Here is a 72,089-nt window from a genome sequence, read left to right on the forward strand (position 1 = left end):
TCAGTAGAGCAACCAATCACTAAAACCACAATGGAAAAACAACAAGTGCAGGATGACCCCATCAAGAGGAGGGCGCAAGAATTTCTCCCGGAAGTCCCTCAATTTGAATATTAGGAACAGCTTGAAGCATCTGTTACCAAGTTGCAAGAATCTATGGACCAAATAAAGGAAGAACAGCAAAATCAAAACAGTATGCTCTGCAAACTGCTCAGGGAACAAGAAGAGCAAGGGTGTGACTTAAAGGAGCTAAAGCGTCATAAGTTATCTCTTGAAGGACCAAGCACCCCACAAACTAGAGGAACATCCACATCCCAAACTCAAGGTTGTTGAGTTCTAATCTTAGCCTTAACTCTGTGATAATTGTTCTTATTTGAGTTTTACCTTAGAAGTTATAGTAGTAATTAGTAGTTATTTTATCTCCAATTAAGCTATAATTTATTTTTCTCATCATCATTAAACATGAATAAAATAAAAGATTTTCTTTAGAATAAGGAGGCAATATTTTTCGAATTTTTTAATAAAAGAAATTCTAATTATTTACATGTGGTGGCAATGCTTTCTGCCTTCTGAATGAATGCCTGAACAGAGCATATGTCTTTGAAATTTGATGTTCTTGAATGTTAAATATGTTGGCTCTTGAAAGAATGATGAACATGAGACATGTTATTGATAATCTGAAAAATCATAAAAATGATTCTTGAAGCAAGAAAAAGCAGTGAATACAAAGCTTGTAAAAAAAAGAGAGAGAAAAAGCAAGCAGAAAAAGCCAATAGCCCTTAAAACCAAAAGGCAAGGGTAATAAAAAGGATCCAAGGCTTTGAGCATCAGTGGATAGGAGGGCCTAAGGGAATCAAATCCTGGTCTAAGCGGCTAAACCAAGCTGTCCCTAACCATGTGCTTATGGCGTGAAGGTGTCAAGTGAAAACTTGAGACTGAGCGGTTAAAGTCAAGGTCCAAAGCAAAAAGAAGAGTGTGCTTAAGAACCCTGGACACCTCTAATTGGGGACTTTAGCAAAGCTGAGTCACAATCCGAAAAGGTTCACCCAATTATGTGTCTGTGGCATTTATGTATCCGGTGGTAATACTGGAAAACAAAGTGCTTAGGGCCACGGCCAAGACTCATAAAGTAGCTGTGTTCAAGAATCAACATACTGAACTAGGAGAATCAATAACATTATCTGAATTCTAAGTTCCTATAGATGCCAATCATTCTGAGCTTCAATGGATAAAGTGAGATGCCAAAACTGTTCGGAAGCAAAAAGCTACTAGTCCCGCTCATCTAATTAGAATCTGAGCTTCACTCAAGAACTCTGAGATATTATTGCTGTGTGACTTATTTGTATTCTATTTTATTTGTCTAGTTTCTTCGGGACAAGCAACAGTTTAAGTTTGGTATTGTGATGAGCGGATATTTTATACGCTTTTTGGGGTTAATTTCATATAGTTTTTAGTATGATTAGGTTAGTTTTTAGTATATTTTCATTAGTTTTTAGGCAAAATTCATATTTCTGGACTTTACTATGAGTTTGTGTGTTTTTCTATAATTTCAGGTATTTTCTGGCTGAAATTGAGGGAGCTGAGTAAAAATCTGATTCAGGCTGAAAAAGGACTGCTGATGCTGTTGAATTCTAACCTCTCAGCACTCGGAATGGATTTTTTGAAGCTACAGGAGTCCAATTGGCGTGATTCCAATTGCGTTGGAAAGTAGACATCTAGGGCTTTCTAGCAATATATAATAGTCTATACTTTGCTCAAGGATAGATGACGTAAACTGGCGTTCAACGCCAGTTCCATGTTGCAGTCTGGCGTCCAGCGCCGGAAACAAGTTACAAGTTGGAGTTCAACGCCAGAAACAGGTTACAACCTGGCGTTAAACGCCCAAAACAGCCCAGGCACGTGAGAAGCTTAAGTCTCAGCCCCATCACACACCAAGTGGGCCCCAGAAGTGGATTTCTGCACTATCTATCATAGTTTACTCATTTTCTGTAAACCTAGGTTACTAGTTTAGTATTTAAACAACTTTTAGAGATTTATTTTGCACCTCATGACATTTTAGATCTAAACTTTGTAATCTCTGACGGCATGAGTCTCTAAACTCCATTGTTGGGGGTGAGGAGCTTTGTTGTGTCTCGATGAATTAATGCAAGTATTTCTGTTTTCTATTCAAATACGCTTGTTCCGATCTAAGATGTTCATTCGCGCTTCATTATGATGAAAGTGATGATCCATGACACTCATCACCATTCTTAATTCATGAACGTATGCCTGACAACCACCTCCGTTCTATATTAGATTGAATGAGTATCTCTTAGATTCCTTAATCAGAATCTTCGTGGTATAAGCTAGAATCCATTGGCAGTATTCAAGAGAATCCGGAAAGTCTAAACCTTGTCTGTGGTATTCCGAGTAGAATTCAGGGATTGGATGACTGTGACGAGCTTCAAACTCGCGAGTGCTGGGCGTAGTGACAGACGCAAAAGGATAGTAAATCTTATTCCGGTATGATCGAGAACCTACAGATGATTAGCCGTGCGGTGACAGCGCACCTGGACCATTTTCACTGAGAGGACGGATGGTAGCCATTGACAACGGTGATCCACCAACATACAGCTTGTCATAGGAGGAACATGCGTGTCTGAACAAGAAGACAGAGGAAAGTAGAGATTCAGAAGACAAAGCATCTCCAAAACTCCAACATATTCTCCATGACTGCATAACAAGTAACCTTTAATTCATGCTCTCTTGTTCATTTGCAAGTCAACTGATAACCACAAATTAATATCCTGACTAAGAGTTGCAAGATAACCATAGCTTGCTTCAGACCAACAATCTCCGTAGGATCGACCCTTACTCATGTAAGGTATTACTTGGACGATCCAGTTCACTTGCTGGTGAGTGGTACGAGTTGTGAAAAGTGTGATTCACAATTCGTGCACCACAACCCAGCCATTAGCAAAACTTTTTCTGTTATTTTAGTTTATTTTATTCTTCATTTTATTTATATTAACAAGGTAAAGAATCAATTGCATAAGTCCACAGGGTTACAGAAGAATTCAGAGCACAAAACAGGAAAAAGGAGCTCACTGGCAAGAAAACGCAAGTAAGAGGCACAATTGGGCATTAAACGCCCAAAAGGAGCATCTACTGGGCGTTTAACGCCAGTAAAGATAGCCATCTGGGCGTTAAACGCCAGAAAGAAGCAGCTTCTGGGCGTTTAACACCAGATTTACAGCATCCTGGGCCTTCAGAAAAACGCCCAGTGACAAAGGGGTTTTTGGCGTTTAACGCCCAGCTGTCAAACGCCCAAAACATGCAGTAGTTGGGCGTTTAATGCCAGGATTGTGGGGAGTAGGCAATTTCATTTTCAATTCAAACTTTTTTCCATTTTTTATGTTTCAATTCATGATTTCTTGCACAAACATGTTACAAATCCTAACTTTTCAAAAGATATCAAATGTATCTTAATTCATAAACCCTTTTTCTTTTTCCTCTTCAAATTATTTTCAAAACAAATCTATCTCTTTTCCTTCTAAAATCTTTTCAACTCATCAATATCTTTTTCAAATCTTCACATTGTCTTTTTCAAAGTCCAGATTTATCTTTTTCAAATATCTTTCATATCTTTTCAATTTTAAATCACATCTTTTCCTATCATACTTATCTTTTCCAAATCACTTTTTCTATCATATCTTTTTCAAATAATTTTCGAAAACCCACCCCCCCTTCCCTTTAAATTTTGGTTCGGCCTCTCCCCCTCTCCTCCCCAAGTTGCGCTTGGCTCTCCCTCTTTCTTTCTCCTTTCCTTTCTTTTGCTTGAGGACAAGCAAAACTCTAAGTTTGGTGTGTTTATCTGTGATCACTAAACCAATACCCACTAAGATCATGGCTCCTAAGGGAAAACAAACTGACTCAAGAGGCAAGAAAGAGAACATTCCAAAACCACTTTGGAATCAAGGGAAGTTCATAACCAAAGAATATTCAGACCATTTTTACAAAATAATGAGTCTAAGGTCAGTGATCCTGGAAGTTAAATTCGATCTAAAAGAAGATGAATATCCGGAGATCCAAGAGCAAATTTGAAACAGGAGCTGGGAAGTCCTAGCTAATCCTGAAACAAAGGTGGGAAGAAACATGGTTCAGGAATTCTATGCTAATCTATGGCAGACGGACAGGCAGAGGATAGCTGGAACCGCATTCTATGACTATAGAACTTTGGTCAGAGGGAAGGTTGTTCACACCCACCCTGATAAAATAAGGGAGATCTTCAAGCTGCCTCAACTGCAAGATGACCCAGACTCCTTTAATAGGAGAATGATGAGATCAAACCTGGGCTTGGATAAAATCCTAGAGGACATATGCCTCCCTGGAGCCAAGTGGACAATCAACACAAAGGGTGCCCTGAACCAACTCAAGAGAGGAGATCTCAAACCAGTCGCCAGAGGCTGGCTGAACTTCATTGGGCGCTCTATACTGCCCACTAGCAATCGCTCTGAAGTCACCATCAGAAGAGCAGTGATGATTCATTGCATTATGCTGGAAAAAGAAGTGGAAGTTCATCAGCTGATTGCTTGTGAGCTTTACAAAATTACAAACAAGAACTCCAAAGATGCCAAACTGGCCTATCCAAGCTTAGTTTCTCTGTTATGTAAAGATGCTGGGATAAAGATGGGAGTAGATAAGTATATCTCAGTTGAGCAACCAATCACCAAAAAGTCTATGGAAGGACAACAAGTGCAGGACGACCCCATCAAGAGAAAAGCAGAGGAGTTCCTCCCGGAAATCCCTCAAATTGAATACTGGGAGCGCCTAGAAGCATCTGTCACCAAGTTGCAAGAAGCTGTGAATCAACTGAAGGAAGAACAGCAAAATCAAAACATCATGCTCTGCAAACTGCTTAGAGAACAAGAAGAGCAAGGGCGTGAGCTGAAGGAATTAAAGCGTCAGAAACTATCTCTTGAAGGGCCAAGCACTCCACAGACTAAAGAGGCATCCACCTCCCAAATTCAAGGTTGTTGAGTTCTAATCTTAGCCTTAACTCTGTGATAATTGTTCTTATTTGAGTTTTACCTTAGAAGTTATATATGAGTAGTAGTAATTAGTATCTATATTTTGATTTTATCTCCAATTAAGCTATAATTTATTTTTCTCATCATCATTAAACATGAATAAAATAGTAGATTTTCTTTAGAATAAGGAGGCAATATTTTTCGAGTTTTTAATAAGAAAAATTCTAATTATTTACATGTGGTGGAAATGCTTTTCGTCTTCTGAATGAATGCTTGAACAGTGCATATGTCTTTTGAATTTGATGTTTATGAATGTTAAATATGTTGGCTCTTGAAAGAATGATGAAAAAGGAGAAATATTATTTGATAATCTGAAAAATCATAAAAAATTGATTCTTGAAGCAAGAAAAAGCAGTGAATACAAAAGCTTGCAAAAAAAATGGCGAAAATAAAAGAAAAAGAAAAAGCAAGCAGAAAAATCCAATAGCTCTTAAAACCAAAAGGCAAGGGTAATAAAAAGGATCCAAGGCTTTGAGAATCAGTGGATAGGAGGGCCTAAAGGAATCAAATCCTGGCCTAAGCGGCTAAACCAAGCTGTCCCTAACCATGTGCTTGTGGCGTGAAGGTGTCAAGTGAAAACTTGAGACTGAGCGGTTAAAGTCAAGGTCCAAAGCAAAAAGAAGAGTGTGCTTAAGAACCCTAGACACCTCTAATTGGGGACTTTAGCAAAGCTGAGTCACAATCTAAAAAGGTTCACCCAATTATATGTCTGTGGCATTTATGTATCCGGTGGTAATACTGGAAAACAAAGTGCTTAGGGCCACGGCCAAGACTCATAAAGTAGCTGTGTTCAAGAATCAACATACTGAACTAGGAGAATCAATAACACTATCTAAATTCTAAGTTCCTATAGATGCCAATCATTCTGAGCTTCAATGGATAAAGTGAGATGCCAAAACTGTTCGGAAGCAAAAAGCTACTAGTCCCGCTTATCTAATTAGAATATGAGCTTCACTCAAAAACACTGAGATATTATTGCTTCTTGATTTATTTGTATTCTACTTTATTTGTCTAGTTGCTTGGGGACAAGCAACAGTTTAAGTTTGGTGTTGTGATGAGCGGATATTTTATACGCTTTTTGGGGTTAATTTCATGTAGTTTTTAGTATGCTTTAGTTAGTTTTTAGTATATTTTCATTAGTTTCTAGGAAAAATTCATATTTCTGGACTTTACTATGAGTTTGTATATTTTTCTGTAATTTCAGGTATTTTCTGACTGAAATTGAGGGAGCTGAGCAAAAATCTGATTCAGGCTGAAAAAGGACTGCTGATGCTGTTGGATTCTAACCTCTCTGCACTCGGAATGGATTTTCTGGAGCTACAAGAGTCCAATTGGTGCTCTCTCAATTGCGTTGGAAAGTAGACATCCAGGGCTTTCTAGCAATATATAATAGTCCATACTTTGCTCAAGGATAGACGATGTAAACTGGCGTTCAACGCCAGTTCCATGTTGCAGTTTGGCGTTAAACGCCAGAAACAGGTTACAAGTTGGAGTTAAACGCCCAAAACAGGTTACAACCTGGCGTTTAACTCCAGAAACAGCCTAAGCACGTGTAAAGCTTAAGTCTCAGCCCCAACACACACCAAGTGGGCCCCATAAGTGGATTTATGCACTTCCTATCATAGTTTACTCATTCTCTGTAAACCTAGATTACTAGCTTACTATTTAATCAACTTTTAGAGGATTATTCGGCACCTCATGACATTTTTAGATTTGAACTTTGTACTCTTTGACGGCATAAGTCTCTAAACTCCATTGTTGGGGGTGAGGAGCTCTGCTGTGTCTCGATGAATCAATGCAATTATTTCTGTTTTCTATTCAAACACGCTTGTTCTTATCTAAGATGTTCATTCGCACTTCAATATTATGAATGTGATGATCCGTGATACTCATCACCATTCTCAACCTATGAACGCATGACTGTCAACCACCTCTATTCTACCTTCGATTGAATGAGTATCTCTTGGATTCTTTAATCAGAATCTTCGTGGTATAAGCTAGAATCCATTGGCAGCATTTTTGAGAATCCGGAAAGTCTAAACCTTGTCTGTGGTATTCCGAGTAGGATTCAGGGATTGAATGACTGTGACGAGCTTCAAACTCACAAAATTTGGGCGTAGTGACAGACGCAAAAGGATCAATGGATCCTATTCCAGCATGAGTGAGAACCGACATATGATTAGCCGTGCGATGACAGCGCACCTGGACCATTTTCACTGAGAGGACGGATGGTAGCCATTGACAATGGTGATCCACCAACACATAGCTTGCCATAGGAGGAACCTTGCGTGCGTGAAGAAGAAGACAGGGAGAAAGCATAGATTCAGAAGACAAAGCATCTCCAAAACTCCAACATATTCTCCATTACTGCATAACAAGTATTTAATTCATGCTCCTTTATTTTCTGTAATCCAAACTGATAATTATAATTGATATCCTGACTAAAAATTACAAGATAACCATAGATTGCTTCAAGCTAACAATCTCCGTGGGATTTGACCTTTACTCACGTAAGGTATTACTTGGATGACCCAGTGCACTTGCTGGTTAGTGGTACGAGTTGTGAAAAGTGTGATTCACAATTCGTGCACCAATAACCATTCAAAAAGTAGTAAAAATCATGACCTGCTAGTCTCTCTAGCATTTGGTCTATGAATGGTAAAGGAAAATGATCCTTTCTGGTGGCTGTATTGAGCCTTCTGTAGTCAATACACGTGCGCCACCCTGTAACTGTTCTTGTAGGAACCAGTTCATTTTTTTCATTATGAACCATTGTCATGCCTCCCTTTTTGGGGACAACTTGACTAGGGCTCACCCAGGGGCTATCAGAAATAGGATAAATAATCCCTGCCTCCAGTAACTTGGTGACCTATTTCTGCACCACTTCCTTCATGGATGGATTTAACCGCCTCTGTGGTTGAACCACTGGCTTAGCATCATCCTCCAATAGGATCTTGTGCATGCATCTAGCTGGGCTTATGCCCTTAAGGTCACTTATGGACCACCCAAGAGCTGTCTTGTGTGTCCTTAGCACTTGAAGTAGTACTTCCTCTTCCTGTGAATTCAAAGCAAAGCTTATGATCATTGGAAAAGTGTTACCTTCTCCCAGAAATGCATATTTCAGGGATGGTGGTAATGGTTTGAGCTCGGGTTTAGGAGGTTTTTCCTCTTCCTGAGGAATTTCCAGAGGCTCTTTCAATTCCTTTGAATCCTCCAGATCAGGCTGAACATCTTTAAAGATGTCTTCCAGCTCTGATTCGAGACTCTCATCCATGTTGATCTCCTCTACCAAAGAGTCAATAAGATCAACTTTCATGCAGTCTTTTGCTATGTCTGGATGCTACATGGCTTTGACAGCATTCAACTTAAACTCATCCTCATTGACTCTCAGGGTTACTTCCCCCTTTTGGACATCAATGAGAGTTCGTCCAGTTGCTAGGAAAGGTCTTCCTAGAATGAGAGTAGCACTCTTGTGCTCCTCCATTTCCAGCACTACAAAGTCAGTGGGGAAGGCGAATGGCCCAACCCTGACAATCATGTCTTCAATCACGCCTGATGGGTATTTAATGGAGCCATCAGCAAGTTGGAGACATATCCGGGTTGGTTTGACTTCTTCAGTTAAACTAAGCTTTCTGATAGTGGATGCAGGTATTAGATTGATACTTGCCCCAAGATCACATAAAGCTGTCTTGGTGTAATTACCTTCTAATGTGCATGGTATCATGAAGCTTCCGGGATCTTTAAGCTTTGCTGGAAAGCTTTTCAGAATGACTGCACTGCATTCTTCAGTGAGGAGAACTCTTTCAGTTTCTCTCCAATCCTTCTTATGACTCATGATATCTTTCATGAACTTGGCATAAGAAGGTATTTGCTCAAGTGCCTCTAGAAACGGAATCTTTATTTCAAGAGTCCTGAGATAGTCTGCAAAGCGAGCAAATTGCTTATCCTGCTCCTCTTGGTGGAGTTTTTGAGGATAAGGCATCTTGGCTTTGTATTTCCTCAACCTTGGTTGCTGCAGGTTTATTTCCTACAGAGGTGGTTGGGGAAGCCTTTTTAGGGGGGTTGTTATCAGCACTTGTGTGTGTTTGATCCCTCACTGGCGTTTGAATGCCAGGGGTGGAAGCTAGATTAGCGTTGGACGCCAACTCCTTACCTGTTCCTGGTGTTTGAACGCCAGAACTGAGCATGGGTTAGGCGTTTAACGCCAGCTCTTCACCCTTTTCTGGCATTTGAGCGCCAAAATTATTCCTCTTTGGGCTCTTACTGTCCTCAGAGGGATTTTGGGTAGCAGTTTGTTCATTTCTTGGCTTCTTGCTGCTTTGAAGTGAGGTATTTAATGCTTTCCCACTTCTTAATTGAACTGCTTGGCACTCTTCTGTTATTTGTTTTGATAACTGCTGTTTTGTTTGATTTAACTGTACTTCCATATTCATATTAGCCATTCTTGTGTCTTGTAGTATCTCCTTGAATTCAGCTAGCTGTTTTGTTAGAAAATCTAATTGCTGATTGAATTCAGTAACTTGTTCTGGAAGACTGAGTTCAGCAGTTACTGTTTTAGCCTCTTCTTTCACTTGTTCTGGAAGACTGAGTTCAGCAGTTACTGTTTTAGCCTCTTCTTTCATGGAAGACTCACTACTTAGGTACAGATGCTGATTTTTGGCAACTGTATCAATGAGCTCTTGAGCTTCTTCAATTGTCTTTCTCATGTGTATAGATCCACCAGCTGAGTGGTCCAATGACATCTGAGCTTTCTCTGTAAGCCCATAATAGAAGATGTCTAACTGCACCCACTCTGAAAACATCTCAGAGGGGTATTTTCTTAGCATCTCTCTGTATCTCTCCCAGGCATCATAAAGAGATTCATTATCTCCTTGTTTAAATCCTTGGATGTTCAGCCTTAGCTATGTCATCCGTTTTGGAGGGAAATATTGATTCAGGAATTTTTCTGACAGCTGTTTCCATGTCCTTATGCTAGCCTTAGGTTGGTTATTTAACCACCTCTTAGCTTGGTCCTTTACAGCAAATGGAAACAGTAATAATCTGTAGACATCCTGATCTACTTCCTTATCATGTACTGTGTCAGCAATTTGTAAAAACTGTACCAGAAACTCTGTAGGTTCTTCCTGTGGAAGACCGGAATACTGGCAACTTTGCTACACCATGATAATGTGCTGAGGATTCAACTCAAAACTACTGACTCCGATGGAGGGTATACAGATACTACTCCCATATGAAGCAGTAGTGGGGTTAGCATATGACCCTAGAGTCTTTCTGGACTGTTCATTTCCACTTAGGTCCATGATGGAGAAAGGGAGATGTTGTGAATTGCAAATAAAATATTTATTATTTTTTTTGAAAACTGAAATTAAAATAAAATAAAATAAAATAAATGAAAAATTGACTATAATTTCGAAAATTAGAAGAAAAAGAAATAAAAAAATTAAAAACTAAATTAATTAATTAAAAAGATTTGAAAAAGATGTGGTTGAGGATTTTTGAAAAAAAAATGAAGAGAGAGAAATTGGTTAGGAAGTTTTGAAAAAGATATGTCTTAAAATTAAAGATACTTGTAAGAAAATAAAATAAAATAAAAAAAAGAAAATATATGAAAAAGATTTGATTTTAAGATTTGAGATTAGAAAAGATAAAATAAGCTAGGTAAGAGAAGATAAGGAATTTAAATTAAAAAGTTTTGAAACTTGAAATTTGAAATAAGATAAGATAAAATTTTGAAAAAGATATGATTTTTTTGAAAGAAAAAAAAATAGAATTTTGAAAATTTTAAAACTAAGATAAGATAAAATAGAAATTTTAAAATAAAAATCTGAATTTTTTTTTGAAAAAATTTCGAAATATTTGCTCAAAAATAGTTAGAGAAGATATATTTTTTTATTTTTGAATTTTATGATGAAAAAGAAAAACACACAAAAGACACACAACTTAAAATTTTTTAGATCTAATGCTCCTTGTTTTTGAAAATTTTGGAGGGAAAACACCAAGGAACACCAAACTTAAAAATTTTAAGATCAAAACACAAGGAAGACTCAAGAACCCTTTGAAGACTCACAAGAACAACAAGAACATGAAGAAAGAACACCAAACTTAAAATTTTTAGAAAACCAGAATAAAATTTTGAAAACTAAAGAAAAGTTAACAGGAGAACATCAAACTTAAAGTTTGGCACAAGATTTATTCAAAGAAAAATTATTTTTGAAGAAGTTTTACAAAGAAGATAGCCAATTACCAAGAACATAAGCACAACGCTCTAGCCAATTGAGCTATAAATTTAACGTATTTTAATAAGGTATTTAATGTATAAAATATTTTATTTTTAATTTTTTTGGATACTAATAATTCGAAAATAAACAAGAAAAACAAGAAAAATCACAAAACAAGAAAAACTAGAGATCAAACAAGGAAAATAAACAAGAACAACTTAAAGATTAAGAAAGAACAATAAACACAAATTCAAAAATTTAAAAGAAAATAAAAACATGCAATTGACACCAAACTTAAAATATGAAACTAAACTCAAGCAGAAAAACTCAATTATCAGTTTATAAAATTTTCGAAAAATTTAAAAAGAGAAAATAAGGATTTAAAAAAATTTCAACCAAAAACAATAATAGAAGACTCTAAACCAAAAAGAAAAAATTTTTCCTAATCTAAACAACAAAGTAAAGTGTCAGTTGTCCAAACTCGAACAATCCTCAGCAACGGCGCCAAAATCTTGGTGCACGAAATTGTGATTCACACTTTTCACAACTCCGCACAACTAACCAGCAAGTGCACTGGGTCGTCCAAGTAATACCTTACGTGAGTAAGGATCGATCCCACGGAGATTGTTGGCTTGAAACAATCTATGGTTATCTTGTAAATCTTAGTCAGGAGATTAATTATGATTATTAGTTTGAATTGCAAAAAATAAAAGAGCATGAAATAAATACTTGTTATGCAGTAATGGAGAACATGTTGGAGTTTTGGAGATGCTTTGTCTTCTGAATCTCTGCTTTCCCCCTGTCTTCTTCTTCACGCACGCAAGGTTCCTCCAATGGCAAGCTGTGTGTTGGTGGATCACCGTTGTCAATGGCTACCATCCGTCCTCTCAGTGAAAATGGTCCAGGTGCGCTGTCACCGCACGGCTAATCATCTGTCGGTTCTCACTCATGCTGGAATAGGATCCATTGATCCTTTTGCATCTGTCACTACGCCCAACCCTTGTGAGTTTGAAGCTTGTCACAGTCATTCAATCCATGAATCCTACTCGGAATACCACAGACAAGGTTTAGACTTTCCGGATTCTCAAGAGTGCTGCCAATGGATTCTAGCTTATACCACGAAGATTCTGATTAAGGAATCTAAGAGATACTCATTCAATCGAAGGTAGAACGGAAGTGGTTGTCAGGCACGCGTTCATAGATTGAGAATGGTGATGAGTGTCACGGATCATCACATTCATCATATTGAAGTGCGAATGAACATCTTAGATAGAAACAAGCGTGTTTGAATAGAAAACAGAAATAATTGCATTAATTCATCGAGACACAGCAGAGCTCCTCACCCCCAACAATGGAGTTTAGAGACTCATGCCGTCAAAGAGTACAAAGTTCAGATCTAAAATGTCATGAGGTACAAAATAAATCTCTAAAAGTTGTTTAAATACTAAACTAGTAACCTAGGTTTACAGAAAATAAGTAAACTATGATAGATAGTGCAGAAATCCACTTCTGGGGCCCACTTGGTGTGTGCTGGGGCTGAGACTTGAGCTTTACACGTGCCTAGGCTGTTTCTAGAGTTAAACGCCAGGTTGTAACCTGTTTCTGGCGTTTAACTCCAACTTGTAACCTGTTTCTGGCGTTTAACGCTAGAATGCAACATGGAACTGGCGTTGAACGCCAGTTTACGTCATCTATCCTTGAGCAAAGTATGGACTATTATATATTGCTGGAAAGCCCTGGATGTCTACTTTCCAACGCAATTGAGAGCACGCCAATTGGACTCCTGTAGCTCCAAAAAATTTATTCCGAATGCAGGGAGGTCAGAATCCAACAGCATCAGTAGTCCTTTTTCAGCCTGAATCAGATTTTTGCTCAGCTCCCTCAATTTCAGCCAGAAATTACCTGAAATCACAGAAAAATACACAAACTCATAGTAAAGTCCAGAGATGTGATTTTTATTTAAAAACTAATAAAATATAATAAAAAGTGACTAAAACATATTAAAAACTACCTAAAAACAATGCCAAAAAGCGTATAAATTATCCGCTCATCAAAAATCCACACCTATGCTCTTGGTCATCGTCAAATTGCCTCCAAATCTTCAATGCAAACACAATCGCTGCTAATTCCAAGTCACAAGTTGGGTAATTTACCTCATGCGGTCTCAGCTGACGCGACGCGTAAGCCACCACGTTCCGGTGTTGCATCAATACGCAATATGCAACCCAAACCCTTCAGTGACGCATCACAATATACTTTAAACAGTTCGTGTGGTTCCAATAAGATTAAAACAGGTGCTAAAGTTAACTTTTGTTTCAGGGTCTGAAAACTCTCCACACACTCCGACGTCCACACAAACGACACCTCCTTCCTTGTTAACTTAGTCATCGGTAGTGCAATCCCGGAAAATCCTTCAATAAATCTCTGGTAATATCCGACTAAGCCCAAGAAACTCCTAACCTCCGTCACCGTCGTTGGTCTTTCCATTCCATCACCGCCTCTACTTTCGAAGGATCCACCACTATTCCTCCTTTGCTGACCACGTGACCTAGGAACTTTACTTCCTCCTTCCAGAACTCACATTTGGACAACTTAGCATACAATTTCCCCTCCTCCAAGATTTGCAACACAATTCTCAAGTGTTCTTCATGTTCTTCTTCCGTCTTTGAGTAAACTAGAATGTCGTCTATAAAAACCACCACGAATTTGTCGAAAATGGGACGAAATACTCTATTCATGTAATCCATGAACACAGCAGTTGCATTCGTTAACCCAAAGGACATCACGGCAATCTTTGAAAACAACACAGCTCCTTGCAATTGATCTATTAAGTCCTCGATTCTAGGCAACGGGTACTTGTTCTTCATAGTCACTTTGTTCAACTGTTGGTAATCCACACAAAGTTGCATTCCTCCATCCTTCTTCTTTACCAATAAAACTGGTGCTCCCTACGGAGATACACTCGGTCGAATGAACCTCTTATTCAGAAGCTCTTCCAACTGAGTCTATCTTTAATTCTGCCAGTTCTATCGGAGCCATCCTATACGGTGCAATCGACACTGGTCCGGCTCCCGACACCAATTCAATCGCAAATTCAATCTCCCTTTGAGGTGGAAACTCAGGAATATCTTTCGGGAACACCTCCGGAAAGTCTCTAACTACCAGGATTTGATCAAACTTCTGATTATCACCTAATGCATTTGCAACCAACAGTATATAACCCTGACACTCTTCCTCACTATAGTGCACCATTACAGAGTTCAAGTAATAGCCCTCAGCTACCACTGCTCTATTTTCTCCTTCCGGCATAAATGGAATTGATCGCTCAAAGAAATCCAACAAAACCCGATTCTTTGACAACCAATCAAACCCTAAAATCATCTCCAACCCAACCATTGGTAAACAAATTAAATCATGCACAAAGTCTCTACCCTCAAGCTTGAAACCTACTTGCCTACAACCTGACCTAGTCACCACTGTCTGATGCGGAGTATGTACATGCAATTCAAATGCTAATTCTGACAGTTTCAATCCTAGTTCCTCAACTTTGTTAAATGCAACAAATGAATGTGAAGCTCCAGTATCATATAATGCAACCAATGTTTTATCACCAATTAAGCATATACCTCTCATCAATGGATCTGCCTTAGCAAGATCATTGGCGTTCACAGCAAACACCCGACCTTGTTGGTTCTGGCCCGCATTCTGAGTCTTTTTCCCCCGAGTGCAATCTCTCGCAATGTGACCCGGAAAACCACAGTTGAAGCAACCACCTATACCAATCTCGCAAGAGTCATTCGGATGAAAATGCCCACAATGAACACAAGTTAAATCCAGAGAAATCTTACTCTGATTTCCTCTCTCTTTGGCATACTGAAACTGATCATAAGTGTTGATGCATTTGCATCTTTGCTATATTAGCTAGTTAGTTTAAGTAGTTTTAGCTTAATTTCATTCACTTTCTTTGAAATAAACAAGCATTTGTGTGAGTTTTCTCTCCATGCATTCATGAACCAAGAACTAGGTGTAATTTGGCCATATTTGCGCAAAGAATTCAAGAAGTTGACAAATGAATTAGTATGAATGAATCTCTTGAAAATTGTTGCATAGAATGGCAAAACTTTGAAGCAAATTCTTTGGTTAATGATAGGTGATGAAACAAGAAGGCATTGAAGTAAGAATGAAGCAAGCAAGTGGCTAACAACTCTTTCAAGAATAGCAATATGCACGTTGCTAACTTGGGATTCAAGTTGGCAACGCCATTGAAGCCTTAATTGAGGAAGAGCACAAACAACCTTGCAAGAAAGTGGTCTCCTGTGAGAACTATGCACGTTGCTAACTTGGAGTTACATTGGAGTGTTTGGCAACAACTCAAGAAGCATGATGGGCAAGAAGAAGAGAAGTTGTTGGCGTTGCCAACTTGGAGAAAGGGTGAGTGTTTGAAGGCAACGCCAAGCAGCCCTGGAGAGCACATTTGGGCGTTGCCAATGCCAGGAACTATAGGCGTGTTCCTAGGCAACGCCAAGCAACCAAGGAAGAGGAGAAGCTGGCGTTGCCAACACCAGGAACCATAGGCGTTATCCTAGGCAACGCCAGGCAGCCCTGGAGAGTGAACAAAGAGGAGTTGCACGTTGCCAACTTGCACTTCAACTAGAGTGTTCATCAACAACGCCCAACAATGTAAAGCAGCCCTGGAGAGCAAATGTGGGCGTTGCCAACGTGGGAAGCATAGGCGTTGTTCAAGACAATGCTGAGCTAGAAGAATTTGGCCAGGGAGGAACGTCGAGGGCATTGCCAACGTGCTACTACATTGACGTGTTCCTTGGCAACGCACACAAGCAAGGTTGGCCCAGGAGGAAGAGAAGCTGGCGTTGCCAACGCCAGGAAACATAGGCGTGTTCAATGACAACGCCAAGCAACAAACATGGAGCCTTGAGGAAGGCTCGAGCACATTGCCAACTTGGGATTCATTGGCGTGTGTAGTGGCAATGCTAGGAAGCAAGCATGGAGCAAGGGGGCAGGGGCTGGCACATTGCCAATGTGCTGAGAAGAAGGAGTGTTCATCAACAACGCAGCAACCTTGGCAGCTTGACCTTGCTCTCTTCCATGGAATATATCTTGAGTTGTAGACCTTCAAATGATGCACTCTCAACGTAATTGGAAAGTAGACATCCAGAGCTTTCCAACCATATATCATAGTATGGGGTTGACATTCGTTTAAAGCTTCAAAAGCGGGCTTCATTTAGAGCTTCAGAATCTGAAGGCGTTGGCAACTTGGAAATACAAAGGCGTTTTTGCCAAAAACGCCTGCGATTTTAGCAGCCTGACCATGTTCCCTTCAATGGAGTATAACTTGAGCTACAGAGATCCAAATTGAGTGCTTTCAATTGCGTTAAAAAGCTGACATTCAGAGCTTTTCAACGATATATAATAGTCTATAGTGAAGCATGAAATGGAAGCTTGAATCAGAGTCATCTTTAGGCCCCAAAAACAAGAAAATGAGGTTGGAATTTAAGGAAGCTAGGTAGCACCCTGGAGAGGAGCACGAGCACGTTGGCAACGTGCTAACAAGGGGGCGTGTTTGAGGACAACGCCAGCCCATTGTTGCAGCCTTGGAAGGCTTGGCACGTTGCCAACTTGGAAGAAAGGGGCGTTTTTAGCAACAACTTGGCAGCTTGACCTTACCTTCTTTGAGGAAGCATAACTTGAGCTAGAAAAATCTAATTGAGATGATTCCAAGTGCATTAGAAAGAAGACACTCTGAGCTTTCCAATGATGTATGATAGTCCATATTGAAGCAGAGGATTGACACTCAAATTCTGGGCAACATTAGGCATGAGAGAAGAGTCAAGAAGAAGAAAAGCAAGTTGTTAGCAATAACTTGGGCCAACAACGCCCAAGTCTCAAAGCTCACTCCCAGGAAAACACCATGCATGTTGCCAATGTGCATTAAGCCTAGAGTTGTTGGCAATAATGCCAAGTCATTGGGCCAGAAGCATTATGAATGAACTCCTCCTTCCTTGATTAGCAACACTTCTTCAATTGAACCAGAAATTCAACAAAGAAAAAGCCCACATTGCTAGGCCAAATTAAAGACCTCTGAAAGAGTTTTAGGAGTAGTATAAATAGAGAAAAGTTTGATACTTAGAGGAATTTTACTTCTACTTTACTTTTTGGCCTTTGACTTGTTTTTAGACTTAGACATTTTCTCACCCGTTCTCTATTTTGTTTTTCTTGCAACTTTGAATTTCAGTTTTAAGAACTTCTTCTTCTTCTTCATTCTTCTCGACACTTATTTTAATTTTTATCTTTGCAATTGTTGTTGAAATTGGAGCTATGATTCACTAAACCCCACTTTCATTAGGGGGAAGAGCTCTGCTCATTTGAATGGGTTGACAACTTTTCTTTTCCTTCTCAATTCATGTGGTTTATCTAAAGAGGAAACTCTTGTTCTTCATAGATTCAATCACCATCGAGAGAGGGATTAATCTATATGAATTATGTGGTAAATTTGAGAAAGGAGTCACATAATTCAGTTTAGAGTTCTGCCTTTCATGATTTCCTTGATCAATATACTTTGGTTGGTATGTGAGATGTAACCTTCCTTAGTTGAGATTCTGGAAGTTGTGTGGCTTGGATTAGAAATTGAACTTCATCTCTTCTCATGAAAAATTAGATCACTAGAGTGGCAATTGGTTGTGTTAAGAGAAATTGAGTTACCAAGAGATTGGAACTTAATTACCCACAAGTTGCCATGGATCTATACCCATGATTGAGAAGGAATTGATCAACATCAATTCATGAGAATTTGCATCTCCGATCCTTAATGATCCTCTCCATCATCAATTCTCATTTCTTTTGCTCTTTAGTTATTTTGAATGCCCATTACCCAATTCCCTTTTACATTCAAGCAATTTAACTTTCCTGCTATTTAGATTCAGTTTCAATTGTTTGCAATTTACTTCCCCGCTCTCTACAATTCAGCACTCTACTTTCTTGCAATTTACTTTTGATGTCATTTAAGTTTCTTGCACTTTAAGTTTCAGTCATTTACTTTTATTTTCTTTCTTCATTGCAATTCTTTAGATTCCTTGTCATTTAATTTTTGCAATTATGTTCAAAAATCACAAATCTCATGAAATCAAAACCATGTTTGCTTGACTAAATATACCATTTAACTAAAGTTGCTTAATCTACCAATCTCCGTGGGATCGACCTCACTCTTAGTGAGTTTTATTACTTGATACGACCCGGTATACTTGCCGGTAATTACGTGAAATTAATTAAAATTTCACGTATCAAGTGTTCTTTTTGAAGCCTATTTGACCTTGAGGCGCATATCCTCCTCTCTTAAAATTTTGATCCCTCGGCTGAAAGTACTTGCCACGTCCCCGATTAGTGTTTCCTCCACGAGTGTCCCTTGACAAGGCTACCATCTTTGCACACTCCTCAATAACTTTCGCCTTGTTCACAAGATCGGAGAAGATCCGAGTCTCCAAAGGAGCCACAACAGTCATGATGTTATCCTTCAAGCCCCTTTGATACTTAATGCACTTCCAACTTTGATAGGTCTCCAAGGCACCCTGACACACCTTAGAGAACCTGCAGAGCTCTTCAAATCGGCTAGTATAGTCCGCCACAGTCAAAGAACCTTGCTTCAACTACATAAGCTCAATCTTCTTTGCTTCCCTAACAGATTCAGGAAAGTACTTCTTATAAAAAGTCGTCTAGAATACATCCCAAGGGATGTCGGCATTCTGAAGCTGTAGCAAGCGGCATTCTACTTGCCACCAATGTTGAGCCTCTCCCAAAAGCTGATACATAGCAAACTCCACATACTGGTTGTTTGGAACATGCTGTGCTTGTAATGCACGCTCCATGGCCTGGAACCAGTTATCCGCTTCTGTAGGATTGGTTGAACCTCTGAAACTTGGCGGATGAACCTTGAGAAAAGTAGCCAAGGTCATTGGAGCACCTCCTATATTATCATCATTTCCTTCCTCATTATCATTCCTGTTTCCATCACCATTTTCGTTTCCAGCTGGTTGACCTAACCTCTGCACAGCTTGCAGAGTCGCAGTAGTATTCATCTCCATGGTATTAGCAAGATTAGTCATTGTCGCCATGAGCTCGGCATGGTTATCGGCCGGTTGCTCATTTATACTCTCTCCCCATGAACGCGTACGACCTCGTCTGCGAGTAGCCATTAGGGTTCCTGTCTACACCAAACAATCGATATCAAGGTGATCAGTCTAAATATCAAAAGCCTAGTGCTACAGTTATCCTAAATAGGCACTCACAAACAAGCATGCTATGCAATATGAAATAGATTACCTAATAGCATCAAAGAAAAAGACATAGAGTATGCATTGAAGCACAATCGGTCCATCCCTCAGGCTCAAGAGGACAAACTGCTCTGATACCACTAAATGTAACACCCTAATTATCCTAAGACTTACCTCGCATCGTAAAGCAAAGGTTAATAAAAGGTTATGATAGTTCTAAAGCTTATACATATTATGTAGAAAGAGGTAATATATTCTAGAAGCCCGATGAAGGATACAGCTCAAAACAGAGTTCAAAAAGCACAAAATGTACACACGAAGCTACAAAACATAACGCGCAAGATATAGATATAATATAACAAAATATAAGACTAGAATAGTGTAAAGATCTAGCCACGACTAACGGAGTTTAAGCTGGATAGCTATATACAGACAATGCAGAAACCTGAAAGTTAAAACAGCTTATACAAGTTTTCTCTTTCAAAATAAGCCTCTAGGCAAAAGTAAATACAAAAGTAAGAGATTAATACAAAATAATAAAAAATACTCCCAAAACATAATCCAGGATCCTTCTCTTTGTCACCATCAAAGCAACTCACCGAGGTGGGTTAAGACTTGCATCTGAAAAACAACAACAGAACATGGTATGAGAACCGGAGGTTCTCAGTATGGTAACAGTGCCCAGTGATGTAAGATATAAGACTCTGGGACGCCAAAGGCAATCTTAGAACTTCATATCCATCACAAGATTCATCTTAAAGCATAACTAAAATATTAAAGCATAACTTAATAACATAACATGATAAAAAGGTAATCTGACTTAGGGGATTTTCTAATCTATCAGTCTCCGCTGTCCCACAGCCTTCACCAACCTATCCTCTATGCGATCCCATCTTCACCGCCTTCCGAACCTCCTCAATCCCAGTAGAATACACAATTAATATAATGCAAGTAAAACACAAGTATAGGAATATATGTCAAGTAATTCAAATAGGCAATTAGGCATGTTATACAATTAGGCAAGCCATTTCAAGTCGGAAAAGCAAACAAATAGATAGAATATGCACATGATGAATGCCTGTCCTACTGGCTGTGATATCACATTGTCGGTTCAACTACCAACACGACACATCTCTATGGAGATTTCGCCCTTCAGAATCATAATGGGAACCCCGAGATATGGTGCTCGGAACACCGTCTAGAATTTTGTCCCTGCACACTCTAGTGATCCGAAGGGATGCGAGTGGGATACTCTTGCCACAGACCTCACATCTCAACATAAGTGGGATTAATGACCGTCCTTACGCTACCGCCGCGACCTCAACAGGCGGGATTAACCACCGTCCCTGTCAGACCCATAGCGTCTCATAATTCTCAGCATAAAACAGTAATTCAGTGGTTTTCAAAAGTTATTTCATTCTGAACTCATTAGTTCACCACTTTCTTAATTCACTCAGAACTCATTAGTTCACAACTTTCATATTTCATTGTTAGTAATCACCAATACCATACGCCGCCTTCTCACTCAACCACAACCATCCTCAGTAGACCAAAAACCTAAGCCTTCGTTCTTTAACCTTTGACAGAAATATCGAAATAATTCCACCCAAGACCTTCTCTATGTTTTAACATCCAAAAACAAGTCAAAAAGTCTTAGATAGGTGTCATAGAAGTTTACAAGCTTGCAGGGAAGGTGAAATAGTTAAAAACATGATTTTTATTAAAAAACAGGGCAGTGTGCGTACGCACAGGAGTGTGCGTGCGCACACCCAGGAAGATTTTAAAATGGTGTGCATACGCATAGAGGTGTGTGTACGCACAAGAGTAAAATTTTCCAATTCTGTTCGCTCACACAATGCCTATGAACGCCCTCAACAGAATGCACATTCGAACGTGTGCGTGCGCACAACTTCCAAAACTTTGTTGGTTGTGTGTTCGCATAGAGCGTGCTAGCGCTCTCACCAGTAGCCATATCCCTGTGTGTGCATGCACACGGGTTCAAAAATCCACGGGGTGTGCGTGTGCACAGGGCTGTGCGTGCGCACACAAACCAGAAATCATAAAATTCTGCAACATTGCAGAATTTAGATTTTGACACCAAACTTTGAATGATCATAACTTCCTCAAGAAAAATCCATTTCCTACAAACTTTATATCCATTTAAAGATTTTTCAATGAATTTTAATTTAAAATCAATTTCAACAAATTTTAAAAACTGAGGCTCAAGTTATGATCCGTCAAAATTCACCAAAAATCTATTTTTACCAAAATTTCACAAGGTTCTCAATTTTCTATTTCACAACCAAAACCAAACCAAATCCACCTCAACTCCATCCCACATCAGATTTTAACATTTGTGTCACAATCCACTACTCATATCATGTAATTCACAAACTCAGATATCAATTATATCCCACTAGCACCCATTCTCAACCATCACATTCATCAATCATTAATCTATCAATACCAAGCATCATAATCAATATCATTTCATCTCAATCTAAATCTTCTGCACCATTTTATCAATTTCAACATCATAATTCATCAACATACTCAAAAATCATCAAATCATCATAATTCATCATAATTCATCATTCAACAAATTCAACAACCAATTCAATCCAAACCTATCCTATGGGTCACTAGCCTAAGTGTCCAGAAATATTATATATTACATAAATTACTTGGCCGATTCTCAATATGCACTAAAACCTAAATTGTGTTCAATTCAAGCTTCCAACCACAACCAAGACACCAATTCAACTCCAAGCTCCAAGTAAAAGCCAATAATCACCATTTCAAGCTATAAATACACATAATTCATAATCAATCAAACTAGGGTTCATTTTACTCAAAATTCACAAGGGTTCAAGACACTTTTACCTTACCCAACAGTTTTGGAAGCAAAGCTCAATAGTAATCAAGTGCTAAAGTATACCTAAACACCCAAAATCACAAAATTTTACTGAATACAAAACCTTAAAATTTCGAATTTTTGGAAGGAAGAACTGAGAAGGATTTCATGATTTCCTTACCAGTTTCTTGGGTAGATTTTCTAGAGCTCTGCGCGGTGATCGCATGGCCGCAAATGGTGCGGTGACCGGAGCTCCGTAGCTCAGGTTATGAGCTTGAGAAGTTGATGATGAATAGTAACAATGGAACCCTCACTCTCTTCTCTTCTCAGCTGGGTTGTGTTGTGTTTGAGTGTGGTGAATGAGCTGATGGCTCATTAATGAAGGTTTTATATGTTGGGCTTGGGCCCGGTCCATCCTGTTAGCGTTTTTGGTCCGTTTGGCCCAACTTTGGGCCAAACCTTTAAAATTAATGCCCGGATTTCAATTTCTAATATTTTACTGAGATTTTCTACTATCTTTAATTATTCTCACACAGTACCGGAGAGACTTAAACCGGTTCGACCGGTTCAGCTGCTGATTTGCAGTTTTACTCGGTTTTTTGCAGAAAATACATTTTCTGACTCAGAAAAATCTACTGAATCCAAAAATTATATTTAATTTCCCTAATTCATGTTCTAAATTTTTAGAACCTAATTTGGGCAATTTAATTATTTAATTAGACGCTTAATTAGTCTCGGTTCTTACAGGATCGATCTTAGAGCTATTGATTGAGGCTTCGTTTGTATTGGACAAGTTTGGTTTGGCTGGAAAGGAAAGAAAAGCAAAGGTTTATAAACCACCGTTATTAAGGTATGGGTTTGGGTAGGCATTATATAAAGTTATGTGAATGCCTAGGTTAATTGTCCCTAGGATAGGATTAGATTGAAATTGGATTATGTTATGATTAGTTGAATGAATGTATGTTTGATTCACTTGATTGTGATATGGTGAATTGAGTGGTGATTGAGTAATTTTAATGTTTATATGAATGAATGGGACATGAATTGTGATATTATTGATTATGATGATCATTGATGTGAAAAATTAGGCCGAAGGTCGTGATAGGGTGAGAAATTCCCTACTTGGTAAGTTGAGGTAAGTGATGGTATGGTTAGGTTAAAATTGTTGAAATATGATGATTGATGTGATTTGGTTGTGAATGTTAGAATTATGAATGTGTGTTGTTGTTGTTGTTGTTGTTGTTGTTGTTGTTGTAAAAGACGATGTACTAAATGAATTAGAATGGAATTGGTTAGGCTTTAAATAAGTGAAAAATTGATGAATGAGTGTTTGGAAGGTTTAGAAATAGTAAGAAAGTGGTTTGGACCAAATGGAATTGAGAAATGGGTAAAAATGCATTATAGGGATAACTAATTATGAAATTGATGTGAATTGGAAAATGATTAATTATTGGGAATTGGGTGATATAGCTCGAATGATTATGATGTGATTTAAGAATGATGTTTGAATATTTGGAAGGTTTACAAAGTGGTTTGGGTTAGTTTTAAAAGGAATAAAATTAAGAAAGTGTTAAAAATTTAGTTATGCAGAATTTTGGTAAAAAGTGATTTTTAGCCAACTTCGACGGGCCGTAACTCGGCGATCGGAGTTCGAAATTAGATGAAATATGTGTTGAATTAAAGCTTGATAAAAGACTTTTAAAACCATATAAAGATGAGAGAAATTGGAATTTTATAGAGGAAGATATGAATGAATGAAAACTCGCATAAAGAACTGAATTATGAGATTATGCAGCAAACTAGGAATTCTGGTATGCATGTTCGCGCATACTATGGTGCGTGCACAGAACAGAGGAGGTAATGATGCTCATGCATACGTATGAAGGGCATGCGTACGTGATGATTGGTTTCTTGACGGTTTAGAATTCTCAAATGAATCCTCGTTGCAAGTATAGTTTCTAAACCAACAAAGAATCCCTTCATACAAAAATTTGGTTGTCACAAGTAACAAACCCCTAAAATTAATAACCGAAGTATTCAAACCTTGGGTCGTTTCTCAAGGAATTGCAGGGAAGTGTACTTATAATTGGTTATGGGATTTTATCTTTTTGGGTTTTGAAATAAGGAACAAGTAATGTAAATAACAAGGAAATAAAATAATAATTAAGAAAAGTCTTAGCAAGGATTGATAATTGGAATTCCTATCCCTATTATCATAGTCACTTGTGATGGTAATTGTCTCTTTCTTTCACTTAGTTAACCTCTAACAATGAAGGAAAGTCAAGTGAGTAAATCAATTTGAATCCTCAAGTCCTAGTCAACTCCTAAGGAAAGACTAGAGTTAGTGGAATTCAAATCAACTTAGCAATTTTTAAATCACCAACCAACAAGAGACCTTGACAATTCAAGTCTCTAATTACTCAATCTAAGCTAAGAACATAAAAAGCTAATTTAAAATCCAACCAATCATTTTATCAAACACTTGGAAGGCATAAAATAAAAGCATAGAAAAATAATAGAGAATGTAAAATCTAAAACCAACAATTGCAAGCATCAATGATAACAAATAAAGCAAGAAGTAATAAACATGAAATACCTCAAATTGCATTAAATAGGAAATTGAATCTAACATAAAGAGTTCATAAATTAAATTTGGAAAATAAATAAACCAACAAGAGAAATAGATAAACTAAAGTGCTAGAACTAATAAGAGTAGAAGAAAACTAAATTAAAGTAGAGTAGAAATCTGAAATTGAGAATAATTAAAACTAAGAAACCTAAAACCTAGAGAGAGGAGAGAGCCTCTCTCTCTAGAACTACATCTAAAACCTAAAATTATGTGAATGAAATTTCTCCCCCTGATTCCCCCACTTTGCAGCCTCTATTATGTGTTTTTGGGCTTAGAACTGGGCCAAAAATAGCCCAGAAATTGCTCCCAGTGATTTCTGATATGTCCAGCACGTGGCTCTGTCACGCGTACGCGTCGTCCACGCGTACGTGTCGCTGAACTTTTGCAAGGTCACGCATACGAGTGATCCACGCGTGCGTGTCGCTTAACTACATGGCAACCATGGAAAATTGGATATCATTTTGAAGCCCTGGATGTTAGCTTTCCAACGCAACTAGAACCACCTCATTCGGACCTCTGTAGCTTAAGTTATGGTCGATTTAGTACGAAGAGGTCAGGGTTGACAGCTTAGTAATTCCTTCAATTTCTTGTATTCCTTCCACTTTTGCATGCTTCCTTTCCATCCTCTAAGCCATTCCTGCCCTATAAACCCTGAAATCACTTAACACACATATCAAGGCATCGAATGGTAATAAGAGAGGATTAAAGTTAGCAAATTTAGGGCCAAAGAAGCATGTTTTAAATCATAGCACAAAATTAGGAAGGAAAATGTAAAACATGCAAATTCAATAAATAAGTGTGAGAATAGTGGATAAAATCCACTCGATTTAGCACAAGATAAACTATAAAATAGTGGTTTATCAATCTCCCCACACTTAAACATGAGCATGTCCTCATGCTAAGCTCAAGAGAAGCTATAAAGGAGTGAAGAAGAATGGTAAAACTTATGAAATGCAACCTATCTATATGAATGCAACTAAATGCAAAAATACTTCTACCTACTTGGTTAAAAGTAAACAAATTCTCTAAGACAAACATAAATCAGATTCCACTAATTCAAATCACACAATAAGAGACAAGTAAATTTGTAAGAAGATAGCTCATGAAAGCCGGGAACACAGAATTAAGCATTGAACCCTCACTGGAAGTGTATATGCACTCTAATCGCTCAAGTGTCCAGGGTTAATTCACTCTAATATCCTCTAGTCATGCTTTCTAAAACTTTGTTCTTCATCTAACCAATCAACAAATATTTAGTGTACAGATGCAAACATCATGAGGGCTTTTTAAGGTTGTAATGGGGCTAAGGTAAGAGTGAGGATACATGTATGGCCAAGTGAGTTATACTTTGAATCTTTGACTAACCTAAATTCTCACCTAACACACACACATACTCTATATAATTCTAAATTCATGCCTAGCTACCCAAAATCTCACTTTTGTATATTTCACATACTCATGCATCAATTTTTAATTCCATCACATATGCATTAATCTTTTTATTGAACTTAGCATTGGGGTGATTTTATCCCGTATTCATTTATTTCTTTTCTTTTCTCTTTTTTATCTTTTTTGTTTTTTTTTATCATAAATGAAAACATAATATATCAGTGCATATGGTTTTTCTGATTTCACATGAGTAGGCACCCAAATTTTTAATATTTGTCAGTAAAAACACAACACATTCTCATCAACTCAAGTTTCCACATTTCCCCACACTTAGTTGACACACACTATCTTAAGCTAACTGATGAGCGGATAATTTATACGCTTTTTGGCATTATTTTTAGGAAGTTTTTAGTATGTTTTAGTTAGTTTTTATTATATTTTTATTAGTTTTTAAATAAAAATCACATTTCTGGACTTTACTATGAGTTTATGTGTTTTTCTGTGATTTTAGGCATTTTCTGGCTGAAATTGAGGGACCTGAGCAAAAATCTGATTCAGAGGCTGAAAAAGGACTGCAGATGCTGTTGGATTCTGACCTCCCTGCACTCGAAGTGGACTTTCAGGAGCTACAGAAGCCCAATTAGCTTTCTCTCAATTGAGTTGGAAAATAGACATCCTGGGCTTTCCAGCAATATATAATAGTTTATACTTTTCTTGAGATTTGATAGCCCAAACTGGCGTTCCAATTCAGCATAAAAATTCTGGCGTTAAAATGCCAGAACTGACATAAAAGCTGGAGTTAAACGCCCAAACTGGCACAAAAGCTGGCGTTTAACTCCAAGAAAAGTCTCTACATGTGAAGGCTTCAATGCTCAGCCCAAGCACACACCAAGTGGGCCCAGAAGAAGATTTCTGCATTAATTACTTATTTCTGTAACCCTAGGCTACTAGTTTTCTATAAATAGGACCTTTTGCTATTGTATTTTCATCTTGGAATCTGGAAATACTTTTCATCTTTGGAACTTATATGTTCACGTTTAAGGTTGGCCTAACGGCCATGCCTAGACCTTTTGTTCTTATGTATTTTCAACGGTGGAGTTTCTACACCCCATAGATTAAGGTGTAGAGCTCTGCTGTTCTTCATGAATTAATGAAAAGTACTAATGTTTTCTATTCAATTCACGCCTACTTCTTCTCTAAGATATACACTCATTCTTCAACTTGATGAATGTGATGATCCGTGACACTCATCACTACTCTCACCTATGAACGCGTGCCTGACAACCACTTCCGTTCTACATGCAAACAAGCTTTAATGTGTATCTCTTGGGTTTCTAATCTAAGATTAAAACCTTCGTGGTATAGGCTAGAATTATTGGCAGCCATTCCTGAGATCCGGAAAGTCTAAACCTTGTCTGTGGTATTCCGAGTAGGATCTGGGAAGGGATGACCGTGACGAGCTTCAAACTCGCGAGTGTTGGGCGTAGTGACAGACGCAAAAGCATCAATGGATCCTATTTCAACATGATCGAGAACCGACAGATGATTAGCCGTGCGGTGACAGCGCATTTGGACCATTTTCACTGAGAGGACGGGAGGTAGCCATTGACAACGGTGAAACCCAACATACAGCTTGCCATGGAAAGGAGTATGAATGATTGGATGAAGACAATAGGAAAGCAGAAGTTCAGAAGGAACAAAGCATCTTCATACGCTTATCTGAAATTCTCACCAATGAATTACATAAGTATCTCTATCTTATTTTATATTTTATTCACCTTTTAATTATCAATTCTCCATAACCATTTGAATCCACCTGACTGAAATTTACAAGATGACCAAAGCTTGCTTCAAGCCGACAATCTCTGTGGGATCAACCCTTACTCACGTAAGGTTTATTACTTGGACGACCCAGTACACTTGCTGGTTAGTTATGCGGAGTTGTGACAAAGAGTTGAGATTACAATTGTGCGTACCAAGTTGTTGGTGCCATTGATGATCACAATTTCGTGCACCAAGTTTTTGGCACCGTTGCCAGGGATTGTTCGAGTTTGGACAACTGACGGTTCATCTTGTTGCTCAGATTAGCTAATTTTATTTTATTTTTAAATCTTGTTATTCTTTTAATTTTCGAAAAAAAAAATTTTCTATTATGTTCTTCAGAGTTTTTAAGAATGAATTCTAGAGTTTCATGATGATCTGTTGAAGTCTGGCTGGCTGTAAAGTCATGTCTAATCTTTTGGACTGAGGTTTCAACTTATCATCACAAGAGCTTGTTGATTTCTATCAATCTTGCTGTTGAATGTAATGATCTGCTAAAGCTTGGCTGGCCATTGGCCATGTCTAGTGTTTTGGACCGAAGCATTCACTGAAAGCTTGGCTGGCTAGTGAGCCATGTCTAATTCCTAGACCGGAGTTTTAGACTAACATTGCATGATTCCTGGAATTCTCATTAAGAATTTTGAATTCCTTATTTTCTTTTTTAAACTAATTTTCGAAAAAATACAAAAAATTTATAAAATCATAAAAAACAAAAAAATTTTGTTTTCTTGTTTGAGTCTAGTGTTTATTTTTAAGTTTGGTGTCCTGCATGTTTTATTTAATTCCCTGCATTTTTCGAATGTATGAATTATGTTCTTCATTAATCTTCAAGTTGTTCTTGATGATTTCCTTGCTCTGATCTTTAAATTATCTTGTTTTGTGTGTTTTGTTGTTTCTCATATGCATTCTCAATTTGTTAGCGTCTCTAATATGAAAATTTCTAAGTTTGGTGTCTTGCATGCATTGTTTGTTTGATCTTAGTTTTCATGATTAGTTGCATTTTGATTATTTCTCATCATTAAAAATTCAAAAAAAAATTCAAAATTATGTCTTTTCAAGTTAATAATATAGAGAATTGAAGATTCAGAACATACAGCAGAAGAATTACAGAGAAAAAGCTGGGTGGTGTACGAAATTGTGATCATCAACAATGGCTCCAAAGACTTGGTCCTCTCAAACGTGAATCACACTTTGTCACAACTTCGCACAACTAACCAGCAAGTGCACTGGGTGGTCCAAGTAATAAACCTTACGTGAGTAAGGGTCGATCCCACGGAGATTGTTGGCTTGAAGCAAGCTATGGTCATCTTGCAAATCTCAGTCAGGCAGATTCATATGGTTATGGAGATTTAATAATTAAAAGATAAATAAAACGTAAATTTAAAGATAGAGATACTTACGTAATTCATTGGTGAGAATTTCAGATAAGCGTATGAAGATGCTTTCGTTTCTCCTGAATCTCTGCTTTCCTGTTGTCTTCATCCAATCATTCATACTCCTTTCTATGGCAAGCTGTATGTTAGGCATTACCGTTGTCAATGGCTACATCCTGTCCTCTCAGTGAAAATGGTCCAATGCGCTGCCACTGCATGGCTAATCATCTGTCGGTTCTTGATCATACTGGAATAGGATCCATTGATCCTTTTGCATCTGTCACTACGCCCAGCACTCGCGAGTTTGAAGCTCGTCGCAGCCATCCCTTCCCAGATCCTACTCGGAATACCACAGACAAGGTTTAGACTTTCTGGATCTCAAGAATGGCCGTCCATGGATTCTAACTTATACCACGAAGATTCTGATTAAGGAATCCCAGATATACTCATTCAATCTAAGGTAGAACGGAAGTGGTTGTCAGACACGCGTTCATAGGTTGGGAATGATGATGACTGTCACGATCATCACATTCATATTGAGGTGCGAATGAATATCTTAGAATCGGAATAAGCTTGAATTGAATAGAAAAATAATAGTACTTTGTATTAATTCATGAGGAACAGCAGAGCTCCACATCTTAATCTATGGTGTGTAGAAACTCTACCGTTGAAAATACATAAGTGATGAAGGTCCAGGCATGGCCGAGAGGCCAGCACCCTAAACATGATCAAAGGATCAAAAGATAATCCAAAGATGTAAATACAATAGTAAAAAGTCCTATTTATGCTAAACTAGTTACTAGGGTTTACAAAAATAAGTAAATGATGCAGAAATCCACTTCCGGGGCCCACTTGGTGTGTGCTTGGGCTGAGCATTGAGCTTTACACGTGTAGAGGCTTCTCTTGGAGTTGAACGCCAGTTTGTAACCTGTTTCTGGCGTTTAACTCCACTTTGCAACCTGTTTCTGGCGTTTAACTCTAGAATGCAGCATAAACTGGCGTTGAACGCCAGTTTGCGTCATCTAAACTCGAACAAAGTATAGACTATTATATATTGCTGGAAATCCCTGGATGTCTACTTTCCAACACAATTCAGAGCGTGCCATTTGAAGTTCTGTAGCTCCATAAAATCCACTTTGAGTGCAGGGAGGTCAGAATCCAACAGCATCTGCAGTCCTTCTTCAACCTCTGAATCTGATTTTTGCTCAAGTCCCTCAATTTCAGCCAGAAAATACCTGAAATCACAGAAAAACACATAAACTCATAGTAAAGTCCAAAAATGTGATTTTTATTTAAAAACTAATAAAAATATACTGAAAACTAACTAAATTATCCGCTCATCACAACACCAAACTTAAATTGTTGCTTGTCCCCAAGCAACTGAAAATCAAATAGGATAAAAAGAAGAGAATATACTATAAATTCCAAAATATCAATGAAACTTAGCTCCAATCAGATGAGCGGGACTTGTAGCTTTTTGCTTCTTGAATAGTTTTGGCATCTCACTTTATCCATTGAAGTTCAGAATGATTGGCATCTATAGGAACTCAGAGTTCAAATAGTGTTATTGATTCTCCTAGTTCAGTATGTTGATCAGCTACTTTATGAGTCTTGGCTGTGGCCCTAAGCACTTTGTTTTCCAGTATTACCACCGGATACATAAATACCACAGACACATAACTGGGTGAACCTTTTCAGATTGTGACTCAGCTTTGCTAAAGTCCCCAATTAGAGGTGTCCAGGGTTCTTAAGCACACTTTTTTTTTTAGCTTTGGACCTCGACTTTAACCGCTCAGTCTCAAGCTTTTGGCTTGACACCTTCACGCCACAAGCACATGGTTAGGGACAGCTTAGTTTAGCTGCTTAGGCCAGGATTTTATTCCTTTAGGCCCTCCTATCCACTGATGCTCAAAGCCTTGGATCCTTTTTATTTACCCTTGCCTTTTGGTTTTAAGGGCTATTGGCTTTTTGCTCTTGCCTTTTGGTTTAAAGAGCTTTTGGCTTTTTCTGCTTGCTTTTTCTTTTTCTTTTTTTTTCCTTTTTTTTTCGCCATTTTTCTTTTCTCTTTTTTTTCACAAGCTTTTGTATTCACTGCTTTTTCTTGCTTCAAGAATCATTTTTATGATTTTTCAGATCATCAAATAACATGTCTCCTTTTTCATCATTCTTTCAAGAGCCAACATATTTAACATTCATAAACATCAACTTCAAAAGACATATGCACTGTTCAAGCATTCATTCAGAAAACAAAAAGTATTGTCACCATATCAAAATAATTAAACTAGTTTCAAGGATGAATTCGAAACCATGTACTTCTTGTTCTTTTGTAATTAAAACATTTTTCATTTAAGAGAGGTGATGGAGTAATAGGACATTCATAGCTTTAAGACATAGACACTTAAACACTAATAATCATATAGTAAAGACACAAACATCAATAAAACATAAGGCTCAAAAATCGAAAAACAGTAAAATAAATGGATAAGGAGATTAAGGAATGAGTCCACCTTAGTGAGGGTGGCGTCTTCCTTTTATTGAAGAACCAATGGTGCTTTTGAGCTCCTCTATATCTCTTCCTTGCCTTTGTTGCTTCTCCCTCATGGCTCTTTGATCTTCTCTAATCTCATGGAGGATGATGGAGTGCTCTTGGTGCTCCACCCTTAGTTGTCCTATATTGGAACTTAATTCTCCTAGGGAGGTGTTGATTTTTTCCCAATAGTTTTATGGAGGAAAGTGCATCCCTTGAGGTTTCTCTGGCCTTAGGTGCCATTAATGGTTATGGAAAAACAAAAAGCAATGCTTTTACCACACCAAACTTAAAAGGTTTGCTCGTCCCCGAGCAAAAGAAGAAAGGAAAGATGAGAAGAAGAAGAGATGGAGGAGATGGAAGTATGAGAATGGTTCGGCCAGGGGGTTTTTAGGTGGTTATGATGTGTGAAAAGGAAGGAGTGATGGTTTGAATTTGAGTGGGTGGGTGTAGGTGGGTTGTATCATGGTTTTGGAGGAGTAATGGAGGTGATTGGTGAAGGGTATTTATGGAAGAGTGTTATGAAAAGGTGGAAAGAGGAGAGAAGAAGTGGTGGGGATCCTGTGGGGTCCACAGATCCAGTGGGGCAAAGGACTTAACATCCCTGCTCAAATTAGGCGTGTAAAACGCCCTTGCTATGCGATCCTGGCGTTTAACGCCAGATTGCTGCTTGTTTCTGGCGTTAAACGCCTAAATGTAGCCTGTTTCTGGTGTTAAACGCCAAACAGATGCTTGTTTCTGGCGTTTAAACGCCAGACTGCTCTCCTCCAGGGTGTGCTGTTTTCAATGCTATTTTTCATTCTGTTTTTGATTTTTCAGTAGTTTTTGTGACTTCACATGATCATCAACCTAATAAAACACGAAATAACAAAAAGAAAATAAAATAGATATGATTAAATAACATTGGGTTGCCTCCCAACAAGCGCTTCTTTAATGTCAATAGCTTGACAGTGAGCTCTCATGGAGCCTCACAGATAATCAGAGCAAGGTTGGAACCTCCCAACATCAAACTTAGAGTTTGAATGTGGGGGTTTAACACCAAACTTAGTGTTTGGTTGTGGCCTCCCAACACCAAACTTAGAGTTTGACTGTGGGGGCTTTGGTTGACTCTGCAGTGAGAGAAGCTTTTCATGCTTCCTCTCCATGGTTACAGAAGGAGATCCTTGAGTTTCAAAGACAAGGTTGTCCTCATTCAGTTGGAGGACCAACTCTCCTCTGTCCACATCAATCACAGCTCTTGCTGTGGCTAGGAAGGGTCTTCCAAGGATGATGGATTCATCCTCATCCTTCCCAGTGTCTAGGATTATGAAATCAGCAGGGATGTAAAGGCCTTCAACCTTTACTAACACGTCCTCTACTTGTCCATAAGCCTATTTTCTTGAGTTATCTGCCATCTCTAATGAGATTCTGGCAGCTTGCACCTCAAAGATCCCAAGTTTCTCCATTACAGAGAGTGGCATTAAGTTTATTCCTGACCCCATGTCACACAGAGCCTTCTCAAAGGTCATGGTGCCTATGGTACAAGGTATTAAGAATTTTCCTGGATCCTGTTTCTTTTGAGGTAATTTCTGCCTATCCAATGCATTTAGTTCATTGGTGAGCAAGGGAGGTTCATCTTCCCAAGTCTCATTACCAAATAATTTGGCATTTAGCTTCATGATTGCACCAAGGTATTTAGCAACTTGTTCTTCAGTAATGTCTTCATCCTCTTCAGAGGAAGAATACTCATCAGAGCTCATGAAGGGCAGAAGGAGGTTCAATGGAATCTCTACGGTCTCTAGATGAGCCTCAGATTCCTTTGGTTCCTCAAAGGGATACTCCTTATTGGTCACTGAATGTCCCAGGAGGTCTTCCTCACTAGGATTCACGTTCTCCTCCTCCTCTTTGGGTTCGGCCACATCATGTAAGGCTATGGCCTTGCACTCTCTTTTTGGATTTTCTTCTGTATTGCTTGGGAGAGTACTTGGAGGGATTTCAGTGACTCTGTTACTCAGCTGGCCCACTTGTGCCTCCAAATTCCTAATGGAGGACCTTGTTTCATTCATGAAACTCACAGTGGCCTTAGATAGATTAGAGACTATATTTGCTAAGCTAGATGGATTCTGCTCAGAATTCTCTGTCTGTTGCTGAGTGGATGATGGAAAAGGTTTGCTATTGCTAAACATGTTTCTTCCACCATTATTAAAGCCTTGTTAAGGCTTTTGTCAATCCTTCCATGAGAAATTTAGATGATTTCTCCATGAGGGATTATAGGTGTTTCCATAGGGTTCACCCATGTAATTCACCTCTGCTATTGCAGGGTTCTCAGGATCATAAGCTTCTTCTTCAGAAGATGCCTCTTTAGTACTGTTGGATGATTCCTTCAATCCATTCAGACTCTCAGAGATCATATTGACTTGCTGAGTCAATATTTTATTCTGAGCCAATATGGTATTCAGAATATCAATTTCAAGAACTCATTTCCTCTGAGGCGTCCCATTATTCACAGGATTCCTTTCAGAAGTGTACATGAACTGGTTATTTGCAACCATGTCAATGAGTTCTTGAGCTTCTGCAGGCATTTTCTTTAGGTGAATGGATCCACCTGCAGAATGGTCCAATGACATCTTTGATAATTTAGACAGACCATCATAGAATATATCCAGGATGGTCCATTCTGAAAGCATGTCAGAAGGACACTTTTTGGTCAGTTCCTTGTATCTCTCTCAAGATTCATAGAGGGATTCACCTTCCTTCTGTTTGAAGGTTTAAACATCCACTCTAAGCTTGCTAAGCTTTTGAGGAGGAAAGAACTTGGCTAAGAAAGCCGTGACCAGCTTATCCCAAGAGTTCAGGCTATCCTTAGGATGAGAGTCCAACCATATTCTAGCTCTGTCTCTTATAGCAAAAGGGAAAAGCATAAGCCTGTAGACCTCGGGATCAACTCCATTGGTCTTAACAGTATTACAGATCTGCAAGAATTTAGTTAATGATGAGTGGATAATTTATACGCTTCTTGGCATTATTTTTACATAGTTTTCAGTATGATTTAGTTAGTTTTCAGTATATTTTTATTAGTTTTTAAATAAAAATCACATTTCTGGACTTTACTATGAGTTTGTGTATTTTTCTGTGATTTCAGATATTTTCTGGCTGAAATTGAGGGACTTGAGCAAGAATCAGATTCAGAGGTTGAAGAAGGACTGCAGATGCTGCTGGATTCTGACCTCCCTGCACGCAAAGTGGATTTTCTGGAGCTACAGAACTCCAAATGGCGCGCTCTCAACTGCGTTGGAAAGTAGACATCCAGGGCTTTCCAGAAAATTATAATAGTCCATACTTTGCCCCGGTTTAGACGACACAAACTGGCGTTCAACGCCAGTTCCATGCTACATTCTGGAGTTAAACGCCAGAAACAGGTTGCAAAGTGGAGTTAAATGCCAAAAACAGGTTACAAACTGGCGTTCAACTCCAAGAGAAGCCTATACATGTGTAAAGCTCAATGCTCAGCCCAAGCACACACCAAGTGGGCCCCGGAAGTAGATTTCTGCATCATTTACTCATTTCTGTAAAGCCTAGTAACTAGTTTAGCATAAATAGGACTTTTTACTATTGTATTAACATTTCTGGATGTTTAGTTCTTAGATCATGGAGGCTGGCCATTCGGCCATGCCTGGACCTTGTTCTTATGTATTTTCAACGGTAGAGTTTCTACACATCATAGATTAAGGTGTGGAGCTCTGCTGTTCCTCATGAATTAATGCAAAGTACTATTGTTTTTCTATTCAATTCAAGCTTATTCCTATTCTAAGATGTTCATTCGCACCCAAGAACATGATGAATGTGATGATTATGTGACGCTCATCATCATTCTCACTTACGAATGCGTGCCTGACAAACACTTCCGTTCTACATGCAAACAAGCTAGAATGAATATCTCTTAGATATCTAATACAGAGGACCGAGTCCGAGATATTAGAATCTTCGTGGTATAAGTTAGAACCCATGGATGGATATTCTTGAGATCCGAAAAGTCTAAACCTTGTCTGTGGTATTCCGAGTAGGATCTAGGAAGGGATGGCTGCGACGAGCTTCAAACTCGCGAGTGCTGGGCGTAGTGACAGACGCAAAAGGATCATTGGATCCTATTCCAGTATGATCGAGAACCGACAGATGATTAGCCATGCAGTGACAGCGCATTGGACCATTTTCACTGAGAGGATAGGATGTAGCCATTGACAACGGTGATACCTAACATACAGCTTGCCATGGAAGAGAGTAGGAATGATTGGATGACGACAGCAGGAAAGCAGAGGTTCAGGAGAAACGAAAGCATCTCTATACGCTTATCTGAAATTCTCACCAATGAATTACATAAGTATCTCTATCCTAATTTATATTTTAATTATGTTTTAATTATCAATTCTCTACAACCATTTGAATCTACCTGACTGAGATTTACAAGGTGATCATAGCTTGCTTCAAGCCGACAATCTCCGTGGGATCGACCCTTACTCACGTAAGGTTTATTACTTGGATGACCCAGTGCACTTGCTGGTTAGTTGTGCGAAGTTGTGACAAAGAACTAAGATTATGAACGTGCGTATTGAGTTTTTAGCGCCGTTACCAAGGAATGGAACCGTCACGATTTCTGCGCACCAAGTTTTTGGCGCCGTTGCTGGGGATTGTTCGAGTTTGGACAACTGACGGTTCATCTTGTTGCTCAGATTAGGTAATCTTCTTTTTGTTTTATTTTCAAAAATTTTTCAAAAAAATATTTCAAAAATTTGTCCTTTATTTTCGAAAAAATAAAAATAAATCTTTTCAAAAATATATTTTTCTTTAGAATTTTTAAGAAGGAATTCTTGAATTTCATGGGATATGTTGAATCCTGGCTGGCTGTAAAGCCATGTCTAACTTCTTTTGGACCGAGGTTTCACTTATACTCAAGAGAAGAGCTTCTTTGTCTTTCTTAGCAAATTAATTATTGAATGTAATGTTCTGCTGAAGCTTGGCTGGCCATTGGCCATGTCTAGTGTTTTGGACTGGAGCTTTCACTGAAAGCTTGGCTGGCTAGTAAGCCATGTCTAATTCCTGGACTGGAGCTTTAGACTAACATTGCAAGATTCCTGGAATTCCTATTAAAAATTTTGAAATCCTTATTTTTCTTTTTCCAATTAATTTTCGAAAAATCCAAAAAATTTTATAAAATTATAAAAATAAAAAAATATTTTGTGTTTCTTGTTTGAGTCTAGTGTCAATTTTTAAGTTTGGTGTCAATTGCATGTTTTTAAAATTTGTGCATTTTTTCGAAAAATTCATGCATTGCATTCTTCATGATCTTCAAGTTGTTCTTGACAAGTCTTCTTGTTTGATCTTCATATTTTCTTGTTTTGTGTCTTTTCTTGTTTTTCATATGCATTCTTGAATTCTTAGAGTCTAAATATTAAAAATTTCTAAGTTTGGTGTCTTGCATGTTTTCTTTTCTTAAAAATTTTCAAAAATATGTTCTTGATGTTCATCTTGACATTATGTGTTTTGATCTTGCATTTTCATGTTTTGAGTCATTTTTTGTGTTTTTCTCTCTCATCATTAAAATTCAAAAATAAAAAAATATCTTTCCCTTTTTCTCTCATAAATTTTCGAAAATTTGAGTTGACTTTTTCAAAACTTTTTAAAATTTAGTTGTTTCTTATGAGTCAAATCAAATTTTCAATTTAAAAATTCTATCTTTTTTTTCAAATCTTTTTCAAAAATCAAATCTTTCCCATTTTTCTTTTATGATTTTCAAAAATTTCAAAATGATTTTCAAAAATCTTTTTCTTATTTTTGTTTCATATTTTCGAAATTAATGCTAACAATTAATGTGATTGATTCAAAATTTTTTAAGTCTGTTACTTGCCTAGTAAGAAAGGTTCAATCTTTAAACTCTAGAATCATATCTTTTTAGTTTCTTGTTAGTCAAGTAATCAACTTTGATTTCAAAAATCAAATCTTTTTAAATTTCTTTTTCAAATCTTTTTCAAAATAAGTTTCAATCACATCTTTTTTAAAATCAATTTCAAAATCTTTTCTAACCTCTTATCTTTTTAAAATTGATTTTCAAATCTTTTTCAAACTAATCCTATCTTTTTGTTTCAATCATATCTTTTTCAAAACTACCTAACTAACTCTCTATCTCTAATTTTCGAAAATCACCTTCCTCTTTTTCAAAATTCCTTTTTAATTAATTAATTGTTTTAAATTTAATTTAATTTCATTTTTATCTTTAATTTTCGAATTTTAACTTTAATTTTAAATTAAAAACAAAAATATTTTTCTTTTCTTCTCAATTATTTTCGAAAATTATTCTCTCCCCCTCATCTCTTTCTAATTATTTTATTTATTTACTAACACTTCTCTTCATCTCAAAATTCGAACCCTCTCTTCCTCTTGGTGTTCGAATTTCTCTTCTTCTATTCTTTTCTTCTTCTACTCACATAAAGGAATCTCTATACTGTGACATAGAGGATTCCATATTTTATTTTGTGTTTTCTTCTTTTTCATATGAGCAGGAACAAGGATAAGAATATTCTTGTTGAAGCTGATCCTGAACCTGAAATGACTCTGAAGAGGAAGCTAAGGGAAGCTGAAGCACAACTCTTTGGAGAAAATCTGACAGAAATTTTCGAAAAAGAAGGAGACATGGCCAAAAATAACAACAATGCAAGGAAGATGCTTGGTGACTTTACTGCACCAAATTCTAATTTACATGGAAGAAGCATCTCAATCCCTGCCATTAGAGCAAACAATTTTGAGCTAAAACCTCAATTAGTTTCTCTGATGCAACAAAACTGCAAGTTTCATGGACTTCCATCAGAAGATCCTTTTCAGTTCTTAACTGAATTCTTGCAAATCTGTGATACTGTTAAGACCAATGGGGTTGATCCTGAGGTCTACAGGCTTATGCTTTTCCCATTTGCTGTAAGAGACAGAGCTAGAATATGGTTGGACTCTCCACCTAAGGATAGCCTGAACTCTTGGGATAAGCTGGTCACGTCTTTCTTAGCCAAGTTCTTTCCTCCTCAAAAGCTTAGCAAGCTTAGAGTGGATGTTCAAACCTTCAGATAGAAAGAAGGTGAATCCCTCTATGAAGCTTGGGAAAGATACAAGGAACTGACCAAAAAGTGTCCTTCTGACATGCTTTCAGAATGGACCATCCTGGATATATTCTATGATGGTCTGTTTGAATTATCAAAGATGTCATTGGACCATTCTGCAAGTGGATCCATTCACCTAAAGAAAACGCCTGCAGAAGCTCAGGAACTCATTGACATGGTTGCAAATAACCAGTCCATGTACACTTCTGAAAGGAATCCTGTGAGTAATGAGACACCTCAAAGGAAGGGAGTTCTTGAAATTAATACTCTGAATGCCATATTGGCTCAGAATAAAATATTGACTCAGCAAGTCAATATGATCTCTCAGAGTCTGAATGGATTGAAGGAATCATCCAACAGTACTAAAGAGGCATCTTCTGAAGAAGAAGCTTATGATCCTGAGAACCCTGCAATAGCAAAGGTGAATTACATGGGTGAACTCTATGGAAACACCTATAATCCCTCATGGAGAAATCATCCAAATTTCTCATGGAAGGATCAACAAAAGCCTCAACAAGGCTTCAATAATGGTGGAAGAAATAGGTTTAGCAATAGCAAGCCTTTTTCATCATCCACTCAGCATCAGACAGAGAATTCTGAGCAGAATCCATATAGCTTAGCAAATATAGTCTCTGATCTATCTAAGGCCACTATAAGTTTCATGAATGAAACAAGGTCTTCCATTAGAAATTTGGAGGCACAAGTGGGCCAGCTGAGTAAAAGAGTCACTGAAACTCCTCCTAGTACTCTCCCAAGCAATACAGAAGAAAATCCAAAGAGAGAGTGCAAGGCCATTGATTTAACCATCATGGCCGAACCTACAAGGGAGGAGGAGGACGTGAATCCTAGTGAGGAAGACCTCCTGGGACGTCCAGTGACCACTAAGGAGTTTCCCTTCGAGGAACCAAAGGAATCTGAGGCTCAATTAGAGACCATAGAGATTCCATTGAACCTCCTTCTGCCCTTCATGAGCTCTGATGAGTATTCGTCCTCTGAAGAGGATGAAGAAATTACTGAAGAGCAAGTTGCTAAGTACCTTGGTGCAATCATGAAGCTGAATGCCAAATTATTTGGTAATGAGACTTGGGAAGATGAACCTCCCTTGCTCACCAATGAACTAAATGCATTGGATAGGCAGAATTTACCTCAAAAGAAACAGAATCCTGGTAAATTCCTAATTCCCTGTAACATAGGCACCATAACCTTTGAAAAGGCTCTGTGTGACCTAGGGTCAGGAATAAACTTAATGCCACTCTCTGTAATGGAAAAACTTGGGATCTTTGAGGTGCAAGCTGCCAGAATCTCATTAGAGATGGCAGACAACTCAAGAAAACAGGCTTATGGATAAGTAGAGGACGTGTTAGTAAAGGTTGAAGGCCTTTACATCCCTGCTGATTTCATAATCCTAGACACTGGGAAGGAAGAGGATGAATCCATCATCCTTGGAAGACCCTTCCTAGCCACAGCAAGAGCTGTGATTGATGTGGACAGAGGAGAATTGGTCCTTTAACTGAATGAGGACAACCTTGTGTTTAAGACTCAAGGATCTCCTTCTGTAACCATGGAGAGGAAGCATGAAAAGCTTCTCTCACTGCAGAGTCAACCAAAACCCCCACAGTCAAACTCTAAGTTTGGTGTTGGAAGGCCACAACCAAACACTAAGTTTGGTGTTGAACCCCCACATTCAAACTCTAAGTTTGGTATTGGGAGGTTCCAACCTTGCTCTGATTATCTGTGAGGCTCCATGAGAGCTCACTGTCAAGCTATTGACATTAAAGAAGCGCTTATTGGGAGGCAACCCAATGTTATTTAATCATATCTATTTTATTTTCTTTTTGTTATTTCGTGTTTTATTAGGTTGATGATCATGTGAAGTCACAAAAACTACTAAAAAATCAAAAACAGAATGAAAAACAGCATTGAAAATAGCACACCCTGGAGGAGAGCAGTCTGGCGTTTAAACGCCAGAAACAAGCATCTGTCTGGCGTTTAACACCAGAAACAAGCACCAAGCTGGTGTTTAACGCCAGAAACAAGCATCTACCTGGCGTTAAACGCCAAAAACAGGCAGCAGTCTGGCGTTAAACGCCAGGATTGCACAGCAAGGGCGTTTTACACGCCTAATTGGAGTAGGGATGCTAAGTCCTTGACCCCACTTGATCTGTGGACCCCACAGGATCCCCACATCTTCTTCTCTCCTCTTCACACCTTTTCGTAACTCTCTTCCCCAAATACCCTTCACCAATCACCTCAATCACTCTTTCCCATCACCTCTTCACCACTCACATCCATCCTCTCTTCCCCATAAACCCCACCTACCTTCAAAATTCAAACTATTTTTCCCTCCCAAACCCAACCCTAATGGCCGAACCCTACAACCCCCCTCACTCCTATATAAACCCCTCACTCCTTCTTCATTTTCACACAAAGCAACCCTCTCTTCTTCTCCTTGGCCGAATACATCTTCTTCCCCTATCTCCTCCATTTTCTTCTTCTTCTACTACTTTCTTTCTTCTTTTGCTCGGGGACAAGTAAACCTTTTAAGTTTGGTGTGGTAAAAGCATTGCTTTTTGTTTTTCCATAACCATTAATGGCACCTAAGGCCAGAGAAACCTCAAGAAAGAGGAAAGGAAAGGCAATTGCTTCCATCTCTGAGTCATGGGAGATGGAGAGATTCATCTCAAAGGTCCATCAAGACCACTTCTATGAAGTTGTGGCTAAGAAGAAAGTGATCCCTGAGGTTCCTTTCAAGCTCAAAAAGAATGAGTATCCGGAGATCCGACATGAGATCCGAAGAAGAGGTTGGGAAGTTCTCACCAACTCCATTCAACAAGTCGGGATCTTAATGGTCCAAGAGTTCTATGCAAACGCATGGATCACTAGGAACCATGATCAAAGTGTGAACCCGAATCCAAAGCATTGGCTCACCATGGTTCGGGGGAAATACTTAGACTTCAGTCCGGAAAATGTAAGGCTGGCGTTCAACTTGCCAATGATGGAAGAGAACGCACGCCCCTACACAAGAAGGGTCAACTTTGATCAAAGGTTGGACCAAGTCCTCATGGACATATGTGTAGAAGGAGCTCAATCGAAAATTGACTCAAGAGGCAAGCCGGTTCAATTAAAAAGGCATGACCTCAAACCAGTGGCTAGGGGATGGTTAGAGTTCATTCAACGCTCAATCATTCCTACTAGTAACCGGTCTGAAGTTACTATAGACTGAGCCATCATGATCCATAGTATCATGATTGGAGAGGAGGTGGAAGTTCATGAGATTATACCTCGAGAACTTTACAAGGTGGCTGACAAGTCCTCCACTTGGGCAAGGTTAGCCTTTCCTCACCTCATATGCCACCTCTGCAATTCGGCTGGAATTGACATAGAGGGAGACATCCTCATTGAAGAGGACAAGCCCATCACTAAGAAAAGGATGGAGCAAACAAGAGATCATGGACCTCAGCAAGAGCATGAGGAAATTCCCCACCATGAAATCCTTGAGATACCTCAAGGGATACATTTCCCTCCACACAACTATTGGGAGCAACTAAGGATAGGAGCACCAAAATCACTAGGGATGGAGCAACAAAGACAAGGAAGAGATATAGAGGAGCTCAAGAGCACCATTGGTTCTTCAAGAAGAGGAAGACGTCACCCACACTAAGGTGGACCCATTCCTTAATCTCCTTGTTCTTACTTTCTGTTTTTTGTTTATTATGCTTTATGTTTTATTTATGTTTGTGTATTTACTAGATGATCATTAGTGTTTAAGTGTCTATGTCTTAAAGCTATAAATGTCCTATGAATCCATCACCTCTCTTAAATGAAAAATGTTTTAATTACAAAAGAACAAGAAGTACATGGTTTCAAATTCATCCTTGAAACTAGTTTAATTATTTTGATGTGGTGACAATACTTTTTGTTTTCTGAATGAATGCTTGAACAGTGCATATGTCTTTTGAATTTGTTGTTTATGAATGTTAAATATGTTGGCTCTTGAAGAATAAGGAAAAAGGAGAAATGTTATTTAATGATCTGAAAAATCATAAAAATGATTCTTGAAGCAAGAAAAAGCAGTGAATACAAAAGCTTGCAGAAAAAAAAAAGGAGAAAGAAAAAGAAAAAGCAAGCAGAAAAAGCCAAAAGCTCTTTAAACCAAAAGGCAAGAGCAAAAAGCCAATAGCCCTTAAAACCAAAAGGCAAGGGTAATAAAAAGGATCCAAGGCTTTGAGCATCAGTGGATAGGAGGGCCTAAAGGAATAAAATCCTGGCCTAAGCGGCTAAATCAAGCTGTCCCTAACCATGTGCTTGTGGCGTGAAGGTGTCAAGTGAAAACTTGAGACTGAGCGGTTAAAGTCAAGGTCCAAAGCAAAAGAAGAGTGTGCTTAAGAACCCTGGACACCTCTAATTGGGGACTTTAGTAAAGCTGAGTCACAATCTGAAAAGGTTCACCCAGTTATGTGTCTGTGGCATTTATGTATCCGGTGGTAATACTGGAAAACAAAGTGCTTAGGGCCACGGCCAAGACTCATAAAGTAGCTGTGTTCAAGAATCAACATACTGAACTAGGAGAATCAATAACACTATCTAAATTCTAAGTTCCTATAGATACCAATCATTCTAAACTTCAATGGATAAAGTGAGATGCCAAAACTATTCAAGAGGCAAAAAGCTACTAGTCCCGCTCATCTGATTGGAGCTAAGTTTCATTGATATTTTGGAATTTATAGTATATTCTCTTCTTTTTATCCTATTTTATTTTTAGTTGCTTGGGGACAAGCAACAATTTAAGTTTGGTGTTGTGATGAGCGGATAATTTATACGCTTTTTGGCATTGTTTTTACATGATTTTTAGTATGATTTAGTTAGTTTTCAGTATATTTTTATTAGTTTTTAAATAAAAATTACATTTCTAGACTTTACTATGAGTTTGTGTGTTTTTCTGTGATTTCAGGTATTTTCTGGCTGAAATTGAGGGACTTGAGCAAAAATCAGATTCAGAGGTTGAAGAAGGACTGCAGATGCTGCTGGATTCTGACCTCCCTGCACGCAAAGTGGATTTTCTGGAGCTACAGAACTCCAAATGGCACGCTCTTAGTTGCGTTGGAAAGTAGACATCCAAGGCTTTCCAGAAATATGTAATAGTCCATACTTTGCCCGAGTTTAGATGACGCAAACTGGCGTTCAACGCCAGTTCCATGCTTCATTCTGGAGTTAAACGCCAGAAACAGGATGCAAAGTGGAGCTAAACGCCAGAAATAGGTTACAAACTGGTGTTCAACTCCAAAAGAAGCCTCTACACGTGTAAAGCTCAATGCTCAGCCCAAGCACACACCAAGTGGGCTCCGGAAGTGGATTTCTGCATTATTTACTCATTTCTGTAAACCCTAGTAACTAGTTTAGCATAAATAGGACTTTTCACTATTGTATTTACATCTCTGGACGTTTAGTTCTTAGATTATGGAGGCTGGCCATTCGGCCATGCCTGGACCTTGTTCTTATGTATTTTCAACGGTAGAGTTTCTACACATCATAGATTAAGGTGTAGAGCTCTGTTGTTCCTCATGAATTAATGCAAAGTACTATTATTTTTCTATTTAATTCAAGCTTATTCCTATTATAAGATGTTCATTCGCACCCAAGAACATGATGAATGTGATGATTATGTGACGCTCATCATCATTCTCACTTACGAATGCGTGCCTGACAAACACTTCCGTTCTACATGCAAACAAGCTAGAATGAATATCTCTTAGATATCTAATACAGAGGACCGAGTCTGAGATATTAGAATCTTCGTGGTATAAGTTAGAACCCATGGACGGCTATTCTTGAGATCCGGAAAGTCTAAACCTTGTCTGTGGTATTCCGAGTAGGATCTAGGAAGGAATGGCTGCGACGAGCTTCAAACTCGCGAGTGCTGGGCGTAGTGACAGACGCAAAAGGATCAATGGATCCTATTCCAGTATGATCGAGAACCGACAAATGATTAGCCATGCAGTGACAGCGCATTGGATCATTTTCACTGAGAGGACAGGATGTAGCCATTGGCAACGGTGATGCCTAACATACAGCTTGCCATGGAAGGGAGTAGGAATGATTGGATGAAGACAGTAGGAAAGCAGAGGTTCAGGAGAAACGAAAGCATCTCTATACGCTTATCTGAAATTCTCACCAATGAATTACATAAGTATCTCTATCCTAGTTTATATTTTAATTATGTTTTAATTATCAATTCTCTACAACCATTTGAATCCGCCTGACTGAGATTTACAAGGTGACCATAGCTTGCTTCAAGCCGACAATCTCCGTGGGATCGACCCTTACTCACATAAGGTTTATTACTTGGACGACCCAGTGCACTTGCTGGTTAGTTGTGCGAAGTTGTGACAAAGAACTAAGATTATGAACGTGCGTATTGAGAAACTAATTGAGGTTTCTGCGCACCAGTTAAGAACTGAAAAGGATCTTCTGATGGAAGTCCATGAAACTTGCAGTTCTGTTGCATCAGAGAAACTAATTGAGGTTTCAGCTCAAAGTTGTTTGCTCCAATTGCAGGGATTGAGATGCTTCTTCCATGTAAATTGGAATTTGGTGCAGTGAAGTCACCAAGCATCTTCCTTGCATTGTTATTATTTTCGGCCATGTCTCCTTCTTTTTCAAAAATTTCTGTCAGATTTTCTCCAGAGAGTTGTGCTTTAGCTTCCCTTAGCTTCCTCTTCAGAGTTCTTTCATGTTCAGGATCAGCTTCAACAAGAATGTTGTTGTCCTTGTTCCTGCTCATATGAAAAAGAAGAGAACAGAAAATATGGAATCCTCTATGTCACAGTATAGAGATTCCTTTATGTGAGTAGAAGAATATATGAATAGAAGAAGGAGAATCCAAACACAAGGGTGAGGAGTAGGTTTGAATTCTTAGATGAAGATGAGTGTTAGTAAATAAATAAATAAATAGAAGGAGGTGAGGGAGAAGAATTTTCGAAAATTAGATAAAATAAAATAAAAGTATTTTTGTTTTTAAATTAGAATTAAAATTAAAAATTCGAAAATTAAGAAAGGAAAAATTAAATCAAATTAAATTAAATTTAAAACAATTAGTTAATTTAAAAAGGAATTTTGAAAAAGATAAAGGTGATTTTCGAAAATTAGAGAGAGAGAGAGTTAGTTAGGTAGTTTTGAAAAAGATATGATTGAAATAGTAAACTTTTAAAATCAAACAAAAAGTCAAGTAGTTAATTGAAAAAGATTTGAAAATCAAATTTTGAAAAGATAGGAAGTTAGAAAAGAAGTTAGAAAAGATTTTGAAATTGATTTTGAAAAAGATGTGATTGAAACTTATTTTGAAAAAGATTTGAAAAAGAAATTTAAAAAGATTTGATTTTGAAAATTAAAGTTGATTACTTGACTAACAAGAAACAAAAAGATATGATTTTGAAATTTAAAGATTGAACCTTTCTTACTAGGCAAGTAACAACTTAAAAATTTTGAATCAATCACATTAATTGTTAGCATTAATTTTGGAAACATGAAATAAAAATAAGAAAAAGATTTTGAAAATTGATTTTAAAAATTTTCGAAAATTATGAAAGAAAAATGAAAAAGATTTGAATTTTGAAAAAGATTTGAAAAAGATAGAATTTTTAAATTGAAAATTTGATTTGACTCATAAGAAACAACTAAATTTTTAAAACTTTTGACTAGATCAAATCAAATTTTCGAAAATTATGAGTGAAATAAGGGAAAGATATTTTTTTATTTTTGAATTTTTAATGACGAAAGAGAAAAACAACAAAAAGACTCCAAACATTAAAATTATGGATCAAAACAAAGGAAACATGCAAGAACACTTTGAATGCAAAGATGAACACCAAGAACACTTTGAAGATCATGATGAACATCAAGTATGTATTTTTGAAAAATTTTCAATAAAAGAAAACATGCAAGACACCAAACTTAGAAATTTTTCATATTTAGACACTAAGAATTCAAGAATGCATATGAAAAACAAGAAAAGACACAAAACAAGAAATTTTAGGTAGGACGGAAAGACTGAGACTGAGAGATAGAGACTAAGAGACAGGGATTGAAATAAATCTCAGTATTCTGTTTGGTGCAAAATGGGAGACAGGAATTGAACAAGAATGAAACTCTAATTTAATTTGCACAAAGGGTAAAATTGAAATTAATTAATTAAAATGAAAGTATTTTAGGTATAAAATGTTATTAAAGTTTCAGTCTCCATCTCTAAAAATTTCAGTCCCCTGTGTCCCTACTTTTTGGAGGTACTGAAATACTGAAATTTTAGAGACAGAGACAGAAATTTTAGTACCAGTCTCTGAACTAACAAACACGATACTGAGTCTCAGTCTCTCAGTCTCTGTCTCAGTACCTCAAAACAAACGCTACCTTAAAGATCAAACAAGAAGACTTACCAAGAACAACTTGAAGATCATGAAGAATGCTATGCATGGATTTTCGAAAAATGCAAGAGTTTTAAAAACATGCAATTGACACCAAACTTAAAATTTGACATAAGACTCAAACAAGAAACATAAAATATTTTTTTGATTTTATGATTTTATTAAAATTTTTTTGGTATTTTTCGAAAATCATTTGGAAAAAAAAATAAGGATTTCAAAATTTCTAATGAGAATTCCAGGAATCTGCAATGTTAGTCTAAAGCTCCGGTCCAGGAATTAGACATGGCTCACTAGCCAGCCAAACTTTCAGTGAAAGCTCCAGTCCAAAACACTAGACATGGCCAATGGCCAGCTAAGCTTCAGCAGATACAAATCAGACATACAACAGCTGATACTTCATCCAACTTCATATGCTGATAAGTGGAAGCCTCGGTCCAAATGAATTAGACATGGCTTTACAGCCAGCCAGGCTTCAACATGCTTCATGAAACTCTAGAATTCATTCTTAAAAATTCTGAAGAAAAATATATTTTTGAAAATAAAAGTTTTTTTTTCGAAAATAGAAATAATAAAAACAAAAAGCTTAAAATTAAAATAAAATTACCTAATCTGAGCAACAAGATGAATCGTCAGTTGTCCAAACTCGAACAATCCCCGGCAACGGCGCCAAAAACTTGGTGCACAAAATTGTGATCATCAACAATGGCTCCAAAGACTTGGTGCTCTCAAACGTGAATCACACTTTGTCACAACTTCGCACAACTAACCAGCAAGTGCACTGGGTCGTCCAAGTAATAAACCTTACGTGAGTAAGGGTCGATCCCACGGAGATTGTCGGCTTGAAGCAAGCTATGGTCATCTTGCAAATCTCAGTCAGGCAGATTCATATGGTTATGGAGATTTAATAATTAAAAGATAAATAAAACGTAAATTTAAAGATAGAGATACTTATGTAATTCATTGGTGAGAATTTCAGATAAGCGTATGAAGATGCTTTCATTCCTCCTGAATCTCTGCTTTCCTGTTGTCTTCATCCAATCATTCATACTCCTTTCTATGGCAAGCTGTATGTTAGGCATCACCGTTATCAATGGCTACATCCTGTCCTCTCATTGAAAATGGTCCAATGCGCTGTCACTGCATGGCTAATCATCTGTCGGTTCTCGATCATACTGGAATAGGATCCATTGATCCTTTTGCGTCTGTCACTACGCCCAGCACTCGCGAGTTTGAAGCTCGTCGCAGCCATCCCTTCCCAGATCCTACTCGGAATACCACAGACAAGGTTTAGACTTTCCGGATCTCAAGAATGGCCGTCCATGGATTCAAACTTATACCACGAAGATTCTGATTAAGGAATCCCAGAGATACTCATTCAATCTAAGGTAGAACGGAAGTGGTTGTCAGGCACGCGTTCATAGGTTGGGAATGATGATGACTGTCACGATCATCACATTCATATTGAGGTGTGAATGAATATCTTAGAATCGGAATAAGCTTGAATTGAATAGAAAAATGATAGTACTTTGTATTAATTCATGAGGAACAGCAGAGTTCCACACCTTAATCTTTGGTGTGTAGAAACTCTACCGTTGAAAATACATAAGTGATCAAGGTCCAGGCATGGCCGAGAGGCCAGCCCCCTAAACATGATCAAAGGATCAAGAGATAATCCAAAGATGTAAATACAATAGTAAAAAGTCCTATTTATGCTAAACTAGTTACTAGGATTTACAGAAATGAGTAAATGATGCAGAAATCCACTTCCAGGGCCCACTTGGTGTGTGCTTGGGCTAAGCATTGAGCTTTACACGTGTAGAGGCTTCTCTTGGAGTTGAACGCCAGTTTGTAACCTGTTTCTGGCGTTTAACTCCACTTTGCAACCTGTTTCTGGCGTTTAACTCCAGAATGCAGCATGGAACTGGCATTGAACGCCAGTTTGCATCGTCTAATCTCGGACAAAGTATGGACTATTATATATTGCTGGAAATCCCTGGATGTCTACTTTCCAACGCAATTGAGAGCACGCCATTTGAAGTTCTTTAGCTCCAGAAAATCCACTTTGAGTGCAGGGAGGTCAGAATCCAGCAGCATCTGCAGTCCTTCTTCAACCTCTGAATCTGATTTTTGCTCAAGTCCCTCAATTTCAGCCAGAAAATACCTGAAATCACAGAAAAATACACAAACTCATAGTAAAGTCCAGAAATGTGAAAAAATAATAAAAATATACTAAAATCTAACTAAATTATACTAAAAACTATGTAAAAACAATGCCAAAAAGCGTATAAATTATCCGCTCATCACTGGGCGTTTAAAACGCCCAGTGAGGAAGGAAAACTGGCGTTTAAACGCCAGCCAGGGTACCTGGTTGGGCGTTAAATGCCCAAAAAGGTAGTATTTTGGGCGTTAAACGCCAGAATGGATACCATTCTGGGCGTTTAACGCCAGGATGGCACAAGAGGGAATATTTTGTTTTCAATTCAAATCTTTTTCAAATTTTCATAATTTTTCAAAATCTTTCAAAATTTAATTTCGAAAATTCTTTTTCCCCCTTCTCACCTTCTTCTATTTAAGGGACTAGCACTCTTCCTCAATGTGCAATTCGGACTCCCTCTCTCTATAAGTTCGAATTCCCTCCTTTCTACCTCCTCCTTCTATTCTTCTTTTCCTCTGACATCTCAAGGAATCTCTATACTGTGACATAGAGGATTCCATACTTTCTTCTCCTCTCTTTCATATGAGCAGGAGCAAGGACAAAAGCATTCTTGTTGAAGCTGATGGCAGCCGAAAACAAGAAGAAGCCATGGCAGCCGAAAACAACAACAATGCCAACAATGCAAGGAAGGTGCTTGGTGACTTTATTGCACCTACTCCCGACTTCTATGGGAGAAGCATCTCTATCCCTACCATTGGAGCAAACAACTTTGAGCTAAAGCCTCAATTAGTTTCTCTAATGCAACAGAATTGCAAGTTTCATGGACTTCTATTGGAAGATCCTCATCAATTCTTAGCTGAATTCTTGCAAATCTGTGACACTGTCAAGACCAATGGGGTTGATCATGAGGTCTACAGATTTATGCTCTTCCCTTTTGCTGTAAGAGACAAAGCTAGGATATGGTTGGATTCACAACTTAAGGAAAGCCTGAACTCTTGGGAAAAGCTGGTCAATGCTTTTCTGGCCAAATTCTTTCCACCTCAAAAATTGAGTAAGCTAAGAGTGGAGGTCCAGACCTTCAGACAGAAGGAAGGTGAATCCCTCTATGAAGCTTGGGAAAGATACAAGCAATTGATCAGAAGGTGTCCTTCTGACATGCTTTCTGAATGGAGCATCATAGGTATCTACTATGATGGTCTGTCTGAACTGTCCAAGATGTCATTGGACAGCTCTGCTGGAGGATCTCTTCATCTGAAGAAGACGACTGCAGAAGCTCAGGAACTCATTGAGATGGTTGCAAATAACCAATTCATGTACACTTCTGAAAGGAACCCTGTGAATAATGGGACAAATCAGAAGAAAGGAGTTCTTGAGATTGATACTCTGAATGCCATATTGGCTCAGAACAAAATATTGACTCAGCAATTCAATATGATTTCTCAGAGTCTGTCTAGCATGCAAGCAGCAACTGGCAGTACCAAAGAAGCTTCATCTGAAGGAGAAGCTTATGATCCTAAGAACTGGTGCACGAAATTGTGATGTCAATGTTCACATTACTCTCTTACAACTTCGCACAACTAACCAGCAAGTGCACTGGGTCGTCCAAGTAATACCTTACGTGAGTAAGGGTCGATCCCACGGAGATTGTTGGCTTGAAGCAAGCTATGGTTATCTTGTAACTCTTAGTCAGGATATAATATCAATAATAATTTTTAGTTTGAATTGTAAAAAGTAAAAGGCAGAACACAAATTATACTTGTATGCAGTAATGGAGAATATGTTGGAGTTTTGGAGATGCTTTGTCTTCTGAATTTCTGCTTTCCTCTATCTTCTTGTTCATGCACGCACGTCCTTCTATGGCAAGCTGTGTGTTGGTGGATCACCATTGTCAATGGCTACCATCCTTCCTTTCAGTGAAAAGGGTCCAGGTGCGCTGTCACCGCACGGCTAATCATCTGCAGGTTCTCAATCGTACCGGAATAGGATTTACTATCCTTTTGCGTCTGTCACTACGCCCAGCACTCGCGAGTTTGAAGCTCGTCACAGTCATTCAATCCCTGGATCCTACTCGGAATACCACAGACAAGGTTTAGACTTTCCGGATTCTCTTGAATGCTGCCCTCAATCTAGCTTATACCACGAAGATTCTGATTAAGAGATCCAAGAGATATTCATTCATTCTAGGGTGGAAAGGAAGTGGTTGTCAGGCACGCGTTCGTGGGGGAATGATAATGATTGTCACGTTCATCACATTCATGTTGAAGTGCGAATGGATATCTTAGATAGGAACACGCATGTTTGAATGGAAAACAGAAATACTTGCATTAATTCATCGAGACACAACAGAGCTCCTCACCCCTAACAATAGAGTTTAGAGACTCATGTCGTCAAAGAGTACAAAGTTCAGATCTAGAATATCATGAGATACAAAATAAATCTCTAAAAGTTGTTTAAATACTAAACTAGTAACCTAGGTTTACAGAAAATGAGTAAACTATGATAGATAGTGCAGAAATCCACTTCTGGGGCCCACTTGGTGTGTGCTGGGGCTGAGACTAAAGCTTCTCACGTGTCTGGGCTGTTTTGGGCGTTCAACGCCAGGCTGTAACCTGTTTCTGGCGTTGAACTCCAACTTGTAACGTGTTTCTGGCGCTGGACACCAGACTGCAACATGGAACTGGCGTTGAACGCCAGTTTACGTCGTATATCCTTGAGCAAAGTATGGACTATTATATATTGCTGAAAAGCCCTGGATGTCTACTTTCCAACGCAATTGGAAGCGCGTCAATTGGACTCCTGTAGCTCCAGAAATTCCATTCCGAGTGCAGAGAGGTCAGGATCCAACAGCATCAGCAGTCCTTTTTCAGCCTGAATCAGATTTTTGCTCAGCTCCCTCAATTTCAGCCAGAAAATACCTGAAATTACAGAAAAACACACAAACTCATAGTAAAGTCCAGAAATATGAATTTTGCCTAGAAAATAATGAAAATAAACTAAAAACTAACTAAAACATACTAAAAACTATATGAAATTAACCCCAAAAAGCGTATAAAATATCCGCTCATCAAGAACCCAGCAATGGAAGAGGTGAATTACATGGGAGAACCCTATGGAAACACCTATAATCCTACATGGAGAAATCATCCAAATCTCTCATGGAAGGACCAACAGAGGCCTCAACAAGGCTTCAACAACAGTAATGGTAGAAGAAATAGGTTTAGCAACAGCAAGTCTTTTCCATCATCTTCTCAGCAACAGACAGAAAATTCTAAGCAGAGCCACTCTGACTTAGAAACTGTAGTCTCTGATCTATCTAAGACCACTCAAAGTTTCATGACTGAAACAAGGTCCTCTATTAGAAATTTGGAGGCACAAGTGGGTCAGCTGAGTAAGAAAATTACTGAACTCCCTCCTAGTACTCTCCTAAGCAATACAAAAGAGAACCCAAAGAGAGAATGCAAGGCCATAAACACGTCCCACATGGCCGAATGCATAGAGGAGGGAAAGGCAGTGATTTCCACTGAGGAAGACCTCAATGGACGTCCACTGGCCTCCAAGGAGTTCCCTAATGAGGAACCATGGGAATCTAAGGCTCATACAGAGACCATAAAGATTCCATTGAATTTACTTCTGCCATTCATACGCTCTGATGAGTATTCCTCCTTTGAAGAGGATGAAGATGTTACTAAAGAGTAAGTTGCCAAGTACCTTGGAACAATCATGAAGCTAAATGCCAAGTTATTTGGTAATGAGACTTGGGAGGATGAACCTCCCTTACTCACCAAAGAACTGGATGACTTGACTAGGCAGAGATTACCTCAGAAGAGACAGGATCCTGGAAAGTTCTCAATACCTTGTACCATAGGCACCATGACCTTTGAGAAGGCTCTGTGTGACCTGGGGTCAAATATAAACCTCATGCCTCTCTCTGTAATGGAGAAGCTAGGGATCCTTGAGGTACAAGCTACAAGAATCTCACTAGAGATGGCATACAATTCAAGGAAACAGGCTTATGAACTTGTAGAGGATGTCTTGGTAAAGGTTGAAGGCCACTACATCCTTGCTGATTTCATAATCCCAGACACTGGAAAGTGTATGGATGAATCCATCATCCTTGGCAGACCCTTCCTAGCCACAGCAAAAGCTGTGATTGATGTTGACAGAGGAGAGCTGGTCATTCAAGTGAATGAGTCCTGCCATGTGTTTAAGGCTCAAGGATCTCCTTCTGCACACATGGAGAAGAAGCATACAAAGCTTCTCTCAATGCAGAGTCAAATAGAGCCTCCCACATTCAAACTCTAAGTTTGGTGTTGGGAGGCCATCATCATGCTCTGAGTATATGTGAGGCTCCATGAGAGCCCACTATCAAGCTATTGACATTAAAGAAGTGCTTGTTGGAAGGCAACCCAATTTTATTTAATCATATCTATTTATTTTCCATTGTTATTTTATGTTTTCTGTAGGTTGATGATCATGTGAAGCCACAAAAACAACTGAAAAAGCAAAAACAGAATGAAAAACAGTATTAAAAATAGCACACCCTGGAGGAGAAGCTTACTAGGGTTTAAACGCCAGTAAGGGTAGCAGAATGGGCGTTAAACGCCCAGTCTGGCACCATTCTGGGCGTTTAATGCCAGAAAGGGGCACAAAACTGGCGTTTAATGCCAGAAAGGGGCACAGAACTAGCGTTTAACGCCAGAAATGGGCACAGAGCTGGCGTTTAAATGCCAAAAAGGGGAGAAAAGCTGGCGTTAAACACCAGAAATGGGCAGCAACCTGGTGTTTAACGCCAGGATTGGCAATCAAGGGGGCATTTACATGCCAACATGGTGCAGGGATGAGAAATCCTTGACACCTCAAGATCTGTGGACCCCACAGGATCCCCACCTACTTCATCTCTCTCTCTTCTTTACACCTTCCCATAACACCCTTCCCCAAATACCCTTCACCAATCACCTCAATACCTCTTCCCCAAAAACCCCTCACCTATCAAAACCTACCCTCTTCTCCATAATCTCTTTACCAATCCACATCTACCATAGATCCCCACCTACCTCACCATTCAAATTCAAACCACTTTCCCTCTCAAACCCACCCATACATAGCCGAACCCTACCCCTCTCTCCACTCCTATATAACCCATCTTCACTCCTTCATTTTCACACAACATGAACACTAATTCTCCCCCTTGGCCGAACCACTAAGCCCCCTCCATCTCCTCTATTTCTTCTTATTCTACTCTCTTCTTTCTTCTTTTGCTCGAAGACGAGCAAACCTTCTACGTTTGGTGTGGTAAAAGCTAAAGCTTTTTGTTTTTCCATAACTATTTATGGCACCTAAGGCCGGAGAAACCTCTAGAAAGAGGAAAGGGAAGGCAAAAGCTTCCGCCTCCGAGTCATGGGAGATAGAGAGATTCATCTCAAAGATCCATCAAGACCACTTCTATGAAGTTGTGGCCAAGTCCTATGATGATTCCGCATTTGCCCGGTCAAGCTTATTAATAAGGTGATCCCCGAGGTCCCTTTCAGACTCAAAAAGGGTGAATATCCGGAGATCCGACATGAGATTCGAAGAAGAGGTTGGGAAGTTCTCACCAACCCCATTCAACAAGTCGGAATCTTAATGGTTCAAGAGTTTTATGCTAATGCATGGATCACCAAGAACCATGATCAAAGTGTGAACCCGGACCCAAAGAATTGGCTTATAATGGTCCGGGGGAAATGCTTAGATTTTAGTCCGGAAAATGTAAGGTTAGCATTCAACTTGCCCATGATGTAAGGAGATGCACGCCCCTACACTAGAAGGGTCAACTTTGATCAAAGGTTGGACCAAGTCCTCATAGACATTTGTGAAAAGGGCGCTCAATGGAAGAGAGATTCAAAAGGGAAGCCGGTTCAACTAAGAAGACATGACCTCAAGCCCGTGGCTAGGGGATGGTTGGAGTTCATCCAACGCTCAATCATTCCTACTAGCAACCGGTCTGAAGTTACTATAGACCGGGCAATCATGATCCATAGCATCATGATGGGAGAGGAAGTAGAAGTTCATGAGGTGATATCCCTAGAACTCTACAAGGTGGCGGACAAATCCTCTACTTTGGCAAGGTTAGCCTTCTGATAAACCCATATTTTATGATATATTTTGTGCCTAATTTAAGTGATTTATTCAGTCCTTCACCCACTTATTCATGTTAATTGCATGGTTTTACTTTTCCTTCCTTATTATGTGATGTATGTGAAAAACATGTTTCCTATGCTTTAAAAGTAATTATTTTAATTACCCATTTATTTCCATTCGATGCCGTGATTCGTGTGTTGAGTAGTTTCAGATCCTCTAAGGCAGGAATGACTTAAAGGATGGAAATGAAACATACAAAAATGAAAGGAAAGCACAAAATGGAGTTTTTGAAGAAACTGGCAGTGACGCGATCGCTTGGACGACACGGCCACGTGCCAACGCAAAATAGCAGTGACGCGACTGCGTGATTGACGCGACCGCGCGCCTTAAACAAAACGCATATGACGCGGACGCCTGACTGAAGCGACAGTGTGACAAGGAAAACTCTAATTGATGCGACCGCGTGACCCACGCGGACGCGTGACAGAGGCCACGCACCAGAAATTACAGAAAATGCCCCCAGCGATTTCTGAAGCCCTTTTTGTCCCAAATCCAAGTCCAGAAGGCACAGATCAGAGGTTATGAAGTGGGGGAATGCATCCATTCAAGGGGGAGTCTCCAATTAGTTACTTTTAATGATTTAGATTTAGTTTTGAGGGAGGTTCTCTCCTCTCTCTTTTAGGATTTAGAATTAGGATGTCTTTTGCTTTCAGGATTATCTCTTTTTATCAGGTTCAATAGTCCTTTTTATTTATCTTCTCAATTTAATTTATGAATTCTTCCATGTTACAGATTATTCTTTGAATTAATGTTATTTGAGGTATTTCAGTTTATTATTGCTCTCTTTTATTTATGTTACTGTTGCTTCCAATCTGAAGACATTTTTATTCCAGTAGATTTACTTTTCCCCTTTGGTCTTGGTTAAGAAATCAGTAACTCAGGAGTTATCAAACTCAACATGATTGATAATTGCTATCAAACTTCAATAATCCCAATATTTCCTTAGGGATTAACTAGGATTTGAAGATCAAAACAATTAGTCACTTGACTTTTCTTTACTTTCAGTAAAGGCTGACTAAGTGGAATTAAGATTCTATCTTCATCATCATTGATAAGGATAATTAGGATAGGACTTCTAATTTCTCATTCCTTGCCAAAAGTTTATTTTACAGTTATTCATTTATTTTACTGTCTTTTACTTATTTTAATTGCAATTTAAATTACTTGTTCCTCATCTTCAAAACCCCGATTTACAATCTCCATAACCAATAATAAGAACATACTTCCCTGCAGTTCCTTGAGAAGACGACCCGAGGTTTAAATACTTCGGTTATCAATTTTTAAGGGGTTTGTTACTTGTGACAACCAAAACGTTTGTACGAAGGGATTTCTGTTGGTTTAGAAACTATACCTACAACGCGACTGTTTTTATAAAATTCTTTACTGGCAAAAATCCTAACGTCAAAATGGCGCCGTTGCCGGGGAACTGCAATTGTGTGCCTTATTATTGGTTATTGTAAATACTTTTCTTTTACTTGTTTATTTGTCTTTATTTTCCCCTTTTATTTTTATTAGCTACTATGAATTCTCACCCCTCTCGCTTTGAGTTTGGTTCTAATATTGTTGAAAGGAGTAAAAGTTATAACAGGAACATGCATCAAGGTCAGAGCAACTAAAGATGGATGGAGCCAAGAGGATCTGATCAACCCTTTAGGCAACAACACCCTCCAAGATATCATGGACAAAGACCATTCTACAATGCATACCAAACAAATAGACATGGTGGACAACCTTGTGGTTACCAACAAGCCCCACCCTGCGCTTATAGGCCATCCTCTCAACATAACTTCGCACCACCACACTCACAAGCTCCTTTTCACCATTCACTACCGTATGATCCTCGTCTACCTAAATTCCAATCCAATTACTCCCAAACGCCACCACTTCCCCATGTACCACGTCCAAATCTATCACCCCAAGAATTAGAGGTTCACCTCAAGAAAACAGTAGATCAACTTTAAACAACCCTTCATCAACTGGAGCAAGCAGTAAGTCTATTATCTTCTAGACGTTCGAACATTCAAGGGCCTCCCAGAGCCCCATGTGGACAATCTAATGAAGAGTGTAGCATGAAGGAGATACTAGAAACTCCAGTGGACAAGACAGAGCATGACTTCGTATTAGAACAAGTAGAGGAAGCTGTCATTATGAAAGAAGAGGAGTTGGTTGAAGACTTAGGAGACGCTGAACTTCCATGGGAATCCGAAGTTGTGGAGAATTCTATTAAGAACGCTACAATTGATGCTAAGGAGGATAGTGCACAACTCCCACAGCAAATCTTTTATGAAGAACTAGACGGAATAATCCAAGAAGCAAGTTTCCTTGATGATGATAATCTCAAGTCAAGTTCTCCTAGTAGTGAACTTGCATCAGCAAGTGAATTCTCTAATCGAAGAATCTTCCCCAAGTGAATACAAAGATGATGCGGAGGTAGATTTCTCTCAACCTCCCGTTTATGACTTACGTGACGAGGAAGACATAGAAGGCTTTGATCAGGACATGGATGCAATTGAGGAAGTCTGCAAGGAAGTGAAGAAATTCACAGAAGAGCACAAGGGAGTAGAACTCACAGAACCACTAGAAACACCTATCCCAAGGCCATTACCACCTAATACAAGCTTCAAATGGGTACAATCCTTAACCTTTAACTTTATTTTCCCACTTGAATATGGTTTGCTTGAAACAGATGGCCAGTTTAGAGCTCTTTGCGGCTTTAAGAGTAAGAGGGAAATGGCTCACACTCAGTGCTGGTGCACAAGGTTCAATAAGGTTCCACGCTTCAATTCGAAGTGCACGGATTGGCATCATGATCAATCGAATGGATCTCGGAAAACTTTTGGTCATCTTGGTGAAAATCTACTTTCTAAACCGCCCGAATGGAAAAATATAGATCAAGATGAAGGCGGATTTAAAAGCAAGGTTTGGGATCCTGGAATCTGTTCTGACATTCGTCACCCCGGGAGCCTGAGAATTTGTTTGAAGCTGCTCAGAAACTTTACATGCCTAGTTTGGGACCCCGGAGGCTGTTGGCATTCCAAGCATTGGTGGAGATTTCTGGATGAATTTAAGCATAAGCCGCCATAACAAGAAGCTCATCCAATGTCCAACTTAAGGACTTTAACTAAAAGTGCTAGGTGGGAGACAACCCACCATGGTATGGTCGTTCCTTTTTCAGTTTTATTTCGTGTTATTTATTTTTATTATCCTTTTCAATTGAACCTGAATATTATTCATTCGCATTGCATACTGCATAATTGCATACCTGCATAAAAAAAAAGAAGAAAGAGTGCGCGACGCGACCGCATCACTCATGTGATCGCGTTAGTTGTGAAAAACACTCCCCACGCATCCGTGTCATTCACGCGGCCGCGTGATCTGGAGATCGGCATAAATCCCCAACGTCCAGAGAGTTAGGCTGGAATCGTACGGCCATTGTGCATTTCGCACAAAACGACCTACGCGATCGCGCCACCCTCGCATCGCATGGATTGCACAACACCCCAAAGGAGACAGAGAGTTGCGCTGAAACGATGCTGGACTTGTGCGTTTAGCATAATTTCCAGCGACGCGGTCGCATGCCTCATGCGACCGCGTCATTCCCTCTTTTACCCATTCCATGCGATCGGGCCACCCACGCGATCGCGTCAACCCTCATTTCACCCCAGCCACGCGACTGCGTGCCCCACGCGATTGCGTGGATTTAAATTTACTAACCCCCCAGTCACGCGAACCCTAACCATTCGCGCCCCCCAGCCCTTCTCCTTCCTCTCTCTCTCCAACCAACCACCACCAACTTCCAGCCACCACCACCAACCACCGCCGCCCCCGTCGACCACCCAGAACCCACCGCCACGCCACCCCCCTTCCCCCTCTTTCTTCTTCTTCTTTCCTCCTCTTCCCTCCACCACCACTGCCCCCTCCGCGACTGCCACACCCACCGCCGCCGCTCCGTCCCAGCCGCACCACCCACCACCACCCACACCCCCCTTCCCTTCCTTCCCCCTTAACCCCTCCCCCATTACCTTTCCAAACCTCCTCCGCGACCGCCACACTCACCGTCGCCGTGCCACCCTCCACCACCGCGTCAGCCGCCACCACCACCATCCCGTAGCCACCTCTCTGCCCCACTTTCATTCCTACGCCTACCACGTTCCGCCGAACGCCACCCTTCTATCAATTCGTAGTTAATTACATATTTTTCTGTTTATCTTCATAATTAGGCTAGTTAGATATGCATGTTGTAGTGGATTCTAGGTTGTTAGGTAGCCTAGGATGTGGTTAGTGGATTTAGGCCTGATTAATTGCGCTGTTCGTGTTTCTTACTTTATTAATTTCACAATTCTGCTGTTGCTGTGATGTTAGTATTGTTCATATGCTGTAATTTCTTGTTTCATGCTGCTCTTTACACTGCTTTTTCATGTTCTTCATAGTCCTCATATGTAATTGCAGCTATCTTTTTAATTCATATGAACTATTCTGATTGCTGATTATTTTCCGGGAACATCCAATTTTAGCCAGAATACTGCCCAATTTTCTGTAAACTGTTTTCTTTCCATTTATGTCTTGGTTTTGGCACTTTAAACTCTGCTTTACTCTGCTTTTACCAAATCAATTCATGAATGCCAGGGCATGCTTTCTTATTCTTTTCAATATCCTGGTTTATAAGATGCTTCCTGGATGATTCAATTCCACTTTTTTGCTATTTCAATATGAATCATCCTTACCTTCCTTGTTTGAATATGAGTTATTTGTTGCTTTAATTTGTGAATTTTCGTTACTTAGGGAATGATCATCATGCCACTTAATCTAATCCACTTTTTACTAATTCACTAATTTTAACTTCCTAAACTCTTTTTCATTCCTAACCAACCTAACTTTCAACATATATCTTCTTGGTTTTTTTCACTCTTCTCTTTCACTTTCTAACCAAGGCATGATGATAATTTTTCCTAATTAACATGAATTCTATTATATTTTGGATTGTGGATTTCTCTTTTCAGTTTTCTAACTCCTATTCAATCCTTAATGCACTTTTACTTAACTCATTTTTCTACTGCTCCTTTGCCATTATGTGCTTATTTTGATTAATTGCCTACCTATTTTCCTGTTTTTATTATATCCTGGTTTTCTGTTTTTCAGGATGTCTAACACCCAAAGAAAGGGAAAAGGAAAGGCAACAACTGGCAAACGGAAAAGAGGTGAATCCTCCATGTCCATCCTGGACATCATGCATGATGACTCCTGGCGGGAGAAACACTTTACCCCGCAGGAGAAGGCTGACCAGCTACTCCCTGCTACTGATCCCTTTAAGTTTGCAAACCGATACTGCGAGCTGAAGTATCCAGTGTTTGCAACCTCCAGGAACCTGTACCTGGAGAGGACTCTGAAGATCCCAGAAGAACTCCAGCAATACACCTCTTATCAGATCAAACAAAGAGGCTGGTTCTTCCTGGAGAGAAACCTGACTGAGGTCAATGCATCTTGGGTAAGGGAATTTTACTACAATTACTTCAAAAATTCCCTAGATGCAGTACACCTAAGAGGGAAGCAGATACTGGTCACTAAAAAGGCCATAGAGGATGTTCTGAAGCTCCTGCCTAAATCCAATCAGCCAGATGGTTATCAACAGGCTGAGGAGGTCATGCGCTTCATGAAGTTTGACTGGGATGCCGTCAAGGCAAGGATAGCTCTTGACCCGACTGTTCCTTGGGTCATGGGTCAGAACACTACCATGCCTAAGGGAATCACGCGGGCTTACTTGAATGATGAGGCTCGGCTATGGCATCAGATCCTCAGCAACTTTATTATGCCGAGTACTCACAAGACAGAGCTACCTGCCGCTATGATCACCCTCCTATGGTGTGTGATGGAGGGTAAGGACCTGTACCTGCCACGCTTCATTCGGTACTACATGGCCAGGGTCCACGTCCGAGGCACTCTCCCCTTTCCATATCTGATTACACAGCTTGGCCGTCGAGCTAACGTGCCTTGGGAGGATGCTGATGAGAAGCCACCTGCTGCAGAATGCAAGAAAATTATCCCTTACAGCAGGAATTTTCTGGCTTTGGGCTACAGACCTCCATTCCTCACTCCTACTAATGAGACAGCCACACCATCTGCCGGCCTCTCTTCCTCTACAGCTACCCCTGCTACCACCACTGCACCTCCACCTGCCTCAGAACCAGTTTATCACTTAGTGCACCGCCTGTTTCGGCAGCTAGACCAGATGGAGCACCGCAACCGGCGGCAATACGAGAGATCTGAGTGTCGCAGCAAGCGACGCTATGAGTACCTGAAGCTGATGATCCGTTCTGGCAGCGACATCCCCTCCGAGCCTGACACCCCATCAGAGCCATCTGAGGAGGAGGCGGATAACCACGAGGCCGAGACCCATCCACAGAGAGAGGCTGCGCAGGCAGGCACAGACTAGGCTGCATCACAGCAGGAGGCCCCGCATCAGATTCAGGCTTCTGACCTAGAGATCCCTATTCAGTCAGCACCTCCTCTGCAGCAGGCAGATCCTCAGACCACCACCACAGAGACTCCAGCTACCCACCCTTCCAGTGATGACACCCCTTCACACCCTGCTTGAGTGAGCATCAGGGACGATGCTTCATTTTAAGTGTGGGGAGGTCACCATCTCTGGCATATTTTTTTGGTGAACCACTACAGACTCTTTTTATTTTATTTTGCTATTTTTCTGTATTTTTCTCTTTTATTTTTATTTTTATTTTTTCAGTACTTATACATTGCTATTTTCATGTATTTTTACTCTATTTTCTGTATTTTGCACCTTAGTTTATATTTTAGCTAGTTAGTTTAGTTGCAATTCTAACTTATTAGTTATAGAAAATGTGGATTAATTAGTATAGTTTACCCTTTTTAGCATAAGATAACTTAGTTTAAATTGAAAAAAAAATAAAAAGGAAGTAAACTAGAGACTTGAACAGAATAAAAACAACCCACACCTTGTATATATGGCATTACATGTTAGTTAGTTAACAACATTTCATCAAGGAGAAACACTAGAACTTTAAAGCCACCTTAAGATTTACATTGAGAATAATGGGAACTCTTAATTTTTACTTGCTTGACATATATAACTGATATATGATTTTTGAGTTAGAGAACACACAGCCTGTGAGTTTTGAGCCTAATTGCATGGTTACACTTAAACCATAATATTTTATTCCTGTGTGTTCTGCCCTTCTTATTTATTCTAGTGTTCTTTACTTTGTTTTAATCTATATGTCCGATTGTAGAATATAGATACATACCAAGAAAGTGATTGAGGCCATTGTTTGATTCTAGCTCACTATTCCCAAATTAGCCTACCTTTTACATCACCCTTGTTAGCCCCCTTGAGCCTTTAAAACCCCTCTTGTTTTATAACCACATTACTAGCCTTAAGCAGAAAAACAAAATAAAAATCCCAAGTTGAATCCTTGGTTAGCTTAAGATAGAAATTGTGTGTTGTGTAAGCAGGGAAACCTATTGGGAACATGGATGATAAAAACAAAGGGTAGAAAGTTAAAAAGAATAAAATAATTCAAAATAAAAATTTTGGGAAGCATGCTCATGTGAAATCAAAATAATTGAATTACCATGTGCATTAAAAAATTTTTTTCAGTATTTGAATAAAGGGGATACACAAGAATTCCCCAAATGCAAAAAGCGATGCACATGGGATAAAAATAAATAAAAATTAAATATGAGCATGTAACATAAAAAGTGGGAAAAATATGGGAAAATAGGTAAAGAAGCTTTGCTTTACAAAATATGTATGTTAGGTGAGATCTTAGACTAATCAATGATTCACTTAATTAGTTCACTTAGCCTTATACATATACCCTTACCTTTACCTTGGCCCCATTACAACCTTAATTAAAGACCTCATGATTTTTGTATGCCTATATTCTATAATTGTTGATTGGTTAGATGAAGAACAAAGTTATAGAAAGTAAGGATAAAAATAAGAATAGAGTGATTAACCCAATAAACACTGAGTGATTAAAGAGTAAACACAAAATCCAGTGAGGGTTCAATAGCTCATCAACATATATCTATGCTTAAATTATTAATTGTCTTGCAAGTTTGTAAAATATTTTTCTTTCCTATCTCAATTGTAAAAGTGCTTTATCATTATCTAAGGTTTGGCTATGTATATATGATTCCTTGAAAATGTGAATTAATTTGACTACATGTAAGTTTTATATACAAGTAAATAAAAATTAGAATTGCATGATTCATTTAGGTAGTTGCATTTAGGATAAATTGCATTGCATGAGATTCCATCACTTCAACCTTACCTTACTCTTTATCTTGGATTTAGCATGAGGACATGCTATTGTTTAAGTGTGGGGAGGTTGATAAACCTATATTTTATGATATATTTTGTGCCTAATTTAAGTGATTTATTCAGTCCTTCACCCACTTATTCATGTTAATTGCATGGTTTTACTTTCCCTTCCTTATTATGTGATGTTTGTGAAAAACATGTTTCCTATGCTTTAAAAGTAATTATTTTAATTACCCTTTTATTTCTATTCGATGTCGTGATTCGTGTGTTGAGTAGTTTCAGATCCTCTAAGGCAGGAATGACTTAAAGGATGGAAAGGAAACATACAAAAGTAGAAGGAAAGCACAAAATGGAGTTTTTGAAGAAACTGGCAGTGACGCGATCGCTTGGACGACGCGGCCGCATGCCAACGCGAAATAGCAGTGACGCGACTGCGTGATTGACGTGACCGCGCGCCTTAAGCGAAACGCATATGACGTGGACGCCTGACTGAAGCGACCGCGTGACAAGGAAAACTCTAATTGATGCGACCGCGTGACCCACGCGGATGCGTGACAGAGGCCACGCACCAGAAATTACAGAAAACGTCCCCAGCGATTTCTGAAGCCCTTTTTGGCCCAAATCCAAGTCCAGAAAGCACAGATCAGAGGTTATGAAGTGGGAGAATGCATCCATTCAAGGGAGAGTCTCCAATTAGTTACTTTTCATGATTTAGATTTAGTTTTGAGGGAGGTTCTCTCCTCTCTCTTTTAGGATTTAGAATTAGGATGTCTTTTGCTTTCAGGATTATCTCTTTTTATCAGGTTCAATAGTCCTTTTTATTTATCTTCTCAATTTAATTTATGAATTCTTCTATTTTACAGATTATTCTTTGAATTAATGTTATTTGAGGTATTTCAGTTTATTATTGCTCTCTTTTATTTATGTTACTGTTGCTTCCAATCTGAAGACATTTTTATTCCAGTAGATTTACTTTTCCCCTTTGGTCTTGGTTAAGAAATCAGTAACTCAGGAGTTATCAAACTCAACATGATTGATAATTGTTATCAAACTTCAATAATCCCAATATTTCCTTAGGGATTAACTAGGATTTGAAGATCAAAACAATTAGTCACTTGAATTTTCTTTACTTTAAGTAAAGGCTGACTAAGTGGAATTAAGATTCAATCTTCATCATCATTGATAAGGATAACTAGGATAGGACTTCTAATTTCTCATACCTTGCCAAAAGTTTATTTTATAATTATTCATTTATTTTACAGTCTTTTACTTATTTTAATTGCAATTTAAATTACTTGTTCCTCATCTTCAAAACCCCGATTTACAATCTCCATAACCAATAATAAGAACATACTTCCCTGCAGTTCCTTGAGAAGATGACCCGAGGTTTAAATACTTCGGTTATCAATTTTTAAGGGGTTTGTTACTTGTGACAACCAAAACGTTTGTACGAAGGGGTTTCTGTTGTTTTAGAAACTATAACTACAACGCGACTGTTTTTATAAAATTCTTTACTGGCAAAAATCCTAACGTCACCTTCCCTCATCTCATTTGTCACCTCTGCAATTCAGCTGGAATTGACATAGAGGAAGACATCCTCATTGATGAGGACAAGCCCATCACTAAGAAAAGGATGGAGCAAACAAGAGAGCCCACTCATGGACAAGAGCATGAGGAAATTCCTCATCATGAAATCCTTGAGATGCCTCAATGGATGCATTTTTCTCCACAAAATTATTGGGAGCAAATCAACACATCCCTAGGAGAATTAAGTTCCAACATGGGACAACTAAGGGTGGAGCACCAAGAGCATTCCATCCTCCTCCATGAAATTAGAGAAGACCAAAGAGTCATGAGGGAGGAGCAACAAAGGCAAGGAAGAGACATTGAGGAGCTCAAGGACTCCATAAGATCTTCAAGAGGAAGAACAAGCCGCCATCACTAAGGTGGACCTGTTCTTTAATTTCCTTGTTCATATTTTTCTATTTTTCAAAAATTATTCTTTATGTTTTATTTATGTTTGTGTCTTATTACATGATCACTAGTGTCTAAGTGTCTATGCCTTGAGGCTATGAATGTCCTATGAATCCATCACCTTTCTTAAATAAAAAGTGTTTTTTAATTGCAAAAAGAAAAAGAAGTACATGAATTTCGAATTTTAAAATAGATTAATTATTTTGATGTGGTGGAAATACTTTTTGTTTTTCTGAATGAATGCTTGAACAGTTCATATTTTTTAATTTGTTGTTTATGAATGTCAAAATTGTTGGCTCTTGAAAGAATAATAAAAAAGGAGAAATGTTATTGATGATATGAAAAATCACAAAATTGATTCTTGAAGCAAGAAAAAGCAGTGAATAGACAAAGCTTGCGGAAAAAAAAAGAGAAGAAAAAAATGGCGAAAAAAAAGGGAGAGAAAAAAGAGAAAGAAAAAGCAAGTAGAAAAAGCCAATAGCCCTTTAAACCAAAAGGCAAGGGTAAAATAAAAAGGATCTAAGGCTTTGAGCATCAGTGGATAGGAGGGCCCACAGGAATAAAATCCTGGCCTAAGCGGCTAAACCAAGCTGTCCCTAACCATGTGCTTGTGGCGTGAAGGTGTCAAGTGAAAAGCTTGAGACTGAGCGGTTAAAGTCGTGGTCCAAAATAATAAGAGTGTGTTTAAGAGCTCTGGACATCTCTAATTGGGGACTCTAGCAAAGCTGAGTCATAATCTGAAAAGGTTCACCCAATTATGTGTCTGTGACATTTATGTATCCGGTAGTAATACTGGAAAACAAAGTGCTTAGGGCCACGGCCAAGACTCATAAAGTAGCTGTGTTCAAGAATCAACATACTGAACTAGGAGAATCAATAACACTATCTAAATTCTGAGTTCCTATAGATGCCAATCATTCTAAACTTCAAAGGATAAAGTGAGATGCCAAAACTGTTCAGAAGCAAAAAGCTAATAGCCCCGCTCATCTAATTAAGACTGATCTTCATAGATGTTTTTGGAATTCATTGTATATTTTCTTCTTTTTATCCTATTTGATTTTCAGTTGCTTGGGGACAAGCAACAATTTAAGTTTGGTGTTGTGATGAGCGGATAATTTATACGCTTTTTGGCATTGTTTTTAGGTATTTTTAGTATGTTTTAGTTAGTTTTTATTATATTTTTATTAGTATTTAAATAAAAATCACATTTCTGGACTTTACTATGAGTTTGTGTGTTTTTCTGTAATTTCAGGCATTTTCTGGCTGAAATTGAGGAACCTGAGCAAAAATCTGATTCAGAGGCTGAAAAAGGACTGCAGATGCTGTTGGATTCTGACCTCCCTGCACTCGAAGTAGATTTTCTGGAGCTACAGAAGCCCAATTGGCGCGTTCGCAATTGCGTTGGAAAGTAGACATCATGGGCTTTCCAGCAATATATAATAGTCCATACTTTACCCGAGATTTGATGGCCCAAACCAGCGTTCTAAGTCAGCATAAAAATTCTGGCGTCAAAACGCCAGAACTGGCATAAAAGCTGGAGTTAAACGCCCAAACTGGCACAAAAGCTGGCGTTTAACTCCAAGAAAAGTCTCTACATGTGAAAGCTTCAATGCTCAGCCCAAGCACACACCAAGTGGGCCCAGAAGAAGATTTCTGCATTAATTACTTATTTATGTAACCCTAGGCTACTAGTTTTCTATAAATAGGACCTTTTGCTATTGTATTTTCATCTTGGAATCTGGAAATACGTTTCATCTTTGGAACTTATATGTTCACGTTTAAGGCTGGCTTGACGGCCATGCGTAGACCTTTTGTTCTTATGTATTTTCAACGGTGGAGTTTCTACACCCCACAGATTAAGGTGTGGAGCTCTGCTGTTCTTCATGAATTAATACAAAGTACTACTGTTTTCTATTCAATTCACGCCTACTTCTTCTCTAAGATATACACTCGTTCTTCAACTTGATGAATGTGATGATCCATGACACTCATCACTATTCTCACCTATGAACGCGTGCCTGACAACCACTTCTGTTCTACATGCAAACAAGCTTGAATGTGTATCTCTTGGGTTTCTAATCTAAGATTAAAACCTTTGTGGTATAGGCTAGAATTATTGGCAGCCATTCCTGAGATCCGGAAAGTCTAAACCTTGTTTGTGGTATTCTGAGTAGGATCTAGGAAGGGATGACTGTGACGAGCTTCAAACTCGCGAGTGTTGGGCGTAGTGACAGACGCAAAAGGATCAATGGATCCTATTCCAACATGATCGAGAACCGACAGATGATTAGCCGTGCGGTGACAGCGCATTTGGACCATTTTCACTGAGAGGACGGGAGGTAGCCATTGACAACGGTGAAACCCAACATACAGCTTGCCATGGAAATGAGTATGAATGATTGGATGAAGACAATAGGAAAGCAGAAGTTCAGGAGGAACAAAGCATCTTCATACGCTTATCTGAAATTCTCACCAATGAATTACATAAGTATCTCTATCTTATTTTATATTTTGTTCACCTTTTAATTATCAATTCTCCATAACCATTTGAATCCGCCTGACTGAGATTTACAAGATGACCATAGCTTGCTTCAAGCTGATAATCTCCGTGGGATCGACCCTTACTCATGTAACGTTTATTACTTGGACGACCCAGTACACTTGCTGGTTAGTTGTGCGGAGTTGTGACAAAGAGTTGAGATTACAATTGTGCGTACCAAGTTGTTGGCGCCATTGATGATCACAATTTCATGCACCACTAACCAAAGATTCAAATCGGGTAATTAATTATTTTTCTGCTTAAGGCTAGTGATGTGCTAATATAAAGAACAAATGGGGATTAAAAAAGGCTCAAAGTGGCAAATAAAGGTAAATGAAATGGTGGGCTATTTGGGATAAGTGAGCTAATAACAAATGATGGCCTCAATCATATGTATGCATGAATATACACTAAACAATGGACATATAGAATGGAACAAACTATAGATTACAATCATAGAGAAGAAAACACACAAGAATAAAAAACATGGTTAGATAATGTAACCACATAATTAAGCTCAAAATCTCACAGGTTGTGTGTTCTTAGTTATAAACCATGTTCCAAATTACAATCTTCAAACAAGTCTAACAAAAAAGTTGTAATTTAAATTAGTGAAATGCTATAAAAAGGGTCTTGAAAAAGAACTTATCACTCCAACCAAGTAGTAGTAGAAGAACATGCACAAAATCAAACAAACATGCAATCAAACATGCAAATGCAACAACTAATTTAACAAGAAAAATTAAGCATTGGTGTTGAAAAAGGAAGTAATTAACCCACGGAGATCGGTATCGACCTCCCCATACTTAAAGATTGCACCGTCCTCGGTACATGCTAAGATGTGCAAGTGGATGGACTGCTACAACTGATGCTTTTCTCTAGAAATTATGCAGATGGACTTGTCTGTTGTCCCATTAAGAAGCTTTTCCTTTCCCTTCTCGGTGGCCATCCTGAAAGAAGAGGAAAAAGAAGGAAAGTAACCCAGAAATAAAGATAAGAAAACAAATAAAGTATGGGTGGGTTAATGCCAAATAATGAGGGTCTAGATTACATGGTAGCTACAACATGCAAGTGAGAAAACAGCAGAAGCAAATGACATATCAATAGTGCAAAAATTGCAACAATGGGAGAAGAGAGAGTGGGTCATGAAAGACAATATAAGTTCATATCAATGCAAAAGGAATACAAGTGTCATAGAAGATGAGCATTGACTTAAATAATATCACCCAGTCAGAATAAAACAAGTCACGAAGCACTAGAATAATGCGAGAGATATTCAACAGTTGAGCAAGAAAATTTAACACCAAAGAAAGAGTACAAAATTTAGAAAAAAAATAAAAACATGCACAAAATTAAAATGCAATGAGTGAAAGTATGCAAAGGCAATAAGAAAAAAAAGAATGAAAGAGAATAAGGATGAGAAGTTAAAGAAATGAAGAAGAAGAAAGTAAGAAAGGAGGAAGAAAGAAGGAGAAAGGAGAGAAGAAAGAAGTAAGAATTGAAAAACAGGGTGTGACACGTGAAAACTGAAATGGCCAGGCGACGCGTAAGCGTCGCCCACGTGTACGCGTGACTACTCGCGCGATACCAGTGCCATGGCAGCACAACTCTCTGTTGAAGCACCCTTTTACACTGATTGACAAGCCCACGCATACGCATCACTGACGCTTACGCGTGGGTGGTAAAAATCACAGGGGACGCGCACACGTAAGGTACGTACGCGTGGGGTTGCTTGTGGGAAAGGCACCCCTCCTGCATAGCTCCCGCGCAACTCTCTATTCATTTTCTCTTTGTTGCACAGTCACAGACGACGCGTGCGCGTCACATGCGCCTCTTCTTTTTTTTTTTTTATGCAGAATGCAGGTAATTATGCAGAACTGGAAATTAAAACTGACAGAAATAAATTAAAACTAATAAAAGGAAAGATCATACCATGGTGGGTTGTCTCCCACCTAGCACTTTTAGTTATTGTCCTTAAGTTGGACATTTGGTGAGCCCCTTGTCATGGTGGCTTGTGCTTGAACTCATCCAGGAATTCCCACCAATGTTTGCAATTCCAATAGCCTCCGGGACCCTAAGCTAGGCTCATAAAGCCTTCAAGAAAATTAAAGCAAGTGACAAGGCCCCAAGAGTGTTGATTGCTAGAATGAATTCCGGGGTCCCAAACCTTGCTTTTGCACCCGTCTTCGTATTGATCATCATTGTTCTACTTGGGTGGTGAGCAATCGGGATTTTCACTGAGACATCCAAACAACCTCCTAGACCCATTCAATTGAGACTTTTACCAACCCTTGCACTTAGACCTTAAACATCCAACCATAACGAACCTAGGATTGTATTGCCAACCATTAACCATCCACTTTTTGCTCTTAAAACCACAAAGATCTCTAAGTTGTCCATCCGTCTTAAGCAGACCATATTCAAGTGGGAAGGTAAAGTTCAAGGATAAGGAGTTGACCCACTTTAATGTTGTGTTGGATGGCAATGGCTTGGGGAGAGGTATTTTCAGTGGTCTTGCAAGCTCCACTCCCTTGTGCTCTTCCTTGATGATCTCCACCTCTTGACAAGCTTCTTCAATATTAACCTCGTCTTCAAGTTCAATGGGAGAGGATTCAATGGTGGATAGAAATTCATTGATTATTGAATCCATCTCTTGATCAACCTCCTCCAAATCTTCAACCATGACATGCCTTAGAGGTTGTACACCCTCCTCAACATCAAATTCAAACGTCTTAGACGGGGGCTCTATGACTTGAGTTTCCCATGGAGGTTCCGCATCTCCTAAGTCCTCAACCACTTCCTCTTCTTCAATAATTTCGGCATTCTCCACTTGCTCTAGTAAAAAATCCAGCTCCTCCTTGATGACTTCCACCTCTTGACAACTTTCTTCAAGGGTCTCTCCTACCTCCACCTTTTGGGCCTCCTCTTGCTTCTCTTGAAGTATGTATGCGTGAACCTGATCCATTAGTCCCTAAGACGGTCCCTTCTCTCTTGTTCCATGTCAATAGCGTAATTGAGATCATGTTGCTCTTGGATTAATGGACATGGGTGAAAAGTAAGTGCAGTAGAGCTTGAGGGTTGAGTATTGGGGGCAAAAGATGGATCCACATCGGATATAAGAGCTTGGAGAGTAGAGGTGAGACTGATGAGAGTAGAGGTAAATGTGGTTTGAAGCTTGTAACACCCTAACTACCAAAGCTCACGCTTCCGGCTACGCGACTCTGATAGCTCGGACATTACGACGACAC

General features: G+C 38.8%; 3 non-coding genes across 3 annotated transcripts; 1 reads left to right on the forward strand and 2 right to left on the reverse strand.

The window, feature by feature from the left end:
- The first annotated feature begins 34,822 nt into the window (after positions 1-34,822).
- On the forward strand, positions 34,823-34,930 carry LOC112788633 (small nucleolar RNA R71). Its single transcript, XR_003195990.1, has one exon. It is a non-coding gene; the product is annotated as a small nucleolar RNA R71 (small nucleolar RNA).
- Positions 34,931-39,218: 4,288 nt separating this feature from the next.
- Positions 39,219-39,326, reverse strand: LOC112787316 (small nucleolar RNA R71). The gene has a single exon (XR_003194735.1). It is a non-coding gene; the product is annotated as a small nucleolar RNA R71 (small nucleolar RNA).
- Positions 39,327-50,905: 11,579 nt separating this feature from the next.
- LOC112788105 (small nucleolar RNA R71) lies at positions 50,906-51,013 on the reverse strand. The gene has a single exon (XR_003195484.1). It is a non-coding gene; the product is annotated as a small nucleolar RNA R71 (small nucleolar RNA).
- Positions 51,014-72,089: the final 21,076 nt, after the last annotated feature.

Source organism: Arachis hypogaea, chromosome 20, assembly GCF_003086295.3.
Source record: "Arachis hypogaea cultivar Tifrunner chromosome 20, arahy.Tifrunner.gnm2.J5K5, whole genome shotgun sequence".
Lineage (NCBI taxonomy): Eukaryota > Viridiplantae > Streptophyta > Magnoliopsida > Fabales > Fabaceae > Arachis > Arachis hypogaea.